The sequence below is a fragment of the Haemaphysalis longicornis genome, unplaced genomic scaffold, assembly GCF_048455015.1.
Source record: "Haemaphysalis longicornis isolate Haplotype H1 unplaced genomic scaffold, Haemaphysalis longicornis Haplotype H1 scaffold_2, whole genome shotgun sequence".
NCBI classification, from domain to species: domain Eukaryota; kingdom Metazoa; phylum Arthropoda; class Arachnida; order Ixodida; family Ixodidae; genus Haemaphysalis; species Haemaphysalis longicornis.
Window position 1 is genome coordinate 196,130,190 of NW_027526295.1, and position 61,429 is coordinate 196,191,618.

A 61,429-nucleotide genomic window follows, 5' to 3' on the forward strand; every position below is an offset into this window, starting at 1 on the left:
TTACGCCATAGGTGAACGGCGGAAGCGACGCGCACATCGAGGCCACACTGCAAAGGGCGGTGAAGGCGATAGAAGAAAGACTGGAAGGGTCTGGTCTGAAATGCTCTCCAAGCAAATCAGAGCTGCTGATCTACCAGTCAACAAAAGCGCACAGAACCAAGGCCAGAGAGAGCGAGAAGATCGATCAGAAGCGGCGACGGCAACAAAATCTCAACAATCAACAAGATCCGAATTCTGGGTATACTTATCAAAGCACACTAAACCAACAGCGGCACACTCACACGGATAACAGGCAAGCAGCAAACGCACTAAGAATGCTCAGAAGAATCACGATTAGGAGAGGCAGCGTGAGGGAAGACAACCTCACAAGGCTATCCACTGGATTGTGATATGCCACATCGCGTACGTGGTGGCGTATCACAGATTGAACCAAAGCGAAAAGAACAAGCTCAATGTGTCCGTCAGAAGAGTATATAAGACGGCCGTGGGACTACCGAAAAACACGATCGCGAAGAGAATACTTCGGCTGGGCATGCACAACACGCTCGACGAAATAGCGGAAGCGCAGCGTGCCACCCAACTGGAAAGACCCACTGCTACAAAGGCCGGAAGAAGAATACAATCTAAACATCATGTGTCACAGACAGCAAGGCCCCAAATGCTCAATACCGGACGAAGCCAGAAGATGCATCAGGGTGGAGGCACTACCTCGGAACATGCATCCAGAACAACGCAACGGGTAAACAAGTTAGATACGTGGACGCGGCGGAGTACGCCAACAGTCTGCCATAGCAGTGACGGACTACGAAAGGAAGACGAGAACAGCAGACAGCGGGGACTTTACGAAGGCCGAAGAAAACGAAGAGATAGCCATTGCCTTGGTCCTTGCCATCGAGTTTCACACTAATATATACTAGAGGGAAATCTGGCGCTGCATTAGCGGGCCGCCGTGGGCGGCGCCATTGCAGCTAGCGACGTTCCTCGCCTCCTTGGCTTGGTTAGCCACATGGCTTCTTTTTCGTCTCGAAGCCAAAAGGGGTAACATTGTTTTTTTGTTCATCTTCCATGAAGCTTCTAAATAATCCCTGACAAGTAAATCTTTCTGGGGCTTTAATTTTATAATAACTGAACAAATTAGATTAAAATTCTGCAGTAATATTGTTGCGTTTTTGCAGCCGAAGCCAACTATTCAGCCTGTTCGTGAGCCATGCTAAGGACAAGTGGAACGTGCCTGATAGTGCCTGCCCGGTACATGACGGCACGCTCGCTGAAGCGCGGCTCCCCTAGACAGTGGCGCCAGATTTCCCTCTAGTATATATTAGTATGAAACTCTATGGTCCTTGCAGGTCAAGACTGTAGGACAAGCATCACCGACTAAAGACAAGCAGTCAAGAACTCTGCCAAAGGAAGGATCCGCCTCAAGGCCGTCAACATCATAGAGAAGCGAGAAACAAAGAAACTAAGCGTCAGAATCAAGTGGGTACAGGCACACACCAGAGATGTGTGGAGCAAAAACACAAACAACGAAATGGGAAATGCTCGGGCGGGAGAGCTCACAGATCGCACCCGAGGGAAATTCTTGATTGATTTGATTGTAGGGTTTAACGCGCCGACGCAACGCAGGCGATGAGGCGCGCCGTAGTGGAGGGCTCCGGATTAATTTTGGCCACCTGGGGATCTGTAACGTGCGCCGAAATCTCGTACACACGGGCGTTTTTGCTTTTCGCCTCCATCAGAAAAGCGGCCGCCGCGGCCGGGAATCGAACCCGCGACCTCGTGCTCAGACGCAACGCCTCAGCCACTGAGCCACCGCGGCGGGTCCGAGGGAAATTCTTGAAGCTGTGGTACATCAACAAAGACAGAAAGACAGAATACGATGAAATCCCCGAAATGTACAGACTGGCAAGAAGAGAAACAACCGCCACAACACAAGAGCCTGAATAGGAGAGAGGATAGCTGTCCTGTTCAGACATGTGTACAAACAAGAACGCTACCGAACCCAGCACTACTCCACACGATGAACCCAGCCACGTACCAAGACGACAAATGCAAAGTGTGCCGCGACGATAGAGCCAATGGTGGAACACATTCTGTGGGATTGCATGAAGAATCCGGATGAAGAACGAAACGAATGTTCCCGCCGTCGCTCGAATGGGCGACGCGGACTGCAGACCATGTCAACACAACTCAAAACCATCCAGCGAGTCCTCGAGGCGTTAGCCAGGCCGGGACTCGACGAGCCTGAGAAGGCGAGTCGATGCACTTGCGGGCGCGCCAAGAAGACTATGTAGGCCGCGTCTAAAGCGCGCCCGCTTTACTGCCGGTCAAATAAACGTTTTAAGCGCAGAGCATTTTCGGCGCTCGCCTTGTCGTCGTAGCTCGCTCGCTCGACCCAAGTAGAGCGCCAAGGCGGCGCCCCGGGGTAACGCTGTTGTTCGCGGCGTACCCCACAGAACAGGCGTACCCCAGAGACTTCGAAAGCCAAGCGGTTTATATATTCATGAGCGTTCGAAACTCCTGAAACACTGGCGCTTGTCATACATCTTCCCGTTCTTCAGCACAAAGGAAACTATACGTATATTTGAGGAAAAATATACGTAATTAACCGGCAGCGCCCGCGTTCCCTTAGTTAAGGACGCCCGTTGGGTTGGTTTTTAACTGCAAAATGGGGCAGCGCAACGCCGGCACGTGCGGGGAGAAAAAGCACAAAGAGAACAGAACTCCCGCTGGCGCAGTTTCAGTGGTTTCAGGCAGGGGGCGCGCGAGCACAGCGAAGGCGGGAAATTTGAATAGCATGGGGTGGTAGCAGTAAGCGGATCACGGCGGTACAGCCTATTATGGCGAATCACTGATCTGCACTTCCGACAGCTTTCACATTGAGTGGAACGGCTTTAAAATTTGGATTGCATGGGGTGGTAGCAGTAAGCGGATAACGGCGGTACAGCCTATTATGGCGAATCACTGCTCTGCACTTCCGAAAGCTTTCACGTTGAGTGGAACGGCTTTAATTTTTTACTATCCAATCCAATCGCTCCGGAAGAGGGGAGCTGGGGAGGATCAGTAAAAGAGCTTCCCGATCAACGCTGTATGCGGTGTAGGGGAAAGCGGGGGAAAAGCTGCGTGTTACTTGCGTGCGAGGTTGCTTGCATGCTTGTTTTGGAGGTAGCCGGGAGTGTTGGCTACGTCGAGGTCCGTCTGTGAAGGCGGGCCACGTTGCCGAGGGTCTACCGCAAGCTCATTTTTCTTTGTGGTTATTTGTTTGGTAGACTTTAAGGACTCTATAGGTAAATTTACAGGTGTAAATAGGCATTCAATTTTACGTCGGAACGGAATAGATCGTTGCTCTCCCCGTCATTACGTCTACACAGCAACGAACCGCAGCGTAAGGCACGCAGATTGCGAATGCTTACTGAGGAAATGTATGTGTGCGTGTATGTATGTATGTATGTATGTATGTATGTATGTATGTATGTATGTATGTATGTATGTATGTATGTATGTAGTGGTGGTCATCGTACCAGACACTCACTCTAAAGGTCGTGGGTTGGTATCACCCACGGCGGGCATTTTTTCTCCACTTTCTTTCATTTATATGTATGTACGTACGTACGTACATATGAATGTATGTATGTATGTATGTATGTATGTATGTATGTATGTATGTATGTACGTACGTATGTATGTATGTATGTGTGTATGCATGTGCATGTATGCACGTATGTATGTATGCATGTGCATGTATGCACGTATGTATGTATGCACCAGGGTGTCGAACCGGAACCGAAGCGGCACCTTTGGCGGAACTGAACGAGAATCCGAACCGTTATATCTTGAGCCCGCTGAACCCGAACCCGAACTAAACCGAAAAAATCAATAACGTTTACCGCTTCACTACAAAATGGTTCAACCATCCTCTATTAATAATGCACGGTCAGTATCATTCGGGTCTTTTCTCAATCTCTCAAGACAGACTTCATAATCTCTCACGCGCTTTTTTCTTCAGCGCTATCACAACAGTATTACCGCTCTACGCGTGCATGGTCGCAACACGGGGAAACGTGTACGCACCAGCGTTGCAATGGGATGTTGCTGCTGGTAGCCCGCGTAAAATGCAGGGCTGAGCGCCGAAATGACACATTTTCGGCATCCTGCAGGGGATATGAAACATGGACTTTTCGCTTATCACCTCTACGCGACTGCATTGGAGCAATCGGGCCGCCAGATTGCGGCGCTGCTCTACGGCGAAGGCTCATTCCCTAAAAGATGCCTCCATGTTGCATTAAACAGCCTGCTTAGGACGTTTATAAACACTTGATAAGTGCTACCCGCAGGAGTGGTTCAGTGACTAAGCTGCTGGCAAGAATGCGTGTTCTATCACCTACCCCGGCGGCCGTTTTACTGATGTAGACAAAAATGAAAATGACTGTGTGTCGATATTCCCAGGTGGTCAATTTCTTTAAGGGCGAAGCCCTTTCGGGCCTCGCAATGTCCGTGCCGATGTCTGGAGTTGTCCGTGCGCAAGGGGCTTTACGTGCGCACAGCATTGTACGCCATCTATCGAGAGCGGCGCACACTATAGTACCATCCGCGCGCCATGTGGGGAGAGCGCCGGTAACTGCAGTAGCAAAGAGCGCGAATTTCGAAGGGTACAAAATGCAAAAATAAAGCAAAAATCCTAAACTATCTAACGATAATTCGCAGAAAAAGACGCCGTGAACGATGCCGAGGGTGCGAAGTAGTGGGACGCGAGTTGTCTTTCGTGTGGTGCTTGTCATTTACAGTGCATTTACTGCACCTCAAAATCATTTAAAACTCAGAGTGCATCAGCACGCACGCACGATGACGCTCATCACACAGGCAATACACAACTTGCGTCCCAGCGCTTCGCACCCTCGGCATCGTTCACGGCGTGGAGATGTGTGATTCTTTTTCTGCCGCCCTGGAATAAATTGTGCGCCTCATGGCCCAGGCACAGCTGCGGAGCATCAAATGCGCAAATATTTGTTGTCAGGTGTGCTCACCTTTACGCAGAAAAAAGAAAAAGAAGGCCCACTACTCTGTTTTGAAATATTCCATGCTGGGTTCATACACAAATAAGTTTTGCTGTCTTTCACTGCCTTCAGCCATTAAAGAAGCACAAAAACCGAAAAGTGGTTTTCCTCTAGACGTCCCTTCCTTTTCCCGGTCTCTCACATAAAATTTTGTCATCACTGCGAAGGTACCGAACGCCTTGGGGTGCCAAATTTAATCGTTACTTCCTCAGGAAACGCAGAACGGGCAAGTTTGTAGCGGGAATTTTTTTCTCTTACGTTGACATCAAAAGTTTCTTACATTTAGTATGTCACCGCAATACAGTAACCAGGTCATGTTTTGCGCTTTCGAACAACTAAACTACACAAATTATTGGACGTATTTTAAGGCCTGTGATAAAAAAATGGCTACGAGTTGTGAAAGTCTGGAAAAAGAAAACAATCGAAAATGGCATTTTGATATGTGTTTTCAATATCGAGCAAACTGCTTGACTTACCTGCAATGCAGTGCATTTCTCAAATCGAAGAATTATTTATACCGTAACTAAATCTGCCACGAAGAATGAAGAATGATGGATGAATAATACTAAAAAAAAAATCTAACCCCCAAGGTAGTTTAAACGCAGAAAAACAGGACCCGACGTTTTGGCAATTATTGAAAATGTGTAATGTCTGTATTTTAGATTGGAAAGAATTCCCCCGGAAAACCAAAGAATAAATGCGTTGAGTCATTTACGGGTATGAAAAGTCTATAGAGAAATATATCTGTGGCGGTAGCTGCAATTGTTGTGTTCTACAGGGGTAAAAGTTTCGAATTTCGCGTGGTTCGTCTAACGTGCCTTTGTCCTGACCTGGCTTAGGGATTTTTTTAGAATGCGAAAGTTTTCTTCCTGCGCACAAACATCAGACATCAAATTTCGTGTGCAAACGGAGCTATAAATAAATTTGTCATCCAAATTAAAAAAAATTACACCATCTTAGCGCGGGGAATCATGAGGAGGATGCGAAGCATCATAGGGGTTCCGTGTAGGTTCCATTGTGTTGCCGTTATATTCTTTCATTAATCGGAGCACGAATGGGAACGTAGTGTGAACCCCCATGTAGAGACAGAGAAATGTAGAGAAATGTAGAGACAGCGAAGAGACCGACACCCGCGTTACCTGATCGAACACCTCCTGGTTCTCGCCTTTCTTTATTGCGTGCTCACGCTCCTACCCCGCTGCCCGCCCTCTTCGTCCTCTTCTCTGGTTGACCTGCAAGGCGCGTGGCGCTTCCCGCCACAGCTTTCCCACGGGAAATTCAACATCCTCCTCTAAAGTTTTCGGTTCGTCGTTTCCGTTGACGTTCAGCTTCGCGTACCTTCGTTGTATCAGTAGCTTCTTGACGTAGTTTGAATGAGTGAAGGGCATAAGGCGCATTCGTAGCACATGCTCCCGTCTCGGTTTGTAGCGCAGTGGGAAGACCGCCACGTACCTCCCGTTGCGGCCAGAGAGTCGTGGGATCGAAACCGGGCGCCGCATAACTATTTCTTTTTATAGTGTACTGCGCTGACGGGGCTGAAAAGACGCGCATGCGCAGTAGACTGCGGACGGCGGACAACAAGAAGGAAGGGAGGGACACAGCCCCGAGCATGAGATGCTTCGCATCTAAAAGTCCCGACACACTTGTTTCATCCCTCGTGAGAACATCGCGAACTAGTCCCTGGGGCGACATAAGGGCTCGGGGAAAGGGGCTGGTGAATGGATACATCATATTTCCATAATATCTGACCCAGTTTCTCAGAGGTATCCGTGAAATTTCACCACTGTTATTGAAAAAAAAAACTGATTCTTCTGTCTTAGGAACCGGTAAAACACGAAAGTGAAATCTGCAGCGGAGCATGATTTGCGGGTCGGCGGCTGTCTTGTGGGTGTGCTTAGCGAGCGACGTCCTGTTGGCGGGTCGCTTCGACAAAGGTGCCCTGGCGTAATTGTCGTGACGGATATGACCTCAGTGAAATCTTCGTGTATGCCCCCATAAAACACGTTCATGTTAAAATATAAAACCCGAAAACGAACAACCCTAAATATAACGTAGTCTTTAGTACTAAAGGTTGCTTCCCCGCAAGAAGACCCTGTGTGCAAGAGTGCACCCTTTACAGGCCGTTTGCTTCGTTGTGCTGGCGTCACTTCCGTGACGGATATTACGTCAGTCAAAACTTTGCGTATCCCAGAATAAAACACCTTCGTGTTAAAAAGCGACATTTCGAATTTTTGTTCGTATTTTATTTTTACGGATGCCTTAAAATAATAGCAGAAGATCGTTAATTCGAACAGCAAGGGGACATCACCTCGGTTCGAACTGATGGAAGTTCGAACTAAAGAAAGTGAACAACAAAAGCTGTGGAACGCGATTGGGGTGCAGTAGAGCATGTCAGCTATAGAATGCTTGAAGAATACCGCGAGTGAAGCCTGCTTTTTTTCCTTGAAGGCGAGAGAGAGTACTTTTTGACCAACGAGCGAATGCAACGGACGGCCCCCTCTTCGCCTTCAAAACCAAAGAGACGGGCGCCATTCCCTCGGGTCATTACTTCAGAGCGATGGACATACTGGTGCTCCGTCCGCCCTTGGCGGCGACAGGTTCGACGCTTCTAGACTCAGATATGATGCCGTAGGTGAGCACGCCCACACTTTGAACTCGTATCGACGTAGTCCGCAAAGAAACTTCTTCCAAAACGTCCGCCGTGGGTGTATTAGCTTACTTTTACCCGATATAACTTCTCTCCCAGTGTTTCCTTTCCGGACGCGACGCAGCCTCAATGTATAGGCAGTGGGTGCTTTCCTGTAACCATGGGCCAGGCCTCCAGTCGCAGGCGCAGTGGTGCGTAGTTCGAATTATCCGTGGCGGAAGCCATTCGCGTTCGCATTAATGGGTTTTCAATACATAGTCTTCTATGGGTGCTCTAATTATCCGTAAATTCAAATTATTTAAGTTCTAATTACGATTTTCTGCCGTAAATACTCTTTTCCCTCTTCGCTGATAATTCATCTCATCAAACCGGTTCGCGAAACGGTTCGCTACGTGATTTGGTCGAACAGGAACTGAAGAGAAACGAACTGAATCATCCGATTCTGAACGGTAACCTAAGCGATACTTTTTCCGGTTCGACACCTTGGTATGTATGCGCGTATGTATGTATGTATGTATGTATGTATGTATGTATGTATGTATGTATGTATGTATGTATGTATGTATGTATGTATGTATGTATGTATGTATGTATGTATGCAGGCTATGTATGTATGTATGAATGTAGGTACCTATGTATGCATGTATGTTTGTATGTATGCATGCCTGTATGTATGCATTCATGTATATACGTACAGTGCTCACGGATTGAAACGCGACACTGCGAGTGCGTGGCTGCCGGTACATGCAGCGCCGCCCGTGGACACCCGTGGAAGCTAGGTGTTCCATTGTGGTATACCGCGAGGATGAGAGCGTGTTGACCGTAGGCTTACTGCTTCCGGTTGCCAATGAGCGGGACTGTGGTTCCCCGCAGCGACAGCGGAGCGCTGCGAGCCTGGAGCGCTGGAACGCATTTGTGCACCGACGGTAGTAGCCCCGCTGTGCGCGCAGCCGATTTCGCGACATGTGTGCGCACGCTCTTGTTACGAGTGCCCTCCCGATGCGGCACAGTAACGTTTATGTAATGCATAGTCACGCTCATCTGAATAAAAGAAACCTCTGTACGGAGGAACGGCAAACTTTATTTCAGGATGTAAAATAAAAAAAAAGGAAAGACGCCTTTGCAGGCACGGTCGCGTGTGGTGCGGTGCATTAGTACTTCGTCGGCTCTCCTGTTTTTTTTAGTTTATAACATGGAATTAGGTTGGCTGTTCCTTCGTGCCGACGCTCGTTTTATTCAGATAAGCGTGACCACACCTTAGATGCACATTATCTGTGTTGCATCGGAAGGGCACGCGTAACAACAGCGCGCGAGCAGACGATGCCGCGAAATTGGCTGCGCGGACCGCCGGGCGGCTACCACCGGCGCACAAACGTGCTCCTGCGCTCCAGGCTCGCAGCGCATTGCTGTCGCTGCGGGGAGCCACAGCCCCGCTTATTGATTGATTGATTGTAGGGTTTAACGCGCCGACGCAACGCAGGCGATGAGGCGCGCCGTAGTGGAGGGCTACGGATTAATTTTGACCACCTGGAGATCTTTAACGTGCGCCGAAATCTCGTACACACGGGCGTTTTTGCTTTTCGCCTCCATCAGAAAAGCGGCCGCCGCGGCCGGGATAGCCCCGCTTATTGGCAACCGGAAGCAGCAAGCCTACGGTCAAAACGCTCTCATCCTAGTGGTATACCATAATGCAACACCTAGCTTCTACGGGCTTCCACGGGCGGCGCTGCATGTACCGCAGGCAAAGCTCTCGCAGCGTCGCGTTTCAATCCGTGAGCACTGTACATGTGTATGTATCTGTAGCGTGTGGATGTATGCGTACGTGCGTGCGTGTGTGGGTGTGTGCGTGTACGTGTGCGCGCTTCCGTGTGTGTATGTATGAGTGCGTCCGTGCGTGTGTATGTGTGTGTGCGCGCGTGCGTGTGTGTGTGCGTTCATACAAATGGAAACCGCCTTAAAATAGCTTCGACGTCACTCACCATCATCTTTGCTTGTTATTCCCTCCACTCATTGCTGCTAGTTTAACGCGACTCATAAAGCGGAAACTCACGTGTATCACGTGTACGTTCTCCAAGAATAGTGTTTATTACACGATACCGCTACTTGAGCGCGGTATCGCAGTGGATAGACTGGCCTTTATCAGGTTTTTTTTACAGTTGTGCCAATGAACAATTAACTAAAATGCCATACAAACTGCACGCAGTCTGGGAGCAAATCGCGGGTAAAGCCATGCTTTCGCCTTTTTTCTGTAGACAATGGTATCCGCCATTAACGGTTTCGGGTACCGCTGCAGCCGCTACCGAGCGTTGGTGGCCTGTTCCAGCTCGTGGGGCGCCAGAAGCGGGAGGATGCGCAGCAGCTCGTCGAGGCCTTCCTCCAGGGAGATGGAGGCCTTGAAGCCCAGATTCCTGATGCGGTCATGGGACACGCGGTAGTTCCGGCGGTCCTCGTCGTATCCCTGCGCGCCCAGGTGCAGCTCGCTGCCCGTGCGGTCACAGACGAGCTGCGCGATGTGCGCCTTGGTCACGTTCAGCGAGTCGTCGCCCACGTTGAAGGTGCGTCCGCGCATCTCGTCGAAGCGCTCCAGGGCCAGCACGAAGGCCCGCGCGGCGTCGCGCACGTGCAGCATGCTGCGCCAGAAGCCCGGCTCGTACACGTCCAGCGCGCCATCCTCGAGCGCCCGCCGCGTGAAGTCGTTGAGGAGCAGGTCGAGCCGGAGCCGGGGCGCCACGCCGAACACCGTGGCCAGCCGGAGAGCCACGCCGCCACTCGCCAGCACCACGGCCTCGGCCTCGGCCTTTGTGCGGCCGTAGACGGAGAGCGGAGAGAGCGGCGTCTGCTCCGTGCACGGTGCGGGTCCGATGGCGCCGTAGCAGGAGCCGGTGGAGGCGAACACGAGCCGCTGTCCGGTTGACAGTTGGGCGACCAGCGTCTTTGTTCCGCCCACGTTCACGTCTTCCGCGAGGAGGGGCTTGCGGCTGCAGGCCGGGTAGCCCACGAGGGCCGCCAAGTGCACCACGGCGTCCACGCCGCGCAGGGCGTCGCGCAACGCAGCGGCGTCGCGTACATCGCCGCGGATGAGCCGCAGTCGCGGGGCTACAGGAAGCAGCGGAGTGAGGCCCCACGAGAAGGTGTCGAAGACGGTCACCTTCCACCCACGATCCAACAGCAGCGGCACCAGACAAGAGCCCAGGTAGCCCGCGCCGCCAGTCACCAGCACGTGCCCGGACATGTCCTCCTGTTGCCTTCAGAACACTTGAAGAGAGCCTCGCTCAATGTGGAGTGTGTCTGTTGCTCCCATTAAATTCCAAGTCCAGGTATAGGCAGCTGCAATAATTAAAAATGTGGTTTATGCCTCTTTCATAGGAATCGGTAAAGCACGAAAGTGAAATGTGCTTTCACAGGAGCATTTAAATGTTTATTGTGCATCCATATGAACTTGCACATCGCTATTTATATTACGTCGCTATGACACCGTTAGGCGCGTCAACGTTAGACACTGGATTGGACGCCCCGGAACATTGCGTAAATCCGACTGAAACAACGGCCCCTCGAAAACCGTGCGAACGAAACCGAACCGAAACCGAAAGCAGTAGGTGGCAGAGAGTGCCTCAATTCCTACCGCATCCCGCGTACACGAAGACGCTGGCATCGAGGCGCCAACTGTCGGCGTTCATTAGCGTCATGATGAACTACTTCGCTTCGCCTCTCCTAGACGGCAGCACCATCTGAATAAAGAAGCCAGTGGAAAAGGTATAAGGCGCGTTCGTAAACCTACTGGCGCTTGAATTCATAACGGAGTTGGCATAGCGCTATATACCTCCCGTTGCGGCGAGAGAGTTCGTGGTTCGAATCCGGACGGAGCCGCGTCAACGAAACTTTTTCTGGTGATGTCATTTCCGTGACGGATATGACGCCGGTGAGATCTTGGTGTGCCCGGGCATAAAACACCTTCGTGTTAAAATAATTATGTAACTTGCTTTTACAGAACAAACGTACCCCGCTCGCCACGATTAACGATGTTCATCGTTAGTAGAACGCGACTTTATCAGAATTTTACGATCTGCTGTCATCCGTACCATCCCATTCCCTACCTAGTAGCATTCCCACCTCTATCGGGCTTCGGATGTACAAAGGAATGGTCACCGTCTGGATACGTAATCGCTTATGTGTAGTTATCCTCTGGTTTAAGACTCGCATTGAAGGTGACGTCATTGCCTGCTGTCTTGCGCACGCGCGATGTTGTGCAGCCACGTAGAGCTCACGGCTTCCTGTAGCAAACGTATCCCTACTTGTCACATAGACGAGGTCTCTACAACATGTTCACCCGCCTTTTTATTCTTCATTCAACGCTACAAGTTCAGCACCGCACTTACTGATCGACTTTACTGATGCGTAGGAAGAGTGGCCTTTTTGTTACCTAGCTTCAGTGTGAGAAACGCCAAGAGCGTTGCCATCCGAGGAGGAGGAGGAGGAAATACTGTTATTCAAATTTCTGAACGGCCAAGAGGGCGGCCCAGGACAGTGGCTCCTTCTTCACTGGAGCCCAGAAGCAGTCCGCGCCGCCTGTGCTCTGTCCACCAGCTGATGCTGTGTAGGCAGAGAGGGGCTGGACAGCAACATCTCCTATTGCTCTTGCCGGGTAGTTGGCGGGAAGACGGGTGCTCAGGGCTAAAGTCGCACACCCCGCTATGTGGCGGAGTTTTCCTACTTCTGAGCAAAATTTACATTCAGCGTCGTAGCGATTCGGGTGCATTAAGTGAAGACGCGTAGGGTGTGGGAAGGAGCCGGATTGTATGAGCCGTGGGGTAGTTTGTCCCCTGGAAAGGTCAGGGTGAGGCGGGGGTAGGGTCTGTCTCTGAAGGCGATCATGCTTATGGCCCCGGTTTAGCCTGATTTGCGGCCGGCCTTCTTCTAAGACCAAATTAGTGGAGATAGTGGCTTCTGCAGTCAGTTGCATTTCGCCGGAAGGTTGCAACCGACCAAAGATTCAAAAGGAACAAATCTTCGCTTGCTGTGCAAGTTTCTGATTCCTTCCCGTTTTCTAAAACTTTCGCACTTCCTACCTTTCCACGTACCCGCGATCAATTCCCTATTTACCCCACTTCCTATCTTTTCTTCTGTCATTTCTCTCGTTCTTCCTCTTTCATATTTTTTCTCACCCTCTTGTCACTTTCTTCCGCTTCCCTACCTCCCCTTCTGCCTCTTTCTCCTTCTTTCTTTTCCCCACCTCTCCCTCCTGGAATTCTTCTACTTCCTATTCCTCCTCCTAATCCCATTTCCCACTTACATTTTTTTAACTTGACCGCCCATCTCCGAATTTCCACTCCTCCACTCCCTGACTCGGTCCCTTGTGCTGTGCATTTTTATTTTATCACTCTCCTCACTCCCCTTTTCTCTACATCCTACTCCCCCCTCCCTTTCACCCTCCTACTACTGTCTACTGTCCTCTTCCCCTCTATCCCGAATTCTTCTCCTTCTCTCCTCGACCCTCATTATCTCCAACTCCAATAGCGCTCCTTCCATCCACTTCATCATTGCCTTCCGAGCCTTCCCCCCTGCCCAACCCCCTTCATGGTACACTGTTTTCGTGCGCAGCACTCTGGCGCCCTGCACCGTGGTTTGGCGGCGGCGGCGACGTCCGCGTAACCGAGCGAGCGAACGAGACAGCGAAGGCAGAAAGAAAACGGGGGAGGAGCATCTGGCGAAGGTGTGTGTGTGTGTGGGGGGGGGGGGGGGGGAGGACGTTAGTAATAGTAATAGTAATAGTTTATTTTTCATAAACTGTACAAGGTTATGGGGAAATAAAGGGAAAAAGTTGCACATAAGCAACTTGACTGGCCCTTACAACCCTTATACGGCCGCTACGCATGGTTGAAGTGTGAGGGGGAAGTGAGAGAGGGGAAGAGCGGCTGGCGAAAGTGTTAGGGAGAGGCAGTGAAACATGTTCTCGACGATGACGCGTTCACTTCCTGAAATGCAGTTCGCGCCGCCGACGCATAGCTTACCATCTCTTCCGTCGAGAGGACCCACGAGCAGGGTATCGAACCGGGACCGGACCGGAAACCGGAACCGAATCAGAATTTTAGCCCGGAACCGGAACCAAACCGAACCCGTATTTTTCCGCCATTTGTAACAAAACCCGAACTGCAACGAATCGAAGGAACCGTTCCGAACCGGTTCCGGGAAAGGTTGGTGAAACGGTTCTGGGAAAGGTTATAAAGTAAAGCGGAAAATATCGAGTCGGTCGGGCCAACCTCGATATTTTTGGGGCCCTTGGCAGTTGCAAATTTTGCGGCGCTCTCCCTACCAACCAATCACAAAATTTAGCGCCACACAAGAAACCCGAAAAGATCTTGGATTACAACAACCTAAATACTATAAAATGTCCTTCTTTATAAAATGTCCTTCTTTATGTACGTATTGCGCTGTTATGTTGTTTCTAGCGTAAGACTGGCATCTAGCAGTGAGGTTAGCAAATAGTTGCCTTATGAATAGTCTGTGTTCATTCAAGGGTTTTCGAAACAAGTATTTATGAGGTGTAAGACTGTAGGAAGCAACTAAAATGAAAACAAAATTGCAATCAACTGGTGTGATGCGAGGGAAATCCGATACCCTTCTTCAATGCCGTCTCTCCCTTTGCTCTACCTTCTTCAGCCTCGGAGTATCGGCAGTTTCGCCGCTTGTTCATTCACCAGGCTACTGTCTTTACTAGAACTCAATCGCTTTCGCCTGTCACTAAAGTGTCATTAGTAACTTGCCATCGCCAGTGTTTCCTTGTAGTCAGTGAATCATTATAGCCGTTCTTTCCTTCTAGCCCGTCTGTTAGAAGGTGGAAGGTGGAGAGAATGAAATCCTTCCAAACGCCGCCTGCCACACTTGACCGGTGCAGGTTGACACCGAGGTTGACACCGAGTTTGAAGGCCCTGGCGCCCGATTTAGCGGGAGAATTAAAATTTTGGCAGAAAATATTTATTTTCTCAATGAATTACTGCCGAACAAGCCCTTAGGGCCCTATAAAACACTATATATTTCGAATAAAACAAACTTGTATTTTGTCTGCATGGCCCCTTTAAGCGCCCACAAGCAAGAGCATAGAGCAAGCAATGCCCGCCTTCCAATTGTACGGCGCTTCACTCGCCAGTTTATCGCGACACTATTGTTATCGCTGCTGTTTAAGGGCACCAGATTGCGTTTTCTTTCTGAGCTTCGGGATCCCAGCCAAACACACAAGCATTAACGTCGTATCCGCCTCTTTGCTTACCGACGAATGCTTAATCTTCTAGGGCTGCCTACCTAATCAAGCAAACAATAACGTCGAGTGTGCCAATCAGCAACTCGAACTTGCAGCATTCCTGACCAATGCTCTCACCTTTATCTCGGTTAACTTTAATGGGCAAGCATTCTTTGGCGCGGGCAAGCATTCTTCGGCGCCTACCCCACCGAAAAAAAAAAGCCTGACGTTTTTAGCGCTTACCACCTGGGAAATAAATTCATGAATGGTCACGTTAACAAGCGCAATACACGGTTATAATAGTGAAAATGTGTAGTTCACTGGTGACCTCAGAATTTATAAAGAAGACTAGAGAAATACCAAAAATAAAAACGCGTGGCACAGGCCGTTGTTTCATTGGTATGCTGGGGTCATGCCTCAACATGACACCTTATGCATCTGCACGGAGAAATTTAACATGACAACCCCTAAGCACTTCGTAGGGGTTGTAATGGCGAATGCATGATAATTATAAGTCTCAGCTTACACTTGTCAACTCCGGTGTACCGCAAGGATCAGTGCTGGGACCTCTCCTTTTCCTTACCTACATTAACGATTTACTGATTGCGTTTCCTTGAACTTTAATGTATTCGTCGATTACTGTGTTGTGTACCGCCAAATAACGTGTGACGATGATATAGCCGCTTAGAAATCTGATCTTGACGCTATTTTTTCCTGGTGCTAAACTTGGCTCACGGAAGTTAACGCTAACAAATGTGAGCAATCACGTGCCAACACAACAGCTCATCAGTTACCTACTTACTCATTGATAACACCCGTCTAGGTAATGTGCTATCTTATTAGTACTTCGGTGTTCCCATTTCAGCAGATCTAACTAGGACCACTCACACCAAATATGTGATGGCCGATACTAATCGCAAGTTAGTATATCTCCAACGCAACTTTTCAAAACCTCCTTCATCACTTAAATTACGAATGTGCCAAACAACAGTTATTTCTAAACTCGAATATGCCACATCAATGTGACATCGAAGTTCCGATCCTTTAACACAATAAGTGCAAATGGTACTAAATTACTGTTACATTCATTATTTCAAGTTATAATTAGACTGCTAACTTTTAACTGCCAACATTGTCTTGACGCCGCAAAATTTTCCGTCTCTGTCTGCTACATAAAATATTTTATCGTCCATACCTATGTAATCGGCTTATTTTGCATGCAGATTTTATCCTGTCTAATTTGTATCATGCTAATAAATTTGGAATTCCTTCGCCAAGAACGCATCCACTTTATCAGTATATATCCAGGATTTAAGTCGAATGAAATCGCCTTCCTGCATTACCGCCGCCTCTATTGTTCATGAGTCATTCAAAAATACAATAGATAACACTGTCTAATTGTAATTGTAGGTCATTCCTCCCCGTTAGCCCTTACGCATTAGCTAATATTGTATAATTCGAAACCATTTTAATAGCGAAGGGTTTCGTGTTGAGGCTTTCATAGAACCAAATGTGGTAACGCGGTCGCAGCTATTTGGAGAGGACGTAGCCTAGTCGGGAGTATTGATTGATTATGGGGTTTAACGCACCGAAACTACAAAGGTTATGAGGCCCGCCGCAGTGGAGGGCACTGGATTAATTTTAACCACCGCAGCATCTATAACGCGCGCCGAAATCTCGAACACGTGGGCTTTTTTTTTCTTTTTTTCTTTTTGCCTTCACCAGAAAAGCGGCCACCGCGGCCGGGAATCGAATTCGCGTCCATAATTAGGTTCAGAGCACAACGCCTTAGCCACTGAGTCACCGTAGCGGGTGCCTAGCGAAAGAACAAGCGCCAAGCACACATGCAGAAGTTCGGAGACTGATTGAACGAGACGCTTACATCGGTAAAGCTTTGCTAAACTACTCAACCTGGTGACAATGTTTATACTTGTCAGCATTGTTGAGCAAAAAGAGAACATTTGGCATATTTGAGGGAAGAAATAAACGCATAAAGGATATTTGCATTGCTCTTTTAATTAAAAGTACATGATTGCCTGATTTATGCAATATGAAATAAAAATATACGCCGTAAAAAGACAAAAAGCGTTCGCGGCGCCCCCTCGTGGCAGTGTTCCAGGTTGAAAAGTAACAAAAGGCTGCAGTAGATGGCGCGAGCAGCGGTACACGGCTAAAATGAATTGGCGCGAACGGGAATCTATCTACTGGCTTTAAAAAGTTCAGTGAGGCCTATCCTTGCGATTAGGAAACGCCAGGCAACTTCGCAGTTTACGTCAGCGTTCGCAACGTTAATTCAGTAAAGGCAATTTTTTTTGCAACATTTATTGAAGCAATTTGCTCCGTTTGTCAGTGCTTCATTGTATGAGATCTACTCTCCTCTCTATGTGCGTTATGGCCTGAGGGTTCTGTAAATACACAAAGCTCTGCTATACTCCGAGCCCCCCAAATGTCTTCTTCACTACTTTTATTCACACTTTCACAAATTATTTGCTTGTAATAGATTCTTTCGGGGCCAAATAAGCTATGATATTGAAGCACAAAGTCCCAGGGGCTTTTAATAAAGTTCTCCGTAAAATCTGTGTATCACTAGAAAGCGCTATACACGTAGCCCTTCAAAATAGGCTTCTCTACTACGCACAGAAGCACTGTTGGAAGGACTTTTTCCGAAGCCACATATATGAAAATATGAAGGACATTGGCCTTTTCATTACTGGCGTTTTCTTACGTGGGGAAAGTGCGGCACACCAGGCGTTACAGACCGACGCACAGATGGGTTTCTTCGTCGAGGTCACATAAAAATGCGTAAACATTTAAAACCGTGAAAGGAACACCAAACAAGCAAGCGACCCTGTGGCTCCATATACCGCGTGGTTCAGACAACTATCTTGCTCCCGTCTTCGGGCTTTAGGTTGCCTCTTCGTTTGCATTATCACACCGCAGACCATTCGGAACGGTGTACTGACAAGTCACGATTATTATGGCAGCTGTATGGAAACAGCATAACATGCACGCAATGTAGAAGCACAGAACTTTGATGAACATCTCCAGGAAAATCCATAACGCTTTTGCACTCAAAGCACATGAGCAGACTTTCGTTCCCCAAGGAATCTTTCCTACGTCAACACATGTATGGTCAAGATAGGCGCCAAACACAGCGAGATAGAAGGCAACTTGCCCTATCAGAACCCGACCACTTGAGCGGGGTCAAAGCCGAGATAGAGGAAGCGTTTGAATGGAAACAAGGAAGCGACTACGGGTGCGTCTGCCCATTGTCCGTTCGGAGGCACATGGCCTGTTCCGGTGACATACTCTAAATAGCGGACTGAGTTTGGGTGGTTATTTTCTATCCTATAGGTGGTATTCATTGAAAAGTTTAGCCGTCAAGTTCTTCGCTTGGCAACACTGGAAACGGCCACGGAGATGGCGCGGCTTGTGCCACTGCGCCCGCACGCCGAAGGAAAAAAAAAAGCCGGCGTGCGTCGTCTGCACCGTTTCAACCCGATTCTCAAAGGTGGTGTCAACAGAGATGTTATTATTCGCACACCCATTAGAGTCGAGGCATTACTTTGCGTTCGGTTGGGTAGAGTTTGGAACGTCCAACACACAAAATGTGCTTAGCACGGACAAGTACCGCCATCCCACGGAACCCGCCGTAACCAGTGACGGCGCACTCATGGCTGCGTGCATGCGTGCCTCGCCAGTGAATAATAGCTATATCCTGGTTGTAATTACTTTGTCCCCGTGCTTTGTGGAAGTGATGAGGGCAATGCGACCCCGAAAGCTTGTTGTCAGCGCCACCAGCGAAAAACTATACGCCTGTGCCACGAAAAAGGCCTCAAACGTTTACCCCCTCACTTGGGAATACGAGTAGCTGAAGAACATCCGTGACAAGGGCCGGCCCGCGGTGGTGGCGTTAAACAAAATCTGGATACGTCCGCGAACCCACCGACACCAAAGGGACCGTCAATTGACTATGTAGTTTCGCCTGTGAGGCTTCATTTAAAACTGTATTAAATCCTTCACAACTTTCCTTTCTCGAACTACGCCTCGCGCCATCCCATTGAATTTATCATAATACAACTTCTATCTGGGAATGAATAGGTTGCATGCTCACTGCAAGCTAAAACTCTATTTGCTCGCGCGGTACTAAGAGCGCAGTCGGCGTGTAACCCCAGGGAGTAGGCCCAACTTGTAATTTGGACACATCGTCACCATTGGCGTCCCTTCCTTACAAAGTGTTTATGATACGCCGTGGCTAAGAATGCTGTTGCTTTACCCGCCGCGGTGGCTCAGTGGCTAAGGCGTTGCGCTGCTGAGCACGAGGTCGCGGGTTCGATTCCCGGCCGCGGCGGCCGCTTTTCTGATGGAGGCGAAAAGCAAAAACGCCCGTGTGTACGAGATTTCGGCGCACGTTAAAGATCCCCAGGTGGTCAAAATTAATCCGGAGCCCTCCACTACGGCGCGCCTCATCGCCTGCGTTGCGTCGGCGCGTTAAACCCCACAATCAATCAAATCAATGCTGTTGCTTTTAAATAAAGCGTGAGATTGTAGGAAAGCAACTTAACCTTTAATACAGATCTTTCGCTCATGGAAATGCGAAAAATGACATTGCGAGCATTATTTCACACACCCACTCGGCTTCACTGGGCAGGCTCGCGCTTCTGCGATCGTTCCACGTGTTGATGTGCATCCAGACAACCCCAAACAGACTCGTAGGGCTTGCGCCTGCGCACTTTGAAGCACGCGTAGTAACGATCGCCGAATGTTACAAAGAATAGGGGCACTGTATTTTAAAAAGCCAATAAAGAGCGCCTTTTATATTTACACGAGACATTTGTGATGCGTGACACACGGAATAACAGCCCCTTCGATCTTTACCGGGTAACACATCATGGGCTTTCGGGTAAATGCCAATGTTGCACTTTTTTAGGTTGAAATTGGGCATTGCGGCAGCGGCAAGGGCAACATGCCTAGAACGACTTTCTGCTTCATTATACAGGTCACAGCTGTTCTGCTTGGGAGTCTACCGGCTATCAACAACGGAACGCAAGGCGCCGCACGTGTCGATCGAGTAATCGTGAGACACTCGGAATCAACGAGCAACGACCGCTGCCCAGTCACCGAAAGTGCGCCGTTCATCTCGGCGCACACGGAGACTGCGTGGCGTTCCACCGGAGCAACGTCCCATCACGTGACCCTCTCAAAGGCTACAAAAGCACCGCCAAAAGCTTGGACCTTCAGTGGGCATTGCGGCAGCGGCAAGGGCAACATGCCTAGAACGACTTTCTGCTTCATTATACAGGTTAGTAGTTATTTACCTGGATATTGTTATAGAAGCGATAATCGTTACTTGCTGCTGCTGCCCTGCCCACTGCGTGTGAAAACTTTGCTCACATGTATTTATTCACTGTCTGTTGATCTGCTTGTATGCGGGGATATTGAAGCAAACCCTGGTCCCAGTGATAGTGAAATGTTGGCAAAAATCTTAGAGGGTCAAGCTAAAACACATTCCTGCATTGAACCCGCCGCGGTGGCTCAGTGGCTAAGGCGTTGCGCTGCTGAGCACGAGGTCGCGGGTTCGATTCCCGGCCGCGGCGGCCGCTTTTCTGATGGAGGCGAAAAGCAAAAAACGCCCGTGTGTGCGAAATTTCGGCGCACGTTAAAGATCCCCAGGTGGTCAAAATTAATCCGGAGCCCTCCACTACGGCGCGCCTCATCGCCTGCGTTGCGTCGGCGCGTTAAACCCCCACAATCAATCAATCAATCAATCAATCAATCATTCCTGCATTGAAAAAATACAGGCTTCGCAAGACTTGATAGAAAAGAAGATTTCGGCGTTAGCAGAGCGCATTGACAAAGTGGACGAACAACTAGAAAAACTCAGTTCTCTACCCTCTAAAGTCCAAGAAGTTGAAGGAACAGTGACAAAATTAAACGAAGAGATTGTCTTCTTGACGAATAAGGTTGATGAATTGGAAAATAGAAGCCGCCGAAACAACCTGGTAATATACGGTATAGAAGAACCACGTGGGGAAACTGCAGATGGCCTGCTAAAAAAAGTGAAAGATGACATTTTCAGAGGCACGCTGCAGGTTGGAATCTCGGGCATCGAAAGATGTCATCGCATCGGGCATAAGGCCAAAGATAAATCCCGACCTGTTATTCTCAAGTTCCTGGACTATCGAGAAAAAGCAGTTGTATTAAAAAACTGTAATAAACTTAAGGGAAGTTCGATATCAGTATCGGAAGATTTTTCCTACAGGGTAAGAGAAATAAGAAAAAAATTGTGGAACAGCTCAGCTGGTGAAAGGGATAACGGATCGAAAGTAAAGCTCTTTTTTGATAAACTAAGTGTGGATGACGTCATGTTCTGGTGGAGCGAAACTACCGGTTCACGTTATAGGCTAAATAAACAGGATAATTGACGGCAACAGCAGGACAACCTGTCCCTTAAAATACTGAACGTGAATTGCAGAAGTATCGTTAATAAGGTTACTGAGCTAGAGACATTGTTGTTGACCCACAGCGTTGACATTGCCATCCTCACAGAAACATGGTTACATGCGTCAATTTATGACAGTGAATTTGTCCCCTCTGGGTACAGTGTGCATAGAAAAGACCGCGAGAATAAAGGTGGTGGCGTTGCTATCGTGTATAATAAAAGCTTAAGTATGAAAAGAATGCCTGACGTGCCTGGGGTAGAAGCTATCTTTTGCAAAGTGTACTGTGGGAAAGTTAGGTACGTTATAGGTGCTCTGTACAGGCCTCCTGGCTCTGATAGTGACATCCTGGAAAACCTAAAAACGTATCTAGATGCACAAGTCAGGATTGGGGACAGAATCATTCTAGCAGGCGACTTTAATCTTCCCGATGTCGACTGGTCAACCTTCACACCCGGTAAACGAAATATTCAATGTGAAACGATGCTTGATATTGCTTTCGCGTTTGACCTAGAGCAAGTAGTCAAGAATTACACCAGAATTCATGGTGACTCAAAATCAATACTTGACTTAATTTTTCTAAGTGGCTCGATTACAGCCAAAACATCGTGTGAAGTAATACCAGGCATATCGGATCATTCTGCAGTATTACTTGAATTAACTGGTGTAGCACTCCAACGCAAAAACCTAATGTCCAGTTTCCCCAACTTCTCTCGAGCAGACGATGTCGCTATCATTGACACGCTTGCCTTTAACTTCGATGTTTTCTCATCCTATTCCGGAGATATAAACGGCCTTTGGCATAAATTCAAAATAATAGCAAAGGAATGCATTGACAAATATGTTCCCCGGATTGTAAAGAGGTCGGAGCACAAAAACGCATGGATCTCTCGGGACTCATTGCGATTACAAAGGAAGCTAAAACGACTTAAGGCAAAGAAAACATCTTCTAACTCTGCTTGCATTGCAAATGAAATAGCAGACATTACACTAAAGCTAAAAACACAAGTACGCACTGACAAGCAACGGTATTTCGGAGAGTCTTTACCATACTTTATAACCACGTCCCCTGAGAGATTCTGGCGGCACGTACGTCCGACTTCTGGCGGGTGTGATGTATTTGATATTGAAGGTGAACAAGTAGACGACGCAAAAACAATCTCGGAGGCTTTCAATGAGCAGTTTAGAGCGTTTTCACTGTTGATGACGATGTAATACCAAACTTTGACGCAAATTTTCCTCCCGTACCGGATGTTGTAATAAGTGAAGCTGGAATTTTGAACATGCTGTTGAAACTAGATGTCAAAAAGGCACCAGGACCGGACGACATACCCAACGCTTTTTTAAAACGATATGCAGAATGGACATCGAAATACTTGTGTGTTCTCTTCACTAAATCTTTGTGTGAAGGGCAAATACCGGACGACTGGGGAATCGCCAGAGTAAAACCTATACATAAGAGCGGAAAAAAAAAACTGCATTAAGAACTATCGTCCCATCTCCTTAACTTGCACGGCATGTAAACTTTTAGAACATATTATACATAGCCACATAACGCAGTTTATCGATCAACATAATATTTTAACAAATCATCAACATGGATTTCGAAAAGGTTATTCTACGTGTACCCAACTAGCGGAAACAATACACGATTTTGCACTTACCATTAATAACAGCAAACAAACTGATGTAATTTTTATGGATTTCCAAAAAGCATTTGACAAGGTCTCTCATAAGAAGTTACTTCACAAACTCCGCAAAATTATAAATAACCATCAGCTCTTAAATTGGCTTACAGCATACATTACCAATCGTAAACAGTTTGTTGTATTCAATGGGGAAACTTCCGAAGATGTTTCTGTGGACTCTGGCGTCCCTCAGGGGTCAGTGCTTGGGCCCCTTCTTTTTCTTTTGTTTATTAATGATATTGTCTGCAATATTCCTGTGAAAATACGATTGTATGCCGATGACTGTGTTATCTACACGGAAGTGAACAGTGTAGCCGATCAAATTCTTTTAAATGACACACTCAACAAAATTGTTCTCTGGTGTGACAAGTGGCAAATGTGCATTAACTTTGACAAAACAGTATTTATGAGAATTACTAACCGGAAGAGTCCTTTAGCGTATACGTATTCCGCGAACAACAATTTCCTTCATGAAGTGTCTGTGTACAAATACTTAGGCCTCTGGATTTCAAATACTTTAAATTGGGGTCACCACATTGATTATGTGGCAAGAAATGCCAACTGTAAGCTTTTCTATTTACGAAGAGCTTTAAAATTCAGCACTCCTGACGTCCGAATGACCGCATATAAAGCTCTTATTCTTCCCTCATTAGATTATGCAGCTATTTTTTGGGACCCCTTCACTCGAACCAATATTAACAAGCTTGAAAAGATACAAAAAAAGGGTGTCCGATTTATTTATAACAGCTACGGGCGTACTTCTGTTTCAGCCTTGTTATCCAGAGCCAACTTACCACAAATAGCTGAAAGATACCGTTTAGCCAGGCTAAAATTTCTTTATCAAATAGTAAAAAGCCACTATAAATTAGACATCTCCAACATAATAACATTCTCCTCCGGGTATGCCACACGGCAAAGGCATCAAATGAAAATTACTCCTTTTCGTACACGCAACAATACCTTCAAATATTCCTTCTTTCCGCGGACCATTACTGAATGGAACCAGCTTGCTAGCACCCAAGTACAACAGCCTTCACTTTCCTTGTTTACATCATCTTTAACTTAGTGCTGAAATTATGTCATTTATTCTTTCTTGTGTACCTATGTATTTGTTGTTTGCCTTTTTTTGTGATCTCCTCATCATTTGTACCCTCCTGCCAAAATCCCAATGTGGGATTGCAGTATCAATAAATAAATAAAATAAATAAATAAATAAATAAATTTCAAGTCAGACTGTAATCATCTGATTCAGCATGTGAGACGTTTATTGGTTGTATGTGAGACGTTTATTGGTTTTACTGCTTGTACATAGTTAATTTGTCGATTGTCGTTTTGATTGTCATTTCCCGTACCTTCCATGTTCATTCCTTTCTCTTTTTATCCCCAGTACCCTCCCCCCCCCCCCCCAGTGGGAAGTAACGGGCCCAAAATCAATTTCTTAGGCCGACCTCTTCTCCTTTTCAAAGAGCATTTACTCTCTCTCTCTCTCTCTCTCTCTCTCTCACTCGACTTCACTTATTCCACAACCACCAGACACATTTGTACCACTGTGTCCTCACATACTTAACAGTTCTACCCAGGACCTCCTTCTATGGGACTGCCCCGACAACCCTTCACAACCGCAGATTTACACAAGAAACAGGTTGGCTGTTGCATCAAGCCTTCAGAAACAACAGGAACTAGCGGCCCGCCTGATTACGGCTTCGAGCGGCTGCTTAAAGGGACCCAGCAACACTTTTTTCAACTTTTTTGGAAATCTTAAATGCTTGCAGAACGTTGTCACCCAGAACACCCACTACTTAAATTAAATTAGGGGGTCGCAAAGTACCTCAGCCAAAAATTACTGCTCTATGCCCATCAGATAACTTGTAAACTCGCTGAAAAGATTTTTCTCTCATACATTCTTCGACGGCTCGAATTACGTCACTAGGCCATGTAGCGGCTGTTGGCCCATTTTCCTTCAGTTTCAGCAATGAACGCTTTTCGATAGCAACTTAAAAAAAAAGCCACAAAAACAAAGCAGAAATGGATGGCGCATCTCGTGCGACGAGCAAATCACGCAGTGCCGCTCCGTGCTGGCGATAACTATAGCTTTCGCAGTGGTTCCAGACGCGAAGGAAAAAGTGAAAGCGCTTATCGAAAGTGTTGCAAGGTCGCTTGAAACAGAAGTGGCTGATTTGTCCCAGTCATTCCGTGCTTAATAAAGGTTTTTTCTTCGTGTCAACGCAGCTTAACCCCATCTTAAGTGGAAAGTCTCGTAACTGGTCTTCCTTGTATAGTTTGGTTCTTGAGCTACGCATGAAAAAAGAAGCCAAGGCATGCTGGACCCACGGGGCAATGATATCGCAAAAAAGGGAGGAGGGTCGAGTAAGGGACCTCGCTTAATTTAAACTCGACACTGACGCCATTGGTCACGAATAAATTGCAAGTGAAACTTTATAGTGCCATGGTTATCAACAATTGGTTTACTCGGCCGAATTGTTGAAACCGCGGGAAACACCCGCTAGATGGGCGAGAGAAAAGTTCTGCCCTGTCCTGTCCACTTCGAATACCACCCCGACAATTACCAACAGGAACATTCGTACACCAACTCTGAAAGCATTTGTTCTTCCCTTCACAGTACACTGCTGTATGCAAATTTTATCCACAACTAGACCCTTAAAAAAGGTGGCAGCGTTGACTAACAGAACAATAACTAATTACTTGTTACAGCATCCACTAGGTACTTAGTAAGTGGAGATAGTAAATGTAGCACTATAAAGTTTACTAACTGAAGCAGGTAGTAAGCACCACGACCTTCAGCAGGAATGTTCTATTGAATAACACTCCCCTTAGATACATGATTTTACTAACTGGCCATTCATAACCTAGGAAAACGCGCGCCTCTAATCTAGTGTGTACACACTAAACTTTTGTACGCACTTTTTGGCCGAAAAGGGTGTCAAAATCTTGTCCCATGGCACACGCCTTTAAAAGGTGTTTTACCTAAAAAAGGGGTGTAAAGGTGAAACAAGGGTGTGGTAGTAAACACCCTAAAGTGTATTTTTTTGCAACGATAACTTTATTTTCACATAAACATACACATTACGCAGAAGGTTGCACATGATTCAGCAGTAGCTATGACAGCAGATGTGTCGGCTACATATTTTGGGTAGTGAGATGACAATGAACATAAATCCAGGAAGAAAGACACGAAACAAAGAAAGAAGAACAAGGACAACAGCAATACAGGCTATACAGAAACAAAGGCTAAATAAATTATGTGGACTTACGAGCCGGCGCTAATCTCTCTTGCATATACAACTGAAATGGAGGATTGGCCAAATAAAGCACAGACGCTGGCCCGTTGAGTGCTCGAATGAGTTTAGAAGTTTCCCTGTCCGTGCGTGTTCGCAGCGCAGCTACGCCTGGCAACGAGGATCGGCTGAGCCCGCAGAACGTCACAGAGATACATTCAACACGCACATATCACACATAGGCCACAAACAAATTCAGCAAGAAAACCAACGGGATGCACGGGGAGAGCGAGTAAAACTTGGTTAACTTAGAAATACGTCTGCTCTTCTGGCTTTTATAGCCATCAGCGGAAAACCCTCTGATAGAGTCGGTGGGTTTATCGTAAAAACCAAATATTTTTGGCGATAATTTAGGAATTATGCATTTTACTGTGAGCACATACGAGTCAGCATGTGGATCTGCAAAAACTTCTTAATCCTGAGGTGGAGTGGGAAAAGTGCTGTAGTTATGTTCAATTAGTCATATTATTTGTTAGTATCAATAAATGTTAGTGTCAAACAAGCAGCAGTCGCTAAGTGCACGCGGTCTAAACTAGTAACAATAGCATTTAACGTTCATACTTAGTGGCAGATCCTACGTACCGTTCTGCGGGCTAGTACAGTTCGTAAGGAGTTAGTAAATACAGCCGTTACTACCCTTTTCCTAGCTGTTTTGTTACGAGTGTACGTACCCTCCAACATATAATTCTGGAATGCGCTCACAACCCAGCTTCAGCCCCCCTCACCACCGATTCATTTCCTTAGCTGTGGGAGGCACTGTTGACCAGCTCTCGATTGGAGAACCAGGGCTTTATGGTGACCCGGGCAAAGACGGCTAAAGCAACACATTGGTTCCCAGACTATGGTTCCACTCCCACCATCGAGCTCATTAAAATGTTTTCTCTCGCGCATGCGCGCATTTCTTTCTTTGAGAGGTTCAAAACAATGCTGCCATTTCGAGCCACACAGCTGTATCTTAAACTGAGCTTATATCCACGAGGCTAATAGCACGCGAAGCAGAGCCCACAGTTGAACAAAGCGAACGCATTCGAGAACGTACGAACCTCGTCCTGGGCGCAGGAAGCACGGCTGGCCCGTCCAGAGAATCCGGCTCAGATGTGGTTTGGTTCTGTCCTGCCAGGCTATCCTCCCGTCACGAGGGCCAATGTCCGCATCGGCGATTCTTGTCAGCATTGTTCGGCACCGCTATCGCGAGTTTTTATCCATCTACACGCACTTGGCATTTACATTTAATCTCCACGCTCAGACACTGACCGACCAACGCGGTCTCTTTCCCTTGTATACCACTTCAAGCAGTGTTTCAAGTTGCTGATAGCGCTGTGCGTCAAGGGCCATAGTCCGTTTCGTTTCGCTGGCGCGCAGATTCCTCCTCGTGGGTAGCTCGTGGCTCATCGAAGTGCGCAGTTTATTGCGTGAGAGAACCCCACAAGAGCTCCAGGGAGACGACCATCGTGACCTGCTCCTCGTGTCACGCGCCAACGAGGCCCACAATGCAGCACATGCTGTGGAGTGCTCGGGGCTCGCGGCATAGAGAAGGCGAACATGAAGACCCTCCAGGAGTTGGCATCACCTCCTTTGGGCTGGACTCACCCAAAATAGACTGTTATATCCCTGTGGACTTTCGCAAGTACCACGGGTTACACAAGAGGATGTAGACGCTCTCACTTTCTTTACCGCCTTCCCAATCCCTCACTAGACCTTGAGTCAACCCTTCCGAATAAATAATTATAATAATAATAATTGCCGCGAAGACAAAAGGCCCAAGAAACCACCTAAAACTCATGCAAGCAAACACGTATCCCCACCCAACACTGATACCACTGATGCTCCCAAATCAACATGAAGCCCATTGATGCGAGTTCTTTGTGCAGTAAGGAACACTGTGGCACTGTCCCATTACCCTTGAGTGAACCCATCACTCTCAAAAAAAGATTTGTGGCATTCCCTAACGGAACACCAACAAGTTACTTGTCTCAGTGTACACTACGTACTTAGTAACTGGAGGTAGTAAACGCAGCACAGTCAGGGTTACTAACTGAAGCAGGCAGTAAACACCCCTACGTTCACTATAGTCCCCTACGTTCCCTAGTAAAGTTCTAGCGATAACACCCTTCTGAGCTACATGCGTTTACTAACTGGCCATGTATAACCTAGTCATAAGCACGACCTTAATCTGTTATCTGTTATACTACTTCCTACACCCAGTTAATTTCCTAATACTGAATAATTTGAGGCGCTACACCACGGGGACCAGAAGAAACACGTAGACACGGACAAGGCGCTACACATACAAGGCGTTCCCGTTGTGCAGTGTCTCAAATTATTAAGTATGTTCAACCAAGTAGCCCTGGTCAGGCTCAGTTTGTTACTTAATTTCCTAACCATACAGTTGGTAGTGGCAGAGCCTACATACCGCACCGCGGGGTAGTATGGTTCGTAAGGAGTTAGCAAATACGGTCGTTACTACCCTTTTACGGCCTTTTTTCATTAATAGTGCAGGACCCTTATTTGTCACCTGCACGTACCCCGCATTCCCCAGAGCAGTGGGAGACGCTGCTGACCAGCTCCCGCTTTGGCGATCAGCTCCCGCATGGTTGACAGAACAGTAGCATCCAGAGCGGCTCTGCTGAATGTAGAAGTTTTACTCTATCTCTACAGGGGGATGCTGCCGTTGCATTCTTGCCGGGTGCAACGTATGAGTTTTTTCTTAGGGAAGATAACGCTGGCCTACGTGTATCGCGATGGCGGGGCCGGTCAGGGCAGCGACTCGCAGAAAGAGGTGGGGTGGGCGCCAGGGACAGCCCAAGTTTATACGCCAAGAACGTGCTCTGCGCTTGGAGCTTGTGGAGCCTTTGCTAGGGAGATTTATACGTTGAACGCTCCCCGTTACGCCTCGCATTATTCGACGCACTCACCAGTGCATGCACGTTCTGAAAAATCAAATATGCCAAGCACAATAACACTTTAATAAATGCCGCACGCAAGTTCATTCCGGACGCGATGAAAGATTCGCGTCCGGTCAGAATCACGCGGAAGGTGCTCCACGTGTCTCGTCTGCTTACAAGTGTCCGCCTTTATCGACGCTTCCTTGTTGTTGAAAACAAGAAAACAGCACGCACCAACATGCCCGACAGGATGTCCTTCGATCGAAAGCTCTTGACCGAGTGCCAACACGACGATAGGCCATGCGTCTCACTTCGGTACAAAGAACTGCTGCTTTCTGGGGTTGCGTTATATATTGCATTCTGGTCGCCGGCGTTGTGTCACAAATAGAATTACGATTTATTTTCGTCTTATAATGAGATTTCAGTGCTTCTACGTAACAAAAGCAGCGCAACATTCTAGACACTGTCTGAGGTTACCTCCTGAAAGCACGAACTGATAACGGGAGCCAGCGAATAGTTATGTACTCCAGCGAATAGTTCTGTACTAACTTCCGATTAAAAGCTTTGCGCCGCAATATCACCTCCCAGCGAGCATAAACGCATTACGCTGCCCGCAGCGTACACCGACACGAACCCCGAACTATTTAGCGGTTGGGGTGGTTGTCGTTGCCGCCGTCATTAGGGCGAGCCTTGCTTCTCGAAGCAGTCCCTGGTAGCCCTCGGTTTAAAGCCTTGCGGAGAGCTTCAAGCTTAAGCCTCCCTCCAGTCTGTGACGCCAGAGCAATAAGCCCCGCTGACTGCGGCGGTCCATGCGGGGCGAGTATGGGACGTGCTCCACCGAGGAAACGCATATTCAGTCCGTCTTTCGGTGGTCTTAGTTGATCCTCCCCCGGATGGGCACGTGGCCGATACTCTACCCCAGCGCCAAGTCCCTCCACGCTCCCGTACGCGTCGTCCAGCAATGAGAAGCGTGCACAGACGTCTTCCTCCTAAAAGTTCAGCGTTCTTCCACCCTGTGAAGAAGGGTAACCCGCGAAGCTGGGCGCTGACGCAACTCCGCCCTCCCCGCCTGCCGTTGTTGCTTGTGCTGTGCTTCCCGCAGTAAATATTAAACAGCGCTAGAACGGGGCAGAAGAAGTAACAGACTGGGCGCTGACTAACAATACCGAGTTTGCATCGCCGTGGCGGAATATATACCCTCGGAAGGAAACACAACACAAGGAATGAGGCGAGTCTTATTTTCTGTAAAGATGGGTCGATGCCACGGTGAACTGGGGGTCGAAAAATAAGGCCAGGAACCCAGTTGCCGGCTATCCCAAGCAACGTTGACCGCAATTTTCAACCCAACTCTGTCATCCTGGAAAAGGAGGGGAGGCTGGCTGACACCAGCGGTTCTACGCAGCTCCTGCTAACGCCCAGGGTGGAGGAAACCTTTACCTTGGCATCCAAAGAGGGCACCCTGGACAAAGGCCGCTTGGAAAAATAAAGTTTATTTCCACCCTTCCAAGCAGTAAGTGGAGCTCTGCTAATCCACTAGTTGAGGCTTTCCACGGGGCGTGGCCCACACACCAGCCTCCGCTGGAAAAATAAAAAATATTTTATTCTCTCTTTCTCTCTTAAATGAAGCTGGAATAAAATCTAAACTATAAAGGAGCTCTACTAAATCCACTAGCTTTTAGATGAAAAGGTGAACGTACCGATGGGGGCCAAAATTGACATTTTCAAGGAGAAGGAGGAGTATTGCCTTCAATGAATGAAGAGAAGTCAGCCTTGCGGCTCGTATTGCACATGCGGCAGCGGCCCCCCTCGTGTTGCTGTTTCCCTTTCCCAGCGCGCGCTCCATCACCTTCTCTCAGTACCCATCTCCAACCCTGCTCCGCCGCTACCGTTTCCTCTTTCCCAGTTCACACTCCCATTTTTGCACCTCACGATTTTCTGCACCTCCCAACGCGTTCTATGAAATAAATTCGGGGTAGCTTGCACTCGCGCGCAAAACTATGTGTGAGGTGATCATTGCCGGACACATAGGTAAGTTTCAGTATCGTTGTTTACTTGTATAGTTGCGGTGCTAGTAACCGTCGTCATATGCATCGAAGAGGTCGTCGCTTTCTTCGCGCCGTAACAACCGTGGTGTAACTCGGGGGATTCTCAGTCAGCGCGCATGAGCTACCTCCAAGGCCGCATCTTATACACCACGATGACGATCTTGAGCCAGAACACTCCGAAAAACAGGGTATCGATTGCCTGGACACCGGCTCACACTTATACCCGTGGTACTGTCTTTGCCAACGAGACTGCTCGAGGTCTAACCAGCCGAGCACCGCGAGAGTTGGCTAGAGACGACTATCCCTTTAACATCATTCCAGGAGGTGACGCAATACTACAGCTAGCCCGGCTTACGCTCCCCCAGGGACACCCCTTTCTCAGCAAGAAAGAGGAGCGCCACTGGCGTCTCCTGCAAATGAACACCTTTCCCCATCCGATCAAGCTGCACTTCGTCTGGCCTATGCAATACGACTCGCACTTTCGGTTCTGCGAAGCGCCCTGCACTCGGTATCATGTGGTGCGGAAGTGCCAGCTCAACCCCTCACTTGCCGCGATTTCTAATCCCCCGGTTGAGCAGTGAGAGGCAGAAGTGGCCAGCTCGTGCGTCGAAGATCAGCTTCGGCAGGTCCACCGGGCTGACACGGCTGGACGCTCCAACGGGGTCCTGGACTGAGGAAACCGACCCCTTGGCTCCTTTAATTTAATAAAGTTTATTCTCTCTCTCTCTTTCTTCTCGGCGAACGGTGGATGCAAAGTCATCCTCAGCATTATAGATATCCACCAGCTCTTCGTCATCGACGCGAGGCAGCGGTGGCGGGATCTGCGAATCGTGTCGGGAAGGATTGGCCATGTGTCCCATTATCCATAATGGCTTCTAGATAATACGTCGGCCGCGGTGACCTCGCCCAAACAGGGTGTCCTTTCCTTTTTAGCATTAGCGCTAGTTTTTTTTTTTTTTTTCTACGTGTGTGGTAGCACTTCACGACAGGGCTGAAACTTTTTTTTTTCTTTTTTTGCTAAAGCCATTGCGCGAGCCGGGGACTCGGCGGTCACCGCGAGGCACGAGCTCACGAGCGTTCGGCATTTTCTCGGTTTTTTTTTTTTCTGCAACGGTGAACTTACCGCCAGTAACAACAGCTCCGCTGTTAAAATGGAAATCCAAGGCTTTCGCGTTTTTGTAGCACAAGCTACACTATGCTAACTCGGGCAGTCTTGGCAGGGCACGGCCGGGCTGGAGGAGCGGCGGGCGCGCGCTTTCATACGGCCTGCGCTTCTGGTATAGTTCCCACCTTTCACCGCCACTAGTTCGTGGCGCTGCGGACCAACCCTCGCCGGTTGACCTACAGCACGGGCGGAATAGAGCGGCGGCGCGCGCGCATTTGCCACTGCCCTAGCCCTGCCGTGACTACACGTGATACCTGCCCGTGTAAATTTACATGTGCGTCATTAAAATAGGCGACTCCTTCCCCACTTCTGAATTTTCGGTCTAATAGGGTCAAATAGCCTAACATTATCACTCGGAAGCGCTTAATCAAAAAATTGAAAGAAACATTTTAACTCGGGGCACATGAAGAAAAATATGCGAGGCCTTCATATCTTATCAGCGACTGTATTATATGAAAATGGTGAGGCAGGCAATAAACGCGGCATTTTACGTGACTGAAATATCAGTTCTTATTTTTCTTTTCCGATTATGCCTAGCCTTGGTTTGCACACGGACAGGGCACGACCAGTGACGCGAATGATTTCCCGCCGAGGGAGATACGGTTATCGCTTAGCTAAACGTCTTTCTGCTGCTCACGCTCCGGTCGGGCTCAGCGGACCGCTGGCAGCGAGTGCACTGTCAAAAACATACAGCTAAAACTCTTACTCATGCAACTGAAGTGCACAACGAGTCTTCTTTTTGGTGAGATATAGCAGCGAAGGCATTCATTGGTACCGGTGATATTCCGCGGCAGATCCAAAACACGTGCGGCAAGCGTTGTCGGCTCGCTCGGCCAGAGGCGATGCGTCGACAAAGAAAAAAGAGGGTTGAAAGGGTGGAGGGTTGGTTCGAAGCGCCCTCACTCTGTCAAGAATCTGCTGTATGGTTTCCTTGTTGGGTGCGCAGGCCGTATGAAAGTGCGCGCTCGCCGCTCTTCGAGTCCGGCCGTGGGCAGGGTGACCAGTTTTGCCCTTGAGCGCTAGAGGTCAAACCACGCCCCCTTCCGCATGCGCCCGGCACGGAGCAGCGGCCCGATAACGGGGAGAGATAGGCGAGGAGGGAAAGGAGACGTGCGCGGCATGGCGGAGGAAGACGACAAGCGCGCGCCATTAAGGAAGGCCACGTGCGGCGCAGAACCATGCGCGATAGAGGAAGACGAATATCCAGCTGTGGTCCCTCGTACAGCGGCCAGGCTTAAACAACGCCGTTAGGCGAAAAAGGGGGAAAACAGTACTGTTGCGTACAGCGGCGCTACCTTCACGTCTTACGCATTAGTGTGAGCTTCCTTCATTTTTAAAATAGGGCGGAGCGATAGCGGGCATGAGAATGAGTGGAAGCTCTTGATTACCGGCGATCAATCCCGTCTTGTGGGTACGGGGGACTTCCGTGGTGGCAGCATCACCACGACCCTGGTTAGCCGCCCAATTGCCAGAGGTCCAACCCCCTCTTAATTTTGTGGCCACCGCGTGAACGGGAGGCCCTCAGCTCCATTCTGCAAGCGACATTCCGATTCCAAGTCACTGCAAGCCGGGCACTTCCGGTGCGATGCAGAACTGTTAAGATATGTCCCTCTCCCGACCTAACCGACCTACAAGATACTAAATCACGCTTATTTTAGAAAAGAATGCGCAGAACTGAACTCAGCGAGTATTTTTTTCCCAATACGACAATCCTGGATTTCGAAAAAGGTAGAATTGCTGGGGCTCGAGCCCCCGATCTTAGTGTTCGAAGCTGCGACGCCGCCCGCTAGACCAAAGAGGGAGACCAGCCAGTTGATCAAGAAGATTGCGACAGCGTTCAAATCCTACCAGTAGACGGCACTACGTGTAACAGGAAGTGCCCGACCCGCAGTGACTTGGAAACGGAATGCCGCATCCTCTATTGCTGCGCGTTGCTTCAATTATACCTCAGCCACCCGAAGACCCCTTTGTAAAAATGATCTTCAGTTATGTCGTCCCCGCCCAGTGAATGTGGATATTTTTTTTCTGTCTGTCACTTCCCTCCTATTTTATCATATTATTCCTTCACTAAATATTTATTTATTTAATTGAAATACTATTAGTCTCTTTTGAGACCAGAGCAGGTGGGCATACATGAACAGACATAGACAATAACAGTAGAGCAGGTTTGTATACATGAATAGACATGGATAATAACAGTAAGAATAATCGGTAGATAACATAACCCTGGCGAATAAACATTATTTAAGCTTTCCATTCTTTGGTTATTCAAAATTGCGTTCACCCAAGCATCTCCATTTAAGATATAATAAGTATTAATTATGTCAATTCCGGCAATTCAGCATTCTCGTGCAAATGCAGGTCGTTACGCGGTTTGCCCGTTTTCGTTACTCTTTTACTCGTGTTTCCAACGTTATTTTCGTAACTTTTTTTATTTTAGTCATCGTTTTGTGGAGATGTTTAGGATACACATTTTTAATTTCGCTGGTTCATTGTTCACGCACCCTGTCCACCGAGAGAAGCTTAGCTGTACTAGAAGCTCTCGAACTATATTGTAGGAACAGTCGGATATTACGGGGTTAAGCGATGTTAGACGGACAGGAGAAGGCTTCATGGAGCTCACTAGCGGGCATATTCTGTGCTATAGTGGACCCCAAGAGAAGAAAGAACACGGGGTGGGGTTTATAATCCACAGAGAAATAGCATGAAACGTGGAGGAGTTTTTCACCATTACCAAGAAAGTCGCGGCTGTTGTTATCAAGCTAAACAAGCGACCCAGGTTAAAGATAGTACAGGCCTATGCGCCAACAACCAACTATGATGATGAAGCCGTAGACAGCTTTAATGCTATCGAACCAGCAATGAAGAAGGCAACAACACAGTCCACGATTGTGATGGGAGACTTTAACGCAAATGTCGGTAAGAAGCAGTTGGGAGAAAAGTCAGCGGGAAACTTCGGTATAGACAATCGCAACAGGGGAAGAGATACTCTGGTGAGATTTGCAGAGCGAAATAATCTGAGGTGGATGAACACATTATTTTACAAACGAAAGAATAGGAAATGGACATGGAAAAGCCCCGAGGGTACAACAAAGAATGACTTCTTTTTAAGTGAGAACCCATGTATTGTGCAATACGTAGAGGTGCTATGTGAGATTCGGAGCAGCGATCATAAGATGGTTAGATGCAAGCTTAGGATGAATCTCGAAAGAGAAAGTAAGAAACTCGTGAAAACTAAGAAACCCCGCATGGAGCCAGTCAGGTCCAGATCGCAGGAGTTAATAACTCTTCAAAACAAATTCCCGCTTCTAGGCGAGCAGACCGACGTCTGTTTAGACAGGTTAAATGGCAACCTAACATCGGTAATCAATGAATCAACAGCAGCTGTTGGAGAAGCAACATGTAGGGAACAAACTGGAACACTAAGAAAACTAAGGAACTAATTGCCAGACGCAAGTACATGAAAGTGTCAAGTACGGCAGATCATACTGAATTAGCCGAGCTGTCGAAACTGATTAACAGAAGTAAAACAAACAAAATTTGTGCATATAACATGGCAGTGATCGAGGAAACGTTGTAAATAGGGGAAAGCTTGAAAGCAACTAATAGAAAGCTATAGCCATCGGCAAAGACAGGATGTACGCACTCAGAGACGAGCAGGGTAACAATACGCACAACTTCGACAAGATAATAAAAGTAGCAGAACGATTCTACACGAGGGTGTATGCCAGCGACGTTAGACCAGGGGGAACTACAGAGAATACAAGCTCAACTTGCGATGTCCCACTTGTAACTAAAGAGGAGGTAGGAAAGGCACTCAAAGGCATGAAAAGAGGAAAAGCTGCAGGTGACGACGGCATAACCATGAATCGTTTGAAGGAGGGAGGAGATATTGTACTGGAAAAACTTGCTGTACTATTTTCCGAATGCTTGAAGACTCAGAAAGTGGTCATGGCCTGAAAAAACGCCAGCATTATTCTTATTCATAAGAGAGAGAGGCAGAGAAAAAAATTTGATGAGCTCCAATGTAAGAGTGGAACCCTGGTCCGGGAATCCATGCGTTGCCCTAACCGTCTTGGCCCGTGTCACCAGGAGAGTCTGGTCTTCCGGTTGACAGCTGGTCCACGGTCTCCCACAGCTCAGTAAGGGAACGGGTGGAGAGGGGTGGTAGGGCTGGGTTGTGAGCTCATTCCAGAATTATATGATGGAGAATACCTAGCTGTGGACAAAATTTGCATAGATCGGTGTGCTGGGGAGATCCCAAGGACCTCAAGAATTACAGACCCATCAGCCTACCCTCAGCTGTTTACAAGCTGTTTACTAAAGTTATACTTAGCCACATAGGTGATAGCCTGGATTTCCAACAACCCAGAGAGCAGGCTGGGATCAGAAAAAGGTACTCAACCATGGATTACATCCATGTTGTCAATCAAGAGATAGAAACATCCGCCGAGTACACTAAACCCCTTTACATGGCATTTATAGGCAATGAGAAAACGTTTCATTCCGTACTCACCGCAGCCATGCTAGAAGCCCTAAATGACCAGGGAATAGAGGAAACCTACATAAGACTTTAAGAAGACGTGTATAAGGAATGCACGTGCAGAATAACCCTCCACAAGCAAAGCGATAAATTCCCGATCCGAAAGGGAGTAGGACTGGGAGATACCATCCCGCCAAAACTATTCACAGCATGTCTGGAGGGGATGTTTAGAAAGCTTTACTGGAAAAACACAGGATTAAGGATAAACGGGGAATACCTGAGCAATTTGAGGTTTGTTGACGACATAGTCTTCCTGGGTTAGACTGCAGAACATTTGCAAACAATGCTTGAGGAACTACAATCAGAAAGCACAGCCATGGGGCTAAAAATAAATATGAAAAAATCTAAAATAATGAGGAACAAGCATGACAAAAACGTCCTCTTCAGCTTAGGAAACGAAACGCTAGAAGTATAGTGCCTATAATATACAGTATATTCTAGGCACTGTACTAGAAGTAAAAAAAAATTGTGGTTGATTCCTGTGTCATAAGAATCGGCAAAACACGAAAGTGAAATGTGCAGCGAAATCTGCAGCTGAGCATGATTTGCGAGTCTGCAGCTATCTTGTAGATGTGTTTGGCGAGCGACACCCTGCTGGCGGGTTGCTTCGGCACAGGTTTACTGGCGTCATTTCCGTGACGGATATGGCGTCAGTGAAATCTTGGCGAATCCCGACATAAAACACTTTCGTGTTAAAATATAAAACCCGAAAACGAACAACCCTAGGTATAACAAACTCTTTGGTTCTAAAGGTTGCTTACCCGCAAGAAGATCCTGTGTGCAGGGGTGCACCCTTTTCAGGCCGCTTGCTTCGTTGTACTGGCGTCACTTCCGTGACGGATATGAGGTCACTCAAATGTTTGTGTATCCTGGAATAAAACGCTTTTGTCTTAATAACATAACTACCTCGGACAGAAGGCTAGTGCTAACCTCAACCATGATAGAGAAATTCGGCGCAGAATAGGTATGGGCTGTGGAGCACTCGGCAAGCGCTCCCAAATAATAAAGACTAAGCTACCTCTGTCACTCAAAAGAAAAATCTGCAACAAGTGAATACTGCCGGATACGACATACGGAGCTGAAACTTGGCGCCTTACTCAACAACTAGAAAGCAAGCTTAGGTCGGCTCAACAGGCCGTGGAACGAATAATGTTAGGGGTAACACTCAGGGACAGGAAACGAGTGACCTGGATCAGAGAAGAAACTAAAGTAGAAGATATCATAGTTCATATAAAGAAAACGAAATGGGCTTGGACTGGCCATTTAGTGAGACAAACCGACAACCAGTGGAAAACTAGGGTAAGAGAGTGGACACCAACAGATTGGTTCAGTAAAAGGGGAAGGCCATTAATCCAATGGAGGCATGAAATAAAGAAATTTGGGGGTAAACTGTGGACTCGAGCAGCGATGGACAGAAGCGGAGATGTCTTCGTTCTGCAGTGGACCTGGGTAAACTGCTGCTGCTGATGATGATGATGATGGCAGTGGTTTATTTTTTGTAAAGTTTCTATTTTTACTATATTTCCTACTTTTGGGGTTTTTTTTTCGAAATTCTGTTCAACCAATTGTCTCTATTTACGTTATTATAATGTTTAAACGTGTTACTTCCCTGAATAATGCATTTTTGGGCAAATGCAGGGCGTTACACGGTCCTCACAGTAAGAGCACGCGGAAAGGAATGCTACGCGTTATCGGCCAGTCTTACACCGCAGGAGCTCCCTTTGCAGGCTTTCCTCCGCAACGGGGTTACCGACATCCCTGTGGCTCTTGTGCCCACGAATGAGGGCGCAATACGGCACAACAATCCCGGGAAAATGGAAGGCGGCCTTCGTGCTGCTACGGAGCGCTACCAGAAAATCACCAGCGTGCGTCCCTTCGGGTAAGGAGGCGTTGTGATCCGATCGCCTGACCAAGAGTGCGTGCAGGATTACTGCAGTGTTCAACCTTTGCCTCTTTCCCGGCGAGCCCATTTGTGCCTGTCCATCTTGCCTGCTCGAAGGGCATCATTCGCGGAGTTGACCCAGATATGTCCGTGTCAGATATGCTTGTGGAGTTCGCTTCGGCTGGTGTCATTGCTGTGCATCGCGGTAGCCGAGTGGAGAACGATGTCCGCTATCCTACCGAGTCAGTCATTGCTACCTTCGCTAGTTTGTCTGCCCCTGGGGAGTTAGAGGCGTGGCCCGTAATCTTCAAGGTTGAGCCGCTTTCCGCTCGCCCACTACAGTGCCAAAAACGTTGGCGATTCGGCCACAGTGTTGGGGGCTGTAAGTCGGCCGCTCGTTGTTGTACTTGTAGAGACGGTCACCCCCCTTTTCCATACCAGACAAATGAGGAAACTTGCTGCCTATGTGGAAACACACCGTGCGGACTACTCCAATTGTCCGGTTCGAGCCCAAGAGGTGAAGATCCTAGAGTTAATTGAAAAGTGCCGGTGCACGCGGAGTGAGGCGACGGCTGTAGTTAAAGATAGATCGTCAGGCTATGCCTCAGTTGTGGCACGTGGCTCCGCTACTGTGGACGCATCTCTTGTTGATGTGATCGCGTCAGCAATCGAAAAAAGTCAGTCCAAGATGATGGATCGCTACTTGCATGCTATGGCAGAGCTCCTAACAGTTCACATCACACAGTCTGTGTACGCGTTGTGTGGCGTACCTGTGCAAACCGATTTAGCGTGTGGTTTCAATACTAAGGCTGTTGGGTCGCTCAACCAACAACCTTTGGATAAGGTTGATCCCGCCCAATCTTCAAGCCGTTTCAGCCAAATGTCACCATCCACTTCTGCTTCTGTAAAGCCTTCGTCTCAGTCCCAATGCGGAGGTACTTCTCTTCCCTCCAAAATGGTAGCTGACCTGCCCTCCGGTCGTCCGTCCTCGAATGTTCGTCATTGATCCAAAGCCGCAACTGGATTGTCTGTCTCCCTCCCGGCATCTCACATTCGTCCAGCTAACGAGGATCAGGTCATTACTGAGAACCACCTAGTGTCATGGAGTGTCATGGAGTGTCAATCGGTTGCGTATAAAAGAACAGGATCGCCGATTTTGGGTTCATCTGATTCGTGCCCGAAGCAAAAGACAAAGAAAGGTCAAGCGAGTCAAAACACAGGTGATATATTGGAGGCACCTGTGGTGGCCATCACTTCCCCATAATGGCTCTTCGGGTACTTCAATGGAATTGTCGTTCAGTCTTTTCAGTGCTAACAGACCTTCACTATATTGTCTCTAAAACACGACCAGACGTTATTGTACTGGAGGAAACTTGGCTGGCTTCTGGTCGGCCATTTAGATTCCAGAATTACCGCACGTTCCGTTTAGACCGTCCAACTAAAGGAGGAGGATTGCTAACTTTAATATCCCTCAATTTTGCCATAAAGCCCATCTTTCATTTCAATTAATGTCCGTGGAATCGGAAATTCTGGCAGTGACGTTCAACCTTCCAGGTTGCGTTGCATTTTCTATAGTGAACGCATACTTTCCGGGTAGAGTAACTTCCACCTCTTCACTCGATGCGGTCTTGTCGGCGTGTGAAAAGCGAGTTGTTCTTTGTGGGGATTTCAACTCGCACCACGTATCGTGGGGTTTCGGCACAGATTCCTGTGGCAGGCGTCTTTGCGCCTGGATGCGGGACAACAATTTGTACTGTTTTAACTCTGGATCTGCGACATTTTTTCGACGGCAGACAAGTTCTGTTCTTGATTTGACCTTCTCCACCCCGGGAAATATATCTTCATGGTCTACTTGGGACCAAGCTACAAGTAGTGATCACATCCCAATTATATATGAGTTTTTATGCTCTTCTAAGTCACCGCGAGCACATATAGTTCGGCATATCAATTTTCATCGCGTTCAAAAGGAAATAAAGACAACATTTAGCTCTATTCCGTCGGGAAACGAGGAACTCCGGGCAGGTCAAGTGATATCAATCCTTTCAGAATCTGTTAAAAAATTGCACTTTATTGTTTGTTCACAAAAAGATGGCGGCTCCAGTCCATGGTGGAATGAGGAATGTGCTCGTGCGTATAGTCAGAGAGAAGCGGCTTGGAAGAACGTTCTTAAAAACCAATGCCCACCAAATTGGACCAGTTACAAGCGGATTGTTTCTAAAGCAAAAAAAAAAAATTATAACACCGAAAAGTTTGCCTCTCTATCAAAGTCCAAAAATAGACGCATGTTGCATAGATTCCTTCGTTCAAGAAAGGTCGTACAAGATCAGCATAACGGCAGGTCAATTGTTCAGTAAACAAGTGAATCTATGGAAATGTTGGAACGAATTGCGTGGGAACTGGAATCTCGTTTTTCTTATGGGTTGGCCTTTCCTTTTGTGTGCCGGGTGTCAAATGAGGGCTTAACTCCTGTGACAAGGGCTGCATTAGCTGATATTGTTTTGCAACTGTCTGAGTCTGCTCCAGAGTCAGATGGCATACGGTGTCAAGGCTAAAATTTCTGTTTGAGGAGTCACCTGATGATTTGCTAAACATTGTCAACATGTCGTTAAGAAAGAGCTGGATACCATCGGAACGGAAACTTGCTAAGATAGTACCATTGTTGAAAAACGAAAGTTTGAGTTTCGTCCAAGACAATATCAGGCCGATTTCGTTGACTAGCAGCCTGGTAAAGCTGGTTGAAAGGTTATTACATGGTCGGCTTATGCAGTTTCTGAATAGTAATCGTATTCTAAGCTCCGCCAAGATTGGCTTCAGACCTGGGAATTCTATTTGGAAGGCTCACGTCGACATCAACAGCCGTATTAAAATAGCTCGTCGACTAAAACATGTCAGTGTACTTGTAACCCTAGATATAGCAAAGGCTTACGACAGCGTGGAGTAGAACACGTTGATGTCCCGCCTTGCATCTACCGAGATTCCAGGGTACATCCGCTACTGGACTGGGGAGTTTTTAAAGGGAAGAAAATTATTTTGTTCTAAGAGTGGTTTATCGACATCCCAGTATCCCCTCAGTTCCTCGGGGACCAGTTCTTCCTCCTGTTATTTTTAACTTACTCCTAAGTTCTATCCCAATGCAGAACGTCATACTTATGTGTATGCCGATGATACTGCTTTTTTCTCGTCTGATAGGGACATCGAAGCGTTGCATCAGCGACTGCAGGACTATGTGGTTGTACCGGATAATTGGCTCAGCACGTTACACCTCTCGCTAAATGCCAGAAAATGTGCCATTATAGTATTTCCCTGCAATAACCGATATCATTATGTCTAACATACCGGTTGCAATCCATCCCTCAGGACACGGAAATTAAATATTTGGGTATAATTTATGACAACCACCTCACATGGCCGCACATTGCTGCCAAAGGTGAAAAAGCTGCTGGAGTGCTGCGTAGGCTATGCAATCATAAATTCGGTATGCGTAGAGACACCCTGCTAATGATTTATCGTTGCTATGTTCGCCCTGTATTGGAATTTGGTTGCGGGTTATTTTCTGTCTGCGCGACGTACAAACTCCGTCCCCTATTTCTGATTGAGAGATTGGCTTTGCGTTTATGTTTAGAGTTGCCAAAGTATGCAGCCAACTCTGTATTGTACCTTGAGGCGCGGTTGCCTTCACTTCTGTATCGATTTACATTGCTAACTGTCGTAAAATTTCTAAAACTGTTTGAATCTCCATTGTACGAGGCTCAACCCATTTTCCTCGTGGGGCGTGACGTTTTTCGAGGATTTACGTGGCCCCGATTTGAGCGCCCTCAATTGGATTGCGTAGACATGGCTGCAGCATCTTTATGCAGATCTTTTTCTACTCCAGCCCTATTCTAATAATTTGTCGCCTGTCGACATAAGCTTGGACAACATTTTTCCTCCGCATGCGAAATTATTGCCGGCCAGATTACTCAACAACGTACTTGAAGATAATTTGGCTACTCTTCATAGTCATGTCGTTATTGCCACAGATGCCTCGTAAAGTGATGAGAAGGCTGGAGTAGGAATATATTCTCAGTCTCTAGATTGGTCCTTCTCAATCGGGCTGCCAGACTATACTCCGATTTTTAAGGGGGAATTATTGGCGATAATCTTAGCCGTTAATAAACTACAGCATCGAATTGCGGGGGTGGTTATCCTTTCGGATTCTCTCTCCGTGTGCACCGCTTTAACAAATGATAAAGATTCTTCTCTTCTCCGGTCATTCCGTTTATTCGTTCCTTACCAGCTTCGGGAGATCCGGTTAGTGTGGGTCCCTGGTCACGCAGGGATAATCTTCAATGAACTGTCAGACCAATTATCCAATTTGGCTCTTTGGGGCCCTGCCATCGTGAATTGCCCAATTGACAGTTTTCTGTTTGGGGCGAAGTTCAGGCGCCTTCAAGTTTTACAAATCAATCGGCAGGGTGCCCTTCGTTCATATCCTCCGACTATATTCACCGCTCTCACTTATGGAAGCCTAAATTCTGCGAATCTCGTAGATGTGAGGTGGCAACCACAAAATTTCGCTGCAGAATCCCCCCTTTAAAGTTTTATCTACCCAAAGCTGGTCAGGCTTTATCTCCTGAATGCCCTTTCTGCAAGGCCCCCGAAACTATTGAACCCTTTCTTGTAATTTGCCGCAACTTTTCCTCGATGCGACGCACGCACCTTGAATACACGTTTAATCGCCTGAATCTTCCGTTATCTTTAACCGTTATTCTTATCCTGAGTGCTTCCGTCCTAGGATATTGCCACAGAGATAATGTGATCGCCGTTCACTCCTTTGTTGCGGCGACAGGGCGGATGCCCTGCTAGACAGCTATGTCTTCATTCGTTTTTTTTTTCCCTGAAAATCCTGCTCTATCAGAAGATTTCTTTTTCTTCTCTCAATCTTTTTCTCGTACTTCACTTTTCTTTCTAATAAACCGGGTCACAGACTAATCATTACAGGCAGCTTCTTGGCCAATCCCACACGTAGGTATGCGCCATGACTTAAGGATCCAACCAACCAACCTATAGCCGTGCTCAAGCCGTGGCCCATCCCACTCTGCATGTGGGTGTAAGAAGAAGAGGAGGAAGAAGAACACTTTGCACTGTACCACCACGTGTCCCGAAGCCTTTATAATTTCTTGAAGAAAACCGTCGAAATAGTGAGTACGAGTACTTTCCTAAATTTCTCGAGACGATGCACAATGAGGTCTCACAGAAATTTCGACTTCTGTTGCAGGATGCAGCATCAGCGCGATTGAACTTCTTTAAGTGGATGAGGGGTGGTGTTTCCGAGGGCTTGCTGTGCGACGTCTCCTGTCATTGGCTTCCTGATTCTGGAAAGTAGTCATAGAAGATAGGTTCGATACCGCGTTCCCTTTTTTTTTTTGGGGGGGGGGGGGAGGGGGGGGAGGGGGGGTGCGAGTCTAGGAAATATATATCGAGTGACCTGTGTTTCCAGAAGCCTTTGATTTTTGTTCCTTTGTTCGCAGAACTTCCAGTAAGGGTTTGTTGTGCATTCGTGAAGGGCAGTTTCTATTCTGCCGGCGCCGGCAGAATAGTTTCCCCTAAATTCTACCGCAAGTGCCAGTGATGGGTTAGCCTGGAGCATTCATAGGAGAAGCACAGCGCAAGAACCCCCTTTTTCGGCTGCTCCAATGGCGGTGTGGTTTCACACCCGTTGTGAGACCGAAGACTACGGTTAGAATCCCGGATTTGGGGAATGTTATCGTTTTCAGAAATTGACCTGCTTACGCTCATCGTGCCTTTGTTTCAGAGCAAATAATGATGCAGTCGAGTTATCCATACAAATATCACGAGATCCACGTGCAGGACTTATGTGGTTTTAGTTGGGTTTACCATAGTTTGCGTTCAGTGTAGTTAAGTTGTGCTAGGTTCGGTTACATTGGGTTGGGTTAGTTTAGGCTATGATAGGTTAGGTTACATTAGGTTATATTAGATAAAGCTGGTTTGGTCAGGGTACTTTAGGTTCTACTGACCGAATTTCTACTACCGGCACAACATTGAAAAAAATACTCAACTGACGCCGGCAAAATATTAGCTCCCTTATTTTACCAGACACTGCTTTCGTGAAAACACGCAGTATACCCAGGAAGTTATATTCGCCCTTCAGAAGTGAATTAGGGTAACATCCAACTGTTACACTCGAATTCAGATTAGTGTATTTCGGCGGTTTATTGGGGTATACCCTCAAACTACTCTTTAGGCACTCGTGTGGCTACGATTCCCAAGCAAGAAACCCTTCAGCATTGTAGCCGCACTATATAGATACATCGATAAATTAATATACAGCTTTCCTTTGTAGCCGTATGGCTGCATTGAGGTGGATGTCAAATTTTCCTTCACAGAAACTTACCCCACCGACCGAAATCGACCCGATTTCCCCCGCAATCTGGTCGATTAACTCAATTAATTTAAAAGTGAATATCCCCGAGCAAATTGCGCACCCCGAGCCCGGCCCGAAACCAGACACGTCCGCACTCGACGAGAACGCAAAAACCGCTATTCACGATAACCCGGCAGCGCCCCGGCAGCGCCCCGCAATCGGAGGACGCACATACGACTCTTACTCAACAGGTTGTAACTGGTTTGAACCAGCTCGAACTTTCCTCTCCCCGAACGCACGTGACGGCAGTCCTTCGGCGACCTTGAGGTTGTGCCGCATAGTCTTGCGGCTGAACGGCACGCATGGACAGTGCGGCCGCAAGCGATAGCGACCAATCACACTTGGGCTCCGAGCCTACGGCACTCGTAGACCTTTTACAATCAACTTAAAGATCGCAGCTTTCACAGCTGTTTTGGCTTTTGTTCGACGAAAAAAAAAACCATTTGGTCGTTGTTCTTTGTCCTCGAAATGATTCTCTCCAAGTTAAGGTTTTCTCAAAAGATGGAAATAAATTAAGATTCGCTTATTAATACAGGTACCTTTCCGAACTTAGCCCTAAGCGAAGTGCTGAATTGGGCTAATTGATACTCACGCTGCAATAGAAGCGTACCGAAAGGGCCTGGAGCCTATATATGTCAGACTTTTGTAGCCTTTCGTCCCAGTCTGGCTCCTCGTACTTTTCAGGAAATAAAATCTTTGAATAATAAACGAAAGAGTCCCAGCGCCCCGAGGAAGAACAATAAACGGTACCTTTCAGGCGTATGTTGTCTTCAAAAAAAGGCGCATCATGTGTCAGCTCACGTTCTTTTGTCCTTCAAAGCGCAGAATCAGCATGTCCATATCAGTCGCTTATCGTGCCTCAGGTCATACAGAAAGCGTTACGATGGGATGTGTATGATAAGTCATAAGTACATTAGATGTTTGGCTTCTTAGATAAGTCCCGCCGCCAACAATGATGCATGTAGCCTTCGCGTCCACACAGAGCTGGATGCGTCGTCCAAACGCAGGCCAGTCAGCGCTGGATGCCGTGTTCTTGTGTTTTGCGCGTAAGCGTATATGCCCCAACTTTACAGACCGGCGGGGCTATTTTGCCCTCCACTTTCTGGGGTATTTATGATAAGGTATTCCTGTTTCCTGCGCTTGGGGGTGGTAGCCAGCGCCACTCGGACTACTCGGGGTGAAGGGGACCTTCTTTTTAACCCTCCGGGCCGTGACTCGAGCGTCTACATGTGGAGAGTGGCCGACCAGCGTTGAACGCTCTTAAGCTCCCTATGGCACCAAGACTGCCAGAACAGAGGCCCTCGGTAGGCATGTAGCGAATCAGAATAGGAAATGAGGCGCTCGTTGAAAATAAGACAGAAATAAGGGTTGGCAGTCAAGAAAACCACGGAAAGCAAAAAGGAGAATATGATAGGTCATTGAAACAGATAAATAATTTGGAAAGACAGAAAGAAAGTGGAGAAAAAAAATTCCCGCCGGGTGGGATCCGAACCCACGACCTCCAGAATACGCGTCTGGTGCGATGACTGGTACGCTACCGGCGGGGCTATTTTCCCCTCCACTATCTGGGGTATTTATGTTAAGGTATTCTAGTTTCCTGCGCTTGGGGGTGGTAGCCAGCGCCACTCGGACTACTCGGGGTGTAGGGGACCTTCTTTTTAACCCCCGGGCCGTGACTTGAGTGTGTATACGACGTGTCGAGAGTGGTCGACCAGCGTTGAATCCTCTTAAGCTCCCTATGGCACCAAGACTAAACCGAGGCCCTCGCTATGCATGTAGCGAATCAGAATAGGAAATGAGGGGCTCGTTGAAGTAAGACAAATAATGGTTGGCAGTCAAGAAAACCTCGGAAAGCAAAGGGGAGAATATGACAGGTCATTGAAACAGATAAATAATTTAGAAAGACAGAAAGAAAGTGACCGCCAACCCCGTTATTTCTGTCGTATTTTCAACGCGCCCCTCATTTCCTATTCTGATTCGCTATTTATGCCTGTCCAACAAGGGGGCCGGCCTTGCCATCGGTATAGTACGAGTATGCCGGTGTATCAGCATGCGGCGGCTGCGTCGCGGAGAGACCGTTGCTAGGCGACGTCGTACGGTCGGAGCGCCGATCAATGCAGAATGCCGCGCGAGCAAACGATCCCGTTGCCAAGCAACACATAGGATAGTAAGCGCAGCCGCGCCCACATGTACCCGCGAAGAGCGAGTTTGGTTGAGATAAACAGATTGTTTTTTCGACTCAACGCACCCATGTATAAGAGGACGGGTTGAGTTTTAAAGCCGTTGGAGCTAGTCCGTTCGACCCGTAGACGCAAAGTGGGGGAAGGGGGGGGGGGGGGGGGGGGGCGGCTCAGATAGGTCTGAGTCGGCGGGACGTAAGGAGCTGAATAGGTCCCCTCCCCAGAACCTCCCTGTCTGCGCCCATTAGCGCCGTTATGCCTAACTGACGACGACGACTGCGGTAGTATAAGGAAGGCGGGCGTAACTGACGAAAAGCGAAACCTTGAGACGCGCTCGGCCTGCTTCCCTCGCCTCTCACCTCGACTCTGTGGATGGAGTTCATGTGCACGTGGGAGGGTCGAGGAGGTAAGCTGAACTCGCCGGTCCACCCAACCCATCCTCGCCGAGCCCCAGCACACGGGATTGAGTGACGCTGCAGGCGGGAGCGTTCGAACAGCGTCGTCTGCTACTACAGTGCACAACTAAATGGCGCTATCCCTGTTCGAACACTGCATTTCGCACTCACCTCAACCAAACGGCCACCATCTTCAGGCGTGGTCGTTTTATGCACTAACCTTGAAGACTCGCGTTGCGGGTGCATGAAGGTTCAGCGATAAAAGTTGGCAGAGCGCCAACAAGTTAGCTAGTCGGTTCTCACGGCGTAGTGATGTATAGTGTTGTCAAAATTTTCTAGGCCACGCCAAAAGTGCATGTACCCCCAAAAGTTTAATGCACAACTTACCCTTCAAGGGAAGCTGAAAATGTTTATGCCAGAATGTTTATGCCAGGAAAAAGAACACGTTTCTTTTCTTATTTCGATAAAATATTTTGGCCACGGTTAAACGTTAAGCATATGGTTTGAATTTTTGGGGAGGATAAGCCTTTAACATGGCCAAGAAAATTTTGACTAAGACTGAACGCGCCTCCCCCACATCCCATCTGCTTACCGCGCGATACACGTTGGAAGAAGTGACTTTACCTCTATGTTCGAATAAGGCTATCTGAGTATGGCGTACTCGACATAATTTTCAACGGCACAGGACAATTTCTTTTTCTTGTAGGAGCGAGCTAGCACACGCATGGTGCGTTAAAAGTGAATCAGAGCGAAAAAGAACACCTACGCGCCGAGATGTTAGAACTCACCAAAAATGACCCCAGAGAAATGTGATTTACCGTTACAAATTGCGAATACATAACCGTACGCATTTTAATGCATAAATCCAGCCGGAAAGAATATTTTGTTTCAATTACGCGAGTGCTCATTTGAATGCATCTAATAACACGAAACATCGTTCTTTTGTGAAGAACCCGTATGCATTACCCTAATTTGGAGACAAAAAGCAAAACTGAAACTTTGTGCTTTAGTTCAAACTTGCAAGCTTTTTGCTCTCCTATCCCCAAGAATTTAGAGCGAGAATGAAAGCATAAAGCATTTCGAGTTTGATTACGCAAATCTTCCAGAATTCGTGTGGTTCAAACTAGTAAAACCCGAAGAGACCACTAAAGCTGCCATACAGAGATGCCCAGGAACTCCATTTAAGTCAGCAGGCAACGCGGAACGCTTAGGAGAGATAAAGTAATCATAATGAACGGTGAGGGCACTTAGCCACATCTCCTCGATAAGAAGCTTCTCAATAAAATGCCGCAATAAACGTTAGTAAAAAGGAAAACATAACTATTACTCGATAAAACAAGGAGCCCATCCTGCTTGATCGACAGTTCGTCTCCTGCGATCAGCGACACTTTAAAAACGTTGTCAGCTTCCCCTTTCGGAGCTGCGTTGACCCTGCTGCGCTCACTCGTGTCTATGGATATTCAAATCACAATTCCTTACAAAAAAGAATATAGTATAACCGAGCTGAAGTTAAGACGCTTCTTGTGGCGGTATATTTTCAGGAGTTTTCGCGCGCCGAACGCAGCCGGGGTTCGTGACCTTGGGCGAGAAACACTGAGCTGAAGAGAAAACCACGGAAAACCCGGTGCGGCGCGCACGTGCGGAGTCTTCGCCCGAGCGGCTGTGTCGCGGCGCGATGGAGTGTACCTGCGAACGGACCGAATTTCGTTCCGAGCTGGAGCTTGTTCGCCGGTTGCGGGACGACATGCGCCAGAAGCTGGAAGCGCGCGCCCTAACGGCGATGAACACGACGGGGGACCAAGACGAGAGGATCGCGGCCGTGCTGCACGAAGAGCTCCGGAAGTTGGTGCAAAAACTGTGCGACGTCATGGCGACCATCAAGGCTAGGCCTCCGAGGCGCATCAACTGCGTGGAGCGGCTACGCGTCACCGAGTCCATCACCGAGAGCTGGTATCTGGACCAGGACTCCGTGCTGCGGGCGGGAAACGCCAGGAGCCGAGAGTTCTGGCTGTACGGCTACGCGGGCCGAATGGTGGCCGCGGTGTTCAGCTCGCACAACGACATCTGGTTCTCGCTGCACCTGGAGATCTGTCCCGGCGCGGTGGACGATATGCTGGACTGGCCCTACAGCATGCCGTACACGCTGAGCGTGGTGCCGCCCCACGACCCGCAGCGTAGCATCAAGCGCCACATCGACCTGCGCACCTACCACGTGGACCTGATGCTGCCGCACTTCGGCAAACCTGACGGCAAGCCGAACCTGCCCTACGGCAGCACAGTGGCCTCGCTCGCGTACATGAAGCAGCTCTTCGGCAGCGATCCGTTCCACCTCACTCTGGCCATGGAATTCTGACGCTGCCCCTGACGGGCAGAGCAACGCGTGAGGGCCCACCTGATATCTCGACAAGTATAGATGCTGCGTTTCTTGTGTTCCTGTCCTTTTTGGTTTGAACAGCAGCAGCGGTGGCGCCCCACCGCTGCTGTTTGTCGAACTGTTTTAGTGCATGCATTTAACTTCTCCAAGTCCAATGTTTCGGTTTAACAAAAAAATTTAATGGCTGAATCTAATGAGTAAGACTAGCAAAATTTTTTACTGCTGTACAACAATCAGCGTAGTCAAATTAGGGCAGTAACGAGAATTAATTGGAAATACATTCCCTCTGAATCGCCATCAAAGCAGCTTCAGTTCATTCAAGAACACTGTGGTAAGTAATGAACTGTCCGGTACATACTGAGCTCCAATGCCGGGCCTTGCCTGTCTTTTGAGTAGCTGCTGCTCACCAGACCTTGTCAAGATGGCACTTACAAGCCACCGTCATCAAATTTTCAGTACTGCACACACTAAGGATGGTTCAGTTAAGCCTTCGTTTGCAATAGCTCACAGTGTCTAATAGTCAGTATCAACTTTGGTTATTGTTAGATTACATTTGTGTTGCAATGTGTTATTGCACATTCATCCAATAACCCCGTATTCGCTTGCACCTCATAAAAAGGGCAAAGGCATGCTGACACAGCACTGACTAGCTGTCTATACAGATGATCCCTATCTGTGCATTGCCGCTGTTTCAGGCAACAATGGACAGCTGGGTGGCATAGTTTAGTTTAGCAAGAAAGTGCAAAGTTACGACGGGGACAACAGAGTAAGAGGCATGTCACAAAGTGCTACTATCAATTAAAATTTATTTTGAGACGCGAACTTTTAAACATTGGCACAATTACTGTAATCATAATGCAATCAAGGAAATGCAGAAACGTTAAAAGATTTTGTCACGTGGAAATGTTGCGCTAGGCACTTCTGGTATCAGATGTGTGCCAAAAGATAGCTCAGGAGCGTTTTGTGCTTTTTTGTAGAAGTGTGCCATACCAACTCGCTCAAGCTACCACCCTGGCATAGTTTAGGTTCCTGCAGTCCATCGAATGAGAAAAAAAAAAGAATCGTCATACAAGGCAGAAGCCCTTACACAGCATTGACACCTAACCGATATTGTTAGTGAAATGACTACAAAATATATTCTACATGTAAGACTGCTATATGAAACAAAGAGGTAGCACAAACATGCAGAGTGCATCATCAAATGGTCAAGATATGTTACTTCTAAAAATGACTTGGCAGAGGGGGGTGTAGGTTGAAGCTAGACGCAGGCTTCCACACATGCTTTTTTTTTCTTTCCTTGATTTTTATTATCTTTTTTGTCAAGCATACATTTTGCCTTTTGTCTTTAAGAGCCAATCACAGCACCTTATAAATTCTTGGTAATGCATGACAGTACCAAGTTTTCAACCAACCAAATTAACTAATGCTTTCGCATTAACACTGAAACCTGGCATTTCGGCATTACATTTCTACCCCCGCCCCCTTTCTCCAAAAGCGCCCAAATCGTGCCCGAGAGGGCTGTACCATGATGCCATCTAGAAGCTGCACACGTTACTGCGCAAATGGCTGACAGGGTAAACAATGAGGATGAAGACCGACTGAGGCATCTACTCATTTGCAGTGCTGAAATCACCCTTTTTCCACTGGTTGTAAATATTGCTAGCCATAACAAGCAATGGTAGGTGGCAAGTTCACTGTGACCTCTTCTGACTACACCACGTGTGTACCACGACAAAATGCTCAACTAAAGCTGAAGCAACGATGGCTGCCTACAGAATTAGTGCGATCCAGCCTATCTGGTGACATTCGCAGTGGACCCTGGGACACTTTTCACTAACGCGCAGTAACTTTGCCCATAGACAAGCCTGAGAACTTTCCTCCCAGGCCTGTGAGGAAACGCCGAGTCTCGTTCCCCTGCTTGTATTTCAAGGCATCACCCAACATTACAGCAATTCAAAACAGCATTTTCCATCTCCCCCTCCCTTGCAGCTTACTAAAAGAGAAGAGACTTCAGAAGAGACTTTCGGAGACTTCAGACAGGCACCTTTTCTCACCCAACTTGGCTACATCGGATGTACCCCACGCAATACCCTGCCACATGTGAATTGTGCCCTAACCCTTGTAACCTCATTCATACGGTCTTGGGGTGCGGGGTGCACACATAACTCTGTCCTCCTGTCATTATTCACTACAATTTCCCTTCCTGAGCTGTGAGGGAAGCTGATGACCAGCGCCGGTTTGGATGCCCAGCAACTCCTGGTGTCCAGGGCTGAGACAGCACGGTCGTCCCATGGTATCCTGGACTGAGGAACCACTCCCACATCACCAGGCTTGAAATAAAGGTTTCTCTCCTCCTCCTCCTCACTAGCTGCAGTTTACAGTTCACAGCCACCTTTGATATTCAGAACTGTGTGATTTAGTGGTGCCTCCAGAATTGTTTGCCTGTGGCACTTAAATGCTGACATGGAGTTAATGCTCTAATAACTCTGTTTTCTCATGTTACATCACTGCTCACTTTGGGTAGTGTGAGAATTGAAGGTCTTTCAATATTTATCCTTTTTGTTGAAAGGAATGTCCTGCAGCACCAACAATAGAGTTCAGCGAGATACTAAAGGCTAGTGCTTTCAAATAAAACAAGGTTGCATTTTGTCTTAGCGATGCCTTTGAGGTCCCAAGCAGAGCGTGTAAGAAGACACAGCATAGGAGTAGCACTCGCCAAAAATTTAGGTGACTTCGATATCAAGCTGCCTTTCACATCCCGCAAAAAAAAAAAAAAGTTCTACCTGCATGTCCATGTCACTAGCAATTTACAGAAAATCTGGGTCAGATTCTGAGAATTGTCTACTCATGCATAAACATTCTTTCTAGCTGATCTCCTATGTACTGAGCCTATTTAGAGTCTGCTTCACCACTGTACAGACGTGCATTGCTGGAAAGACACTTTATCAAGCGTAATGTAAACACTGTTTTATTGAAGTGTAACTGCCCCCTGTACCCCCATGAATTACAAAATGCAACAAGCAGGCACTTCTAAAGTGTGGGTTGCTTATGCACGGTACAGTATTCCCACGGCTTGCTAGCCCCTGCATGATGTTTTTAATAAACGGGCTGATATAAAAGATTCTCTTTTTGTGCCACCATGGTTTAACGGGTTAAAAAACAAGACTGAATCCTAAAACTTAGGTTTTTAAGCTGTGGCAAAATAAATATACTAAACTAGATAATTCACGTCTTTCTGGTTTATTCAATAAATATTCCTTCTATCAATACAAAACTCATTCTTCTTTCGTCATTTTAACGTTCATTGTGTTGATGTAAATTTGCTTGAATAGTCGCAGTGAGATCTATGCCTGGCAGCACCAAGTTGATATATAGTCAGCGCAACGCTACCTCTTTGCTCAATCAGCAGCAACATATGCCATTTCAGCATTGGTGCGGCTCGTTTTTCTGCAGGGCATTTATCCTCGGTATTCAATGGCGTGGAATGCATGCAGGCAACCAAGTGTGCGCCGCCTTATCTGTGGCCAAGCGTCTGTTGCTAGGCGACGTGCACACGGCCCGCAGATTAGGCACCGCTCTTCTCCTCCATGCAACCGTGCGAGTGCGCCGTCACTCGCTACGTCGGGCTCCGCGGGATGGCGGCACTTGTCCGTGCTAAGCACGACTGTGAAACTCATGACTTTGTTTCACGTTACGAACTCTTCACCGAACACAAAGTATTGCGTCGAGTTCACTGTGAGTGCGATTAATAACATCTCTGTTGGCGCCACAGTTTAGAATCGGATTGGAACGGAGCAGATGACGCACGCCGGCGTCTCTTTTTTCTTCGGCGTGCGGCCGCAGTGGCCCAGGCTGCGCCGTGTCCGTGGTGCATCGGCCATGTCTGTGGCCGTTTCCAGTGTTGCCAAGCGAAGAAATTGACCACTAAACTTTTCAACGAATACGGTCTATAGTGTTGTCATTACCAGAGGGGAAAAAGTCTGTAAGCGACTACGAAGTTGGCAGTTCGTGGAAAGAAGGCCCCAAATAATATTGACTGCGAGACGTCGGCAACAGTCAGTCGAACCGCTTCGTCGTGAAGGGATAACCGCTCACCCACCCACAAAAAATATGGCGTACCCAGAAGGCTCTTGAGATGAACTCCCGGCAAACACAAAGGAAGCAAGGCACTGCCACACTCCAGCACACTAAGTGCACTGCATGAAACATTTATTGGCAATAAAAGAAGAACCAGCTGTTATTCGATGGCTCCGTCAAGATAACGTTCATTTTTCTCAATACAGTCAAACCTCGTTACAACGAAATAGTATCGGGACAGCAACCAACATTCTTTTTAATAGTAGCGGTAAAAATCAGCTAAAACAAATCGACAATATGACTCGCGCAAAAATACTTGATACAGAAGTGCATTTTTTAAGGCTCCGAACCCACTATAAACAAGGTAACCCTTACCTCCCTCCTTGGTGCATTTCAAGCTCAATAAACCGTAACATGAGTGCGTGAAATTACAACCGACCAAAGCTCACCTGACAAAACATGCCTGCGTCCTTATTTATTTGGTGAAGGATGTGATTTTTGTCTGGTGGCTACTCACAGCACTGAGCAGGATGAAGTTTTCCACAGCGTCTACAAACAAAAGGGCCTTTACACTTCTGCAGTTTTGGACGACTGTATTTTTTTTTCTTCTTCTTCTAGTAGCTTCTCAGGCTCCTGGTAAAATATTTCTTCGTTATATCCGATATCGCAGGCGGCTCTCATGGTTTCGGTTTCGTTATAAAAGAATAAGTGTCAGTGAAATAAAGCGTGACCAACCACATTTTGTATTAGTTCGTCATAGGCGATAATGAGGCTCAACTGTATAGTTGCACTGTCTTTGGACTGTCCACAAACTGTGCTGGTCATGGGGCAGAACAAGGCCAAATGGGCCTTTATGTACAGGCCATGCACAAACAGGTGGGTGGCAGGACTTCTCCCCTTGTTGCACATGTGGACCCCAGTTCAGAGCTAGCACATAGCTACACGGGTGTACTCAAACTTGGTCACGTGCCTATCAATCTGCGAATCAAATAGCGAAAGACACTGTTGTGGCGAATTCCAGTTCACGTGGGGACCGTAATATACTTTCTTTGTGGTGCCCCCATAGCTCAGTTGCACGAAGCATGGCAAACCAGTTCACAGTGAAGAAATGTGCGATGCAGCCTTAGTGCGCATACCTTGGTTGTATTTGTGCGAGCCACAACAAAGCAAAATGGGCGTACCTTGGTTGTACTTCTACTAGTATAACAAAGTAGAAGATACAAAGAATTGAAGACTTCAAAATAAGAAGAAGAAAAAAAAAACTTGCAAAACATTATCATTGTTCTTTTTTTTTTTCTCTCGAAAGAGAAATGTCTTGAAGCTAATCCTCCAATATTAAAGCATGTTAAAAATGCTTTGAGGTTAGTCCCCCAATATAAAAGCGTGCAGGCTACAAAAGTAGTTGATTGATTGATTGATTTTAGGGTTTAATGCGCCGAAGCAACGCAGGTGATGAGGCGCGCCGTAGTGGAGGGCTCCAAATTAATTTTGGCCACCTGGGGATCTTTAATGTGTGCCAAAACCTCGTACACACGGGCGTTTTTGCTTTTCGCCTCCATCAGAAAGGCGGCCGCCGTGGCTGGGAATCGAACCCGCAACCTCGTGCTCAGCAGCACAACGCCTTAGCCACTGAGCCACCGCGGCAGGTTACAAAAGTAGTTCCCCAATATAAAAGCAGGCTGGTTACACCGTTTTTAGAGGGGCCATGCAGACAAAAGAAAAGTTTGTTTTATTCGAAAGATTTGGTGTTTTATAGCGCCCCCAGTGCTTTTCCAGTAGCAAATGCTTTATTAAGTGCGAATTTAATAAATTTCAGTTAAAATTTTGATTCTCCTGCCAAATCGTGTGTTTCGTGACGTAACAAGGACAGGTCTTAAGCGAACGTTAGTGTGCTGTTTACTCAGCAGTGGATTGCAGAATGTCTTGTTTACCGTCAGTCCTCCTAGATGGAGCCACCATACTGCGCAGGACTGCTGTCTCCCTTTGTGTTGTTTCTGACTGTATTTGCACCTGGCTTGTTTTTGTTACAGTAGGTAGTAATCATTTCATGAAACATAAGGTATGCTTGACAAACAGGGTCACGTGAGACAATGTCGCTTATGCCAATCGGTCTGTGTCGTGTGCGACAACCCCAAAGAGCCAGACTGCTAAGCAGTATGTACCAACAGTTGTATCAACAACAGTACATACTGATACTTTTACGTTGCTTAAAAGTACCAGTGCATACTCTACTTTTGTAACTTCCACTGCTTACCCCACCATTCTTGCTGTTATAAAATAAATGTGCATTAAATTTAATGCGAAAATAGCTCATTCTGCGAGCTTATAAGCCCTGCCTAATTTGCGTTTGCTTTTGCCAGCCTCAGCCGAATGCACAGCTGTGCATATGATGCCATGCTCTAGCGTGGCAAATGAGCTAGTGAGTCGCATGGCCATTTTCTTTTTTCCTAATTATATAGCTTATTTGAGCAAACTTTACGTTCAAACTGGTGGCAGTATGATTTCAACGAGGCAATCGTTCATATGAATCAAACTTGTGTTACGTCTGCGTGGCCCCTTTAAAGGTGCCGTGACGAAGACAAAATACAAGTTTGATTTAGTAAAAAAAGCCCTCTTTTGCACCGATAACAATGACACCAATTTTATTTGAACCTCAAAGAAATAATTGAAATAACAAAGACAACATATGAAGCAGTGGCGACTCCTCAGCCCCTTTCCGGCAATTTCTCTATGATTTCATGGCATCTTGTTTGTGCGATTGGTGGCTACCTGCATAGGCGACCACCAAGAAACATGACTGGGCAATTGTAGTGGAGCCTCTAGCGCCGTTTGATTGCGTCACTTCAATGCTAATGAGCAGCTAGTGTACTAATAACTTTGTGGTTAGTGGTGGCCCTTCCAACATCACTCCTTCCTAGGTTACAGAGGCCTTGAAGACAAAATATATTTGTTTTATTCAAAAAAATGTAGTGTTTTATAGTGCCCACAGCACTTGTCTGGAAGCAAACGATGCTTTATTCACTGAGAAATTACGGATTTTAAGCAAAAATTTTAACTCTCCCTCTGAAACGTGCGTTTCGTGACATTAGTGATACTAACACATTCAGGATGGGGGCTCAAAACGAATGGTAGTATGTTGACTAAGGCTTTTGTGAATGGCAAAACTTCTTTTCTTGTTGTCTTGTACATAAAAGATCAGCCTTCATAGATGGCGTGACAATACTACAAACCAGGACTGCTGTCCCCACTTGCTCTGTTTCTAACCTTGTCTGTACCTGGCTTACTTTTGTTCAATTTAAAGTAATTTTTCATAAAAAATTGGGTATGCTCGACAAACAGAATCACATAAGCGACAATGTCACTTATGCCAGTTGGCCAGTGTCGTGTCAGACAAGCCCATCTTGCCTGAAGGCTGTGCAGCTTCAGCATGTGCAGCTTCAGCATGGCTGTGCAGCTCTGTAGCTTCAGCAGCTTCAGCCAACATGGTGCGTGCTGTACACACTGCTGCCTCTATGTTTAAGTGTTTGTTCATAAGTTTCATTGCCTGCCCTACCATTCTTGCTGCTATAAAACTAATGTGTGTTAAATTGAAGTGCACACAGCTCATGCTGCAAGCTTAAAATCCGTGTTTATCCGCGTTGGATTCGGCCGGCCTCAGCCAGTCGCAACGAGCTGCCCATAATACGCCGCAAGTTCAGTACAGAAAAGTGACTAGTGAGTCGCATGGCTGTTCTCCGTTTTCCTCATTATACCGCTTATTTTAGTTAAGTCTGCGTTAAGAGTGGTGTCAGTGTTATTCTAATGAGGCAATCTTTCGAATGAACCAAGCTTGCATTTTGTCTCCATGGCCGCTTTAAGTCACTGTAGTGCAAAATTTTAAGTTTTTTTTTTAATTTCTAGCATCCCTTCAGTTACACAAACATCTTTTGTGCCAAAAATAGAGCTGAGTGAGTCATCACCAAAGACTAGTTCTTTCAAAGCGACCATAGTTGTATTTCGTCTTCAAGGCCACTAAAGTTCCTTCCACCTTTTCGAATAAGTGAACATGCTGAGTGTATTGGTGCACTCATTAATGTTGCTACCAGAGATGTTGCTACGGTTTTGCTACTCTTGTGGCTTAGCAGATGCCAAGGGCATCCGAAACTTGAAGACCTTATGCACCCGATTTGATGCATGTGAAAACGAGTGGTGTAGCTCTTTGCAACCAAATATTTCAGGCCTTAGTGCATCTACTCGAATAGAAAGCAACATTTCTTTTTTATTTATTTAGATATTTATTTATTTCACAATACTGCAGGCCAATGTGCTAGCTTAAGCAGGAGTGGGTACATCGAAACATAACTGTAAAAAGCAACCGACAACAATACAAAAGAAACAAAAGTTAAGAAAGAAGGTGACGCTCCAGGCCACCAAGAAACCTATTAGAATTTTTTCGCACAGAATACACAGCCTGAGGTCCACTTGAGCTTGAGGGCATAAAACAGCTGTTTTGCCGTAACTGTCATGAGATGCCCAGCATGACTTCACATAAAGGCCAGAAATATTGTCCACCATTGCGTGTGAGTGTGATTGACCGGTTTGCACCTCAGCACTAGTTTTTGCAACATGATGGCACACATTGTGTGACACCATCACACTGCAGAGCTTACTAGGTTGGAGGTTGCTTCAGCAGTGGAAAAGACTCCAGTAGGTGTGCAAAAAATGTGCATCAGTGGAGAAGAAAGCGGCGTAACAAACTTTGGAAAAGAGATGTGGAAGGGGCAGTGTTTTCTATTTTGGAGCAGCAGGGAGGTCAGCACTCGGAGGTGAGGAGAAAAGGTCATAAACTTTGCAGAGACGCTTCCCATACCGTCGAGACAACATTTGAGACAAAGAAGCGTTTAGCTATAAATTATTTTCACGCTGGAGTTGTTGATTCAGCTTATTTTGATTAAAGTCAAACCCAGTCGAATCGGTCTGCCAGTTGCCAATGATAAACTTTGTTATGTGGTCTTGTGCACCAGTAAGGGTCTATTCTAATTTTGTCGTTCTGGTAATTGGCTAGTGTTTCAACTCGAAGTGAAGGCTGCCAAGCCTAATGCTCAGCTCTGAGAAATTGCGAGCGCAAGGATATCTACTGTCTCTGGCATATTAGATCCAAACGATTCGGCTGATCTGTAAAAAAAAAATGAAAAGAAGACTTGGTCTGACGATGAAAAGTAACAGTTCACACGTGGTGCGTGAGACATGAGAACAAAGGTTCTTTAACACCAGAGCTGTTGTACAAGCCACAAGTTCGCCATTGCAGGAAGAAATACCAAGAAACTGCTGAACACTTATGATTGTGTGCCTCGCGGTGACTGCTGAGCATTCCCAAAACACGTAGTGGCGTTAGGGGAGGCGGAAAGGGGGGGGGGGAATGGAAAGAATCTTGAGGAGCGAGAAAATGCCACACATTCATGAGAACGTGCTTCGCAGCGACCACCAAGTCCTTGGTGCAGTGGATTTAGCAAAAAAAAAAAAAAAAAGTTAAAGCCGTTCCACTCAATGTGAAAGCTGTCGGAAGTGCAGAGCAGTGATTCGCCATAATGGGCTGTAGCTCCATTATCCGCTCACTGCTACCACCCAATGCAAATCAAATTTCCCGCCTTCGCAGTGCTCGCACGCCCCCTGTGCCTGGAGATGCACCAGCGGGAGGTGTGTTCTTTTTGTGCTTGCTTGTCTTCCCGCACGTGCCGGCACTGCACTGCCACTTTTTTTCACTTACTATTGTAAAAACCAACCGTTTAATTACACATATGTTGCCTCAAATGTACATACAGTTTTCTTTGTGCTAAACAACGGGGAGATGTATGACAAGTGTCAGCGGTTCACGAGTTTCGAACGCTTGCGACTATATAAACCGCTTGGCTTTCGAAGCCTCTGGGTTACCCCACAACGACGGAATGCCGTGTGGAGATGCACTTGGGTCCAGCGAGCGAGCTACGACGACAAGACAAGCCCCGTAAGTGCACTGCACTTTAAATAAAAGTGGTGTCGTCAAGCGCTGCCGTTCATGTAGACAACTGCAGCGCTGGTGCTAAAGATGAAAGGCACCCTACTTGTGAGAGGTCGCCGTAGCCGCTGCATTCTCTATCTCTAGCAGCCAAAATGGATTATTGGACACATGGCTACGAGTGTGCCACTCCTCCCCGAGATGACTTGCAGACCCTGCCACTGCTGCCTCAAGTCGACGATGAAGGGCTGGTGGAAGTCTAAAATGCTAAGGATGACTTTGCATCCACCACTCGCCGCAAAGATGACGATGACCTCTTTGGTGCATATGACGATTACAGGCACCGCAACTATGCAAATAAACAACGATACTGAAACTTAACTATTCGTCCGGCAATTCTCTCTTACCACAGTTCTGCAATTGAAGTCTTGCGCGTGAGTGCAAGCTTCCATGAATTTTGCCACATGTTACGCAAATTTCTAAATGCAGTCTTGCTATTTCCGGAACTCACTATTCATGCATGTCTTTACTGCAGATAACTCAGTAAAACGGCCTGGCAAGGGATGTGAGACTTCGTGAGCAGCTGGTGGCTCATTTCTGACAGCCCATTTTAATGGCAAGCTTGTAAGTTGGTTTGTTTTTTAATGCTTGAGGATGCGTTGTCAGGTAGCTGCACTTGTGCACAAAAAATAAAAATCAGTGGCATTTTTTATTCTAACAAGGAAACCCATCTGTTCGCCTTTAACGCTTGATATGTCACACTTTCGCTGCATAAGAAAGTGTTATTAATAAAAGGCCCTCTGGACCTTTGCAGTATATGGTCTCTAAATAAAGTTTATTCCTAGCAAGGCATTTGTGCTTAGCAGTGAAGCCAACTTTAAAGGATCCGGGTATAGATTGTTCTTAAGGGCAACTAGATGTCTGATTAAGGTAGTATTTATTAAGTCCCTTAGAGGCTTTGTACCTTGACATGAAGCTGCTTCTATGAGCCCTGGAAATTTATTCCCGATAATGTATTTGTGTATAGTAATAAAGATGATATTGAACGTGCTCGGTGAACAACAGAGTGGTGTAAGCTCACACATTATTGTAGCATTGCCACTTGAACAATTCTGGAATTTACTTTTTT

At 47.2% G+C, this 61,429-nt stretch overlaps 1 protein-coding gene across 2 annotated transcripts; it reads right to left on the reverse strand.

The window, feature by feature from the left end:
* Nucleotides 1-9,760: 9,760 nt before the first annotated feature.
* On the reverse strand, nt 9,761-27,627 carry LOC144169749 (GDP-D-glycero-alpha-D-manno-heptose dehydrogenase-like). 2 transcript variants are annotated; one of them, XM_077699077.1, is made up of 3 exons: nt 27,400-27,627; nt 25,983-26,045; nt 9,761-11,025 (listed from the first exon to the last, which is right to left on the reverse strand). In XM_077699077.1, exon 3 carries the CDS (start codon nt 10,928-10,930, stop codon nt 9,995-9,997), a length of 936 nt encoding a protein of 311 aa, XP_077555203.1. In that variant the 5' UTR covers nt 10,931-11,025; nt 25,983-26,045; nt 27,400-27,627; the 3' UTR covers nt 9,761-9,994. The 2 variants fall into 2 exon arrangements, with proteins under 2 accessions (XP_077555203.1, XP_077555202.1); XM_077699076.1 differs by lacking the exon at nt 25,983-26,045 and having other exon boundaries at nt 27,400-27,625.
* Between the last annotated feature and the right edge of the window lie 33,802 nt (nt 27,628-61,429).

Excerpts from the sequence above, each read along its gene's own strand:
- LOC144169749 (XM_077699077.1), bottom strand. The coding sequence starts at position 10,930 with ATGTCCGGGCACGTGCTGGTGACTGGCGGCGCGGGCTACCTGGGCTCT.